Source organism: Camelina sativa, chromosome 8 (assembly GCF_030686135.1).
Source record: "Camelina sativa cultivar CO46 ecotype springtype chromosome 8, ASM3068613v1".
In the NCBI taxonomy this organism is placed as follows: Eukaryota; Viridiplantae; Streptophyta; class Magnoliopsida; order Brassicales; family Brassicaceae; genus Camelina; species Camelina sativa.
The window spans coordinates 22,791,277-22,857,200 of NC_141887.1; the positions used below are offsets into that span (position 1 = coordinate 22,791,277).

At 35.3% G+C, this 65,924-nt stretch overlaps 12 protein-coding genes and 3 pseudogenes across 24 annotated transcripts; 10 read left to right on the top strand and 5 right to left on the bottom strand.

Annotated features, from left to right (window-relative positions):
* The first annotated feature begins 829 nt into the window (after positions 1-829).
* On the top strand, positions 830-4,148 carry LOC104707587 (uncharacterized). The gene is given in 15 exon segments (XM_087462187.1): positions 830-1,032; positions 1,285-1,364; positions 1,470-1,554; positions 1,643-1,769; positions 1,871-2,039; positions 2,165-2,309; positions 2,400-2,490; positions 2,581-2,639; positions 2,718-2,795; positions 2,927-3,010; positions 3,093-3,277; positions 3,345-3,473; positions 3,558-3,630; positions 3,711-3,796; positions 3,886-4,148. Coding segments are annotated over 15 exon segments (1,563 nt in total). The 5' UTR covers positions 830-945; the 3' UTR covers positions 3,971-4,148.
* On the bottom strand, positions 3,990-5,591 carry LOC104707586 (chaperonin-like RBCX protein 1, chloroplastic). Its single transcript, XM_010423958.3, has 6 exons — positions 5,262-5,591; positions 5,055-5,149; positions 4,854-4,971; positions 4,504-4,520; positions 4,336-4,398; positions 3,990-4,240 (listed from the first exon to the last, which is right to left on the bottom strand). The coding sequence occupies exons 1-6, from the start codon at positions 5,416-5,418 to the stop codon at positions 4,160-4,162; spliced, it is 531 nt and encodes a 176-aa protein (XP_010422260.1). The 5' UTR covers positions 5,419-5,591; the 3' UTR covers positions 3,990-4,159.
* A 2,346-nt stretch (positions 5,592-7,937) lies between these two features.
* Positions 7,938-12,530, top strand: LOC104707588 (hyperosmolality-gated Ca2+ permeable channel 1.1). Of its 2 annotated transcripts, none has more exons than XR_015564034.1 (12): positions 7,938-8,545; positions 8,876-9,231; positions 9,378-9,536; positions 9,647-9,782; positions 9,889-9,990; positions 10,099-10,221; positions 10,304-10,384; positions 10,480-10,825; positions 10,918-11,163; positions 11,250-11,574; positions 11,680-11,913; positions 12,018-12,530. XR_015564034.1 is itself a non-coding variant. In XM_087462181.1 (12 exons), the coding sequence occupies exons 2-12, from the start codon at positions 8,918-8,920 to the stop codon at positions 12,273-12,275; spliced, it is 2,319 nt and encodes a 772-aa protein (XP_087318307.1). In that variant the 5' UTR covers positions 7,938-8,545; positions 8,876-8,917; the 3' UTR covers positions 12,276-12,530. The 2 variants fall into 2 exon arrangements, 1 of the variants encoding a protein (XP_087318307.1); XM_087462181.1 differs by having other exon boundaries at positions 10,480-10,820.
* Positions 12,531-14,444: 1,914 nt separating this feature from the next.
* On the top strand, positions 14,445-19,620 carry LOC104707590 (leucine--tRNA ligase, chloroplastic/mitochondrial). Of its 6 annotated transcripts, none has more exons than XM_010423963.3 (20): positions 14,445-14,950; positions 15,133-15,277; positions 15,372-15,428; positions 15,680-15,799; positions 15,882-15,986; positions 16,099-16,322; positions 16,413-16,479; positions 16,565-16,719; positions 16,795-17,059; positions 17,144-17,338; positions 17,423-17,502; positions 17,731-17,793; positions 17,874-17,955; positions 18,034-18,111; positions 18,192-18,293; positions 18,370-18,542; positions 18,625-18,802; positions 18,871-18,948; positions 19,038-19,169; positions 19,249-19,620. In XM_010423963.3, the coding sequence occupies exons 1-20, from the start codon at positions 14,571-14,573 to the stop codon at positions 19,489-19,491; spliced, it is 2,922 nt and encodes a 973-aa protein (XP_010422265.1). In that variant the 5' UTR covers positions 14,445-14,570; the 3' UTR covers positions 19,492-19,620. The 6 variants fall into 6 exon arrangements, 3 of the variants coding, with proteins under 3 accessions (XP_010422265.1, XP_087318298.1, XP_087318299.1); XR_015564031.1 differs by having other exon boundaries at positions 14,465-14,950; positions 19,019-19,169; XM_087462172.1 differs by having other exon boundaries at positions 14,467-14,950; positions 15,680-15,785.
* Positions 19,533-20,363, bottom strand: LOC104707589 (uncharacterized). Its single transcript, XM_010423962.3, has 3 exons — positions 20,168-20,363; positions 20,050-20,073; positions 19,533-19,950 (listed from the first exon to the last, which is right to left on the bottom strand). Exons 1-3 carry the CDS (start codon positions 20,349-20,351, stop codon positions 19,631-19,633), a joined length of 528 nt encoding a protein of 175 aa, XP_010422264.2. The 5' UTR covers positions 20,352-20,363; the 3' UTR covers positions 19,533-19,630.
* Positions 20,364-20,392: 29 nt separating this feature from the next.
* On the bottom strand, positions 20,393-22,870 carry LOC104707591 (pentatricopeptide repeat-containing protein At4g04370-like). 2 transcript variants are annotated; one of them, XM_087462182.1, is made up of 2 exons: positions 20,747-22,870; positions 20,393-20,504 (listed from the first exon to the last, which is right to left on the bottom strand). In XM_087462182.1, exons 1-2 carry the CDS (start codon positions 22,751-22,753, stop codon positions 20,493-20,495), a joined length of 2,019 nt encoding a protein of 672 aa, XP_087318308.1. In that variant the 5' UTR covers positions 22,754-22,870; the 3' UTR covers positions 20,393-20,492. The 2 variants fall into 2 exon arrangements, with proteins under 2 accessions (XP_087318308.1, XP_087318309.1); XM_087462183.1 differs by lacking the exon at positions 20,393-20,504 and having other exon boundaries at positions 20,809-20,963; positions 21,052-22,870.
* Positions 22,871-28,300: 5,430 nt separating this feature from the next.
* On the top strand, positions 28,301-31,550 carry LOC104773302 (WRKY transcription factor 42). Its single transcript, XM_010497880.3, has 6 exons — positions 28,301-29,032; positions 29,149-29,247; positions 29,792-29,938; positions 30,056-30,442; positions 30,530-30,643; positions 30,764-31,550. Exons 1-6 carry the CDS (start codon positions 28,787-28,789, stop codon positions 31,364-31,366), a joined length of 1,596 nt encoding a protein of 531 aa, XP_010496182.2. The 5' UTR covers positions 28,301-28,786; the 3' UTR covers positions 31,367-31,550.
* Positions 31,551-33,259: 1,709 nt separating this feature from the next.
* On the top strand, positions 33,260-36,859 carry LOC104773448 (aspartic proteinase A3). Of its 4 annotated transcripts, none has more exons than XM_087462189.1 (13): positions 33,260-33,575; positions 34,177-34,546; positions 34,633-34,693; positions 34,807-34,901; positions 35,003-35,115; positions 35,216-35,424; positions 35,512-35,576; positions 35,677-35,790; positions 35,874-35,938; positions 36,017-36,164; positions 36,253-36,372; positions 36,460-36,548; positions 36,630-36,859. In XM_087462189.1, exons 2-13 carry the CDS (start codon positions 34,184-34,186, stop codon positions 36,712-36,714), a joined length of 1,527 nt encoding a protein of 508 aa, XP_087318315.1. In that variant the 5' UTR covers positions 33,260-33,575; positions 34,177-34,183; the 3' UTR covers positions 36,715-36,859. The 4 variants fall into 4 exon arrangements, with proteins under 4 accessions (XP_087318315.1, XP_087318317.1, XP_087318314.1 ...); XM_087462191.1 differs by having other exon boundaries at positions 33,377-33,575; positions 35,886-35,938; XM_087462188.1 differs by having other exon boundaries at positions 33,527-33,707.
* Positions 36,780-37,561, bottom strand: LOC147940343 (peroxisomal membrane protein PMP22-like). The gene is made up of 4 exons (XM_087462193.1): positions 37,448-37,561; positions 37,291-37,361; positions 37,106-37,191; positions 36,780-36,989 (listed from the first exon to the last, which is right to left on the bottom strand). Exons 1-4 carry the CDS (start codon positions 37,473-37,475, stop codon positions 36,926-36,928), a joined length of 249 nt encoding a protein of 82 aa, XP_087318319.1. The 5' UTR covers positions 37,476-37,561; the 3' UTR covers positions 36,780-36,925.
* Positions 37,562-37,978: 417 nt separating this feature from the next.
* LOC104716979 (putative F-box protein At4g22030 pseudogene) lies at positions 37,979-39,415 on the top strand (annotated as a pseudogene). The gene has a single exon (XR_015564037.1). The product of XR_015564037.1 is annotated as a putative F-box protein At4g22030 pseudogene (transcript).
* A 146-nt stretch (positions 39,416-39,561) lies between these two features.
* LOC104707593 (cysteine-rich receptor-like protein kinase 36) lies at positions 39,562-43,751 on the bottom strand. The gene is made up of 8 exons (XM_010423967.2): positions 43,291-43,751; positions 41,600-43,178; positions 41,401-41,526; positions 41,182-41,303; positions 40,896-41,106; positions 40,566-40,803; positions 40,293-40,431; positions 39,562-40,207 (listed from the first exon to the last, which is right to left on the bottom strand). The coding sequence occupies exons 2-8, from the start codon at positions 42,417-42,419 to the stop codon at positions 39,887-39,889; spliced, it is 1,977 nt and encodes a 658-aa protein (XP_010422269.2). The 5' UTR covers positions 42,420-43,178; positions 43,291-43,751; the 3' UTR covers positions 39,562-39,886.
* A 434-nt stretch (positions 43,752-44,185) lies between these two features.
* LOC104707592 (cysteine-rich receptor-like protein kinase 37) lies at positions 44,186-46,236 on the top strand (annotated as a pseudogene). Its single transcript, XR_015564036.1, has 4 exons — positions 44,186-45,184; positions 45,474-45,598; positions 45,683-45,892; positions 45,998-46,236. The product of XR_015564036.1 is annotated as a cysteine-rich receptor-like protein kinase 37 (transcript).
* Positions 46,237-46,316: 80 nt separating this feature from the next.
* Positions 46,317-46,867, top strand: LOC147940344 (cysteine-rich receptor-like protein kinase 37 pseudogene; annotated as a pseudogene).
* Positions 46,868-50,221: 3,354 nt separating this feature from the next.
* Positions 50,222-53,138, top strand: LOC104707595 (cysteine-rich receptor-like protein kinase 38). The gene is made up of 7 exons (XM_087462184.1): positions 50,222-51,206; positions 51,324-51,431; positions 51,510-51,634; positions 51,718-51,928; positions 52,003-52,240; positions 52,404-52,545; positions 52,643-53,138. The coding sequence occupies exons 1-7, from the start codon at positions 50,363-50,365 to the stop codon at positions 52,961-52,963; spliced, it is 1,989 nt and encodes a 662-aa protein (XP_087318310.1). The 5' UTR covers positions 50,222-50,362; the 3' UTR covers positions 52,964-53,138.
* Positions 53,139-61,240: 8,102 nt separating this feature from the next.
* Positions 61,241-63,747, top strand: LOC104707597 (cystine lyase CORI3). Its single transcript, XM_087462192.1, has 7 exons — positions 61,241-61,555; positions 61,750-62,089; positions 62,197-62,415; positions 62,702-62,761; positions 62,870-63,025; positions 63,129-63,222; positions 63,337-63,747. The coding sequence occupies exons 1-7, from the start codon at positions 61,305-61,307 to the stop codon at positions 63,489-63,491; spliced, it is 1,275 nt and encodes a 424-aa protein (XP_087318318.1). The 5' UTR covers positions 61,241-61,304; the 3' UTR covers positions 63,492-63,747.
* The last annotated feature ends 2,177 nt before the right edge of the window (positions 63,748-65,924 follow it).

Sequence of the window (65,924 nt, forward strand, 5' to 3'; positions counted from 1 at the left end):
AATCCAGTTAAATTCATGATTCTTTTGATCATATTTAATTTTTTTAACACAACTGATTTTTAGATTGTTTAAAAATTATGTATCTAAAATAAATATTTTGCCTTAATAGTAATTTAAAGTTTTTTACAAGATAATATTTTATAACTGTCATCAATCAGATATAATTTTCACCAAAATATATGAAATAAACCCACGCGTATGGGTTCAAAACCTAATTGTGGAAAAGAGGATAAAAATAAAAATATTCAAAAAAAAAAAATTTTGAAAAAAATATCTCAAAAAGGGCATTTCTAACAAATTCTAATTAATTTTCATACAATCTTAAAAATAAATTTAAGAACTCTTGGTTCATATGGTATTATAATAAATTTGTTCTTCTAATATTTTGTTATTCATAATTATAAAAAAAATTATATTCAAATAAAACTAAAAATATATATACTACACAAACAAATTTGAGATTCCAAATAATATTTTATTAATAAATATAATAGATTTTGTAAAATAAAATTATAGTAAAAGTATTATTTGGTAGCAACCTGCATGGGATCTACTTTGTATTGGAGTAGAAAATCATTCCGAACCCGGCCAGTTACTAACCGTAGTGAACTGAATTTTTTTAAATTACCGAATGGGATCTACACGATTTACCCCAAACCTGATTGGGTAACTAAAATCTGATTGGGTACCCGATTGCCCAGGACTAGTTAAAACCGACGCCGTTAGTGTAGTATGCACCTTAAAGGCTTAAACGCTAGCCGTTGAAAAGGAGAAGACAAAGTCTCGATTTTTTTTCCGATACTTTAACGGCCAGATTTAAAGGTTCCTCCTCCTGTCCATGTCTGATTTCAATCGCTTGTTTTTCTTCTGTCTTTCTGGGTTCTCTTTTCTTGTCGATAAAAAAAATTGTTAATTTTTCGTTTAACCCCACGATGTAAACCAGATATGAGCAAGAAAAATCTGGCGATTCTGTTGCGTGCTAGAATGAGATCCAACAATCCCTCCACCAAGTTCTCCCTCTCTCACTTTCCTGTAAGCTTTTGTTCTTCGTTGTTTCCGTATTTACGAATTGGATTATATCATTGGCGATTGTGACCAAATTCACCCAATTTGTAATCATGGGCAATGGAAAGTTTACATCTTTTGATTAAATAAGAAGAGTAAGGAATTGGCTATGATCCATAGCTTTAACTTCAGTAAGAAAAAAAAAAGAGGGTTTTTTGCTTCTTGAGATTTTGAAAGAAGATAAGAATATATAATAATGCCAATTTGACTTGTTCTCAGAAGGAGATTCAATCTAATTCTCAAGAGAATCATTCTAATGAAGGAATTGGGAACTCTAGTAAGTTTGGTACCACAGGAAGGTAATTACTCATTTATATATTTAATTAGCACCTCTCTGATCTTTGAAAGAAGTGAGTTTTGTAATCTTTATATTGATTTGGTTTTTGTTGGTTATGTTTGTTTAGGGTATACGATGTAGTTCGAGAAACAATGCACATCTCAGCTAGCAAAACCGGTGTATTAGACATTACTCTTAGTGATTTTCAAGAGGTAAACACTATCTCATTCTTGATTCCCTTCTTCCATGTTGTTTCATTAACCTTTCGATTTAATTACTTATGGTTTAAAATGCTTATAGGGTTACTTTAACCTTTCTCTTGAAGACCGTGGGAAATTACTTCTTGTATTAGCCAAAGAATACGATGTTAACCGGGAGCAAGTCCGAGAACTCGTTAAGCAATATCTCGGACTTGAAAATCCAGCTAGTGAGTTCTTTGTATTTCTGATTGCTTTTTTTTTTTTTTTTTTTTTTTATGGTATTATTCGATGATTCTCCATTGATTGATGAGAAAGTGTTTTTCTTTAGGTGATGATGATAGTAAGGAAGCTTTATCTTCTGTTTTCTATCGCATTGAACGGAATCTGAGGCAATCTCTTAGGCCAACATATGAAGTTCTCTTTGAGAGGTTGAATACACATCCAGGAGGGTTGAGATTTTTGTCTATCCTCCGTGCTGATCTTCTATCAATACTCACGTAATGTTTCTCATCTTTCTTGTTATGTGACTGGAAACTCAATTAGTTGAAGATAGTTTTTGAATCAGATGGTAAAATATTTCCGGTTAAAAATCTGACACTGATGGTTTGTTTCCAATGTATAGAAAAGAAAACACGCCATCTCTCCGATCATTAGATACCTTTTTGAAGGAGAAACTTGGTATGTGGCTTAGTCCTGCTTCTTTAGAGCTTCATCAAATTACTTGGGATGATCCTGCTTCATTGCTTGAGAAAATTGTCGCATACGAGGTATGCATTAGTTGTTTCCATTTACAGTAATCTCAGCTATTTCAGATGGTAAATTGTTTTTTTTTTTAATCTAATAACGCATGTTTTAAGGCGGTGCATCCTATCAGCAACCTCTTGGATCTTAAGAGAAGACTGGGAACAGGCCGTCGATGCTTTGGATATTTCCATCCATCTATTCCTGGTTAGTTACTTAGTTTTTCTAGACACATGTTTCTTTGATTGTAATTTGACCACATTCTTTAATCATCTTGCGCCGTGCCATTACTTCCAGGTGAGCCACTTATTTTTATTGAAGTTGCTCTCATGGAAACTGTTGCTCAAACAATTCAGGTCAAACTAATCTCTATCCTATACCGCACAGTTTAGGTTCTTGGCTATGTGTCTAAAAATTTACTTATACTGTAGCAGGAAGTTTTATGGGACAATCCTCCCATACCAGAAAACCAAGCAACAAGTGCTTTATTTTACTCAATTTCTTCAACTCAGGTTTGTTCATCCTCCTTCTGCATATATGTAGATCTTGCAGTTTTCATTGCCTCATATCGTATTTTCCGATTCAGTTCATGGTGTTGTTTAAAGCTAAGGCTTTTTGACTCATGTCTAATGTGTATATGCAGCCTGGCTTAGCTGGGATAAACCTTGGAAAATTTCTGATCAAACGAGTGATTACATTGGTGAAAAAAGACATGCCACATGTTTCTGTGAGTACTACTTTGGCTATTTTATTATTGTATTGAGGCCTTATTTACTTGCTCAACAAAATGTGTTTTTTTTTGGTTCCAGACATTTGCAACACTTAGCCCCATTCCTGGATTCATGCAATGGCTCCTCTCAAAGTTATCATCTCAATCAAGATTTGCTGAAGGTGAGCGTGATACACAGAGCAATTCGCCTTCATCTACTTTTAGCGAGAAAGTATTACTACCAGAAGAGGAACACTTATGAAGCTCATTAATAAAATTCTTCATGTATGTTCTTATCAATTATATACAAAATCATGTCCAAGGCATCAACTTAATAACCTTTTGTTTGCAGTGATTCTTCTTCAGGTAGCAACGGTATGGAAGTTCTATTGAATTTGCTATCAGTAAAGAACTGTGATTGGCCTACTTCACCTCGTATATTGCCAGTTTTAGAACCTATTCTTATGCGGTTATGTGCTAGGTATGTTCAGTTTTGGATGAGATGCAATGGTTAAATATGAATAATCTAGGCATAAACTTCAATGTTTTGTCTTGATTACGATAGGTACCTTTTGCAAGAGAAGAAGAGAGGAAAAGCTTTAGACTCTGTTGCTAATTTCCACTTGCAAAATGGAGCGGTAAGTGCAGTGTGATAGGTCTTATAGTTAACAGAGTGATTAAGATTGATAAGTTTATTGTTTTTTGATATGTTACGTAGATGGTTGAAAGAATAAATTGGATGGCGGATCGATCAGAGAAAGGTATTCATCAAAGTGGAGGCATTATGGTTAACTATGTCTATAGGTAAAGTAAACTCTGTATTCTAAGTGATTCTGCTTCAAGGCTTTCATTTAAACTGGTCCTAAATCTGTTTTATTTTTGATTAATGACAGGTTAGAGAATATTGAAGACTATGCTCAATCGTACTTTGGGTCGGGCAAAATCCATGCCTCTCCCGGTATCCATTCCCGTCTCTAGGTAACTCCGCAAAGAAAACTGATCAATGTGATTCTCGATTTGGTCATTCTCAAAAGACAAAGGGTCTAGGATTAGGCCTGAGATTAACACAAGCACAAATGCACCATGGTGTATGTATGTACAAACGGTTATAAGTGTGTATACTCTCGAGACTATATATGTGAATGTGTTTCGAACAGATATGAGGTTTCACGTATCGGAATCTGTTTCGACATGGCTAGTCTCCAAGACATATTCACGCATGAGTCTTGTGTTGGATCCATCTACGTTCTACATTTTCACAAAAACAAGATGCTTCCGTTACATACTTTACACTCAAATATGTATAGAGATAAGGAAAGAGGGAGAGAGAGAGAAGAGAGAACCTTGAAGGCGAGGCGCTTCAGATTATCCCACTCGAAATCGTTTTTACAATACGCAGACCGTACCTACGTGGTAACAACAGGTCAAACCGTAAATACAAAAGTAGAGATGGAAAACAGATGTAGAAGTCTTTTTAATGTCTTGAAAGAGAAAAGAAAAGCTTAGCTTACCTCTAAAATTCGAAGGGCTTGTTGCATTGGTCATGAATGATACCAAAAACAAAGTTTTTAGTTTAGTTATTTCATATTCAATATAAAGATATACGCAGCATATGTAAAATGACTTTTTCTATATAAGGATTGCACTAATATTTAGTGAATATTTCCATCGCTTGTTTGGGAAAAGCAAAAGAGATTTCGTGTAAATAACTAGGAAGAAAACAAAATTTGTTAAAAAAAAGTATGATGCAATGACTTAAAGAAACTAAATTCACTAGAGTTTATAAATTTTGGTAAACTTCATGAATGTGAACCTGACTTCAAATTCCAATTTTTATATATTATAAGTGATATTTTGGTACCTAAGTTCATGTGACGTGAAGAGCGACGCATCAGAGTGGCACAAAATTTATCGCCGTCACTTACAGAGTTTGTCTCTATAAATTCTCTTAACTCCAAATACGCCTCAGGGTTATAACTCTGTCCTTGATTAACAGAAATTGAGAATTACTATAATCGAAACACCTAAATTAAATAAATTAAAAAAAAATCAATATACTGACCTCAAGCTGAGCAGACACTATCCTCACTGCAACGTAAGTAAAGAAGTCATGAAGATGCTTCGCTGCCTTAGCCTCCGGAGAAGCTTCTCCAAAGCCTAATTCAATTATTCCAAAAAAAAAACATATTTAGAAAATAGACATTAATGATTAATCTATATAGAGGAACTGTGTATGGATCAAAACCACACTTTGTGATTGATTACATACCTGGAACGTACATCTTGTTAGAACAAATTCGAGTTTGTTTGCATTTTCGCGAATTTCGCATTAACGGATAAGAAAGGGAAGGTCTATTTCGAAATTTTGGATTAAGGTAAGAGAGGTAAGATTGATGGAGAAGGAGTGAAGAAGATGATGACTCCATTGAAATATTTGATGAAGAAAAATTGCAGGAGAGGCATTATTGTTTTACTAATTTGGTCGTATATAAGAGAATGTATTAGATTCACACATTAAAATATCTAGGTAGGATATGGATAAATAAATATCTTCTAGTTGAAAGTATAGAGACAAAACATCTTTTGTTATTGTAACGTCAAATATATCAATTAGATTTAAGGTTTTAAAAAATGAAATAAATATATATATATATATATATATATATATATCTTCAAATAATAATGATTTTATTGTTGTTGATACCAATTAATCAGTAAGCGTTTTGGTATGATTGAAAAGAGCATGTCTCAAACGAAATTATTATACCCACTAAAATCATGCATAAAAGAAGAAAAGGGTATAACATTTTTGTTTGACCAATAAAAAAAATATTTCTTAACAACTGTGTGAAATCAATCCACCACAATTCTCTTGATGATAGACTTATGTATAACCTCCCTCCCCCCCCCCCCCCCGCCAAAAAAAAAAAAAAAAAAAACTATGTATAACTAACTACTCTTCATGACAAACTAACCTTAAGTTAATCCTGACGATACTATAGCACCTCTAGAAACTACCGTCTGTCTACTGCCCGTCATGCACCAACGACCCTACGAACAGTAGCTAGCACAACAACAACGATCCGCTCAAACATCAAATACATTACCAAACAAACGCCAACACGACGCCCTAACATAAGTTATTTCCTGTTTTCATTAGTGTGCCCTTTCACTATATACCACGACAACGAGAGGTAGATTAATTAAGTTTGGTACATATAATCTAGTAATCAAATATTTCAGGAAATAAACTTTATCCTTTTGCTGTACTTTATGGTTCCATTATTCTAAATTCAGCAAATCAAGTGGATGATGATTGAACACCTCACCTTACCCACTTTTACAAACGTTGGCCCAAGGATCATCATATCAAATTATCAATGTCACATAAATTCAATTTCATAAATCTTTAAGTAATTACAGACGTGTCGATACTTTTAGGTCAAAGTCAAAATAGTAATTAAAACCGGTGTAAACCACCGATCACATGAGATGCGCGTGTTTAACACGGTTAAATTTTTTTCGGCACAACACGTGTAAACTGCTTATCTTATCTTCGTGTCGCAGGATTCATAGTGGTGCGTGCGTATGAGTTCACATCACCTTTATTACTCGACGCGTGCCGTATGAATCTTTGCATTTACGAGTTAACTACCGTTATTACTACAGAAAGTCCCATGTTCATTCAAAATAGCCGTTAGGATCTCGACAACTTGGCAACTACTGTTATAATAAATTCTCATAAAACCCAATTTTTGACAACTACAAACGGGCGTAAGTATTTTGACGGACAAAAAAAAGAGGAAAAAATGGTAAATAAATATTCCATCCAGTTTCACAAAAAATATCGTTTTATTATCTCTTACACGTTCTAAAATAAATACTGTTTAAAATTTTAATGTAACATTCAGTTTATTTTTTTTTATATAATTTTAAATCCATAAAAGAATAACAAAAATTATTTTAAATTTAAACGGTATAAAACAGGAAGATTTTCAAAAATAACACTAAAATAAGTTTTTTAAAAAAAACTTAGCACAACATTTCTAAAATTTCAAAAATAGCACCAATTAATCTTTCAAAATTAAATCCTAAATTCAAAATACTAAACCCTATCTTTCAAAACTATACCTTAAATATGAAAGTGAGAATCCAAACCTAAAAAACAAAATTCTAAAAATTATTATTTTAAATATTTTTATGTGATAATTAGTGTTATTTTTGAAAATTTATGGAAAGTGTACTATAGTTATCCATATAACTTGTTTCAATGTTATTTTAGGGTATTTTTTCTATAAAATAACATTAGAAAAAGGGTAAGGAAATAATTAAGAGTAATACTTTTGATAATATTTTTAATGCAAGTTTTTTGATTAGCAATTATGAAAATGGTACATATTATCAATCAAAACCGATTATTCCATGAAAAGAGTTTTGTTTTTAGCTTTTGGGTTTGTAGAATTGTAGTTATCTTTTGCATGAAGACTTCTCTATTGGTTAATCAAGTTCTATTTGAGCACCCATGCAAATTTTACTTTTACTTAAAAGAGTGTTTTTACTAATTTTGGAGACTCCTGATTTTATCTTTAAGCAGCTTTCTATTCTTAACTTTCTACATAGACCTCATCATTTGAAAAACATATGTATGAAAAAAATAACTTATCTTCTTCCACATTGAGGGCTGCTGGTGGTGGACATATAAAACTGTACTACTGTAGTTTTAGATGGATCTGAATTATTTCATTAGCTTTTACAAAAAAATAAAAGGTACAGATTCTATAGAACCACGACAAAAAAGAAAAAAATGTTTCTTCTCAATCATTTTATTTTTTAATATACAGGACCAGGTTTAAAGGGAAAACTCATATGTCGGTATGTCTCTTTGAGTGTCAGTCAAGATCTAAAGATATTTTTATAAGAAGGAAGAGACAAAGAAAACTTCAATAATTTTAATTTATTTTATTCCATATGAACTGTTATTTTCGTAACTTCTAAAAATCAAAACGGTCATAAAAAACTGAATAAGAAAAAATGCTTTATCTAATAAAACGAAAAAAAGAATCGTCTCGTCTACTTGTTGGTTACAGTTTTTTTTTTTTTTAATATAGAAAGGGTCCGACAAAAACTTTAACTAGAGAGACTGGGGCAGGTCTGGTTCAATCTCCATCATCAGTATCCCTTTCGACATCCTTCATTAACACTGACGAATCAGTGTTACAATAATTTCTCAAAGAACCCCAAAAGAAACGCAAACAATAATTCAAAGATTACTATTATAATCTTTTTATCTTCTCTTTTGCTCTCAGTCTCTTGTGTGTGTGTTTACGCCGTGTGTGGCTTTGCGTGTTAGTTCGTTCATCAGTGCCTTTTTAGCTTATCCTCCTCCTCATATGAATCTCGAGGCAATCTTTACACTGCCTTTTCTCACTCCCCATCTCTAGGGTTTCTCTCTCTCTCTTAAATTCTCTAAATTTCATTCTCTCTTTTATGGAGTACGTTTGTGTAAAAGCTTAGATTTTTAATTTGGGTTTCAAGCAAACAAAACACAAAAAGGTACGATTTTTTTATGATGCCCTTGATTTTGTTTTGCGTTTTTTACTTGATTTAGAGTAAAAGCTTATGTCTTTACACTTTGGATCTCCTTTGTAATTCAGATCTTGTGTATGTTAAGTTACAAATTTCAATTCTTTCAGTAGTAATTATAATTGAAATTCTTTGTCTGGGTTTGTTCTGTTTAATTCTTCCAATTTGGGGTAGCTTTTATGTTGGATGCAGTCTCTAGGTTCGATTTTTTGACATGTGTCCTTGTTTGTAATCAGATTTGAATCTTAAAAGCTTCTATTCTTATGTCTTGGTTTTATTAACAAAGTGTGATTCTTTCAGGTTAAAACTGTGAGCAATTTGGAGCAGCAAAAGTAACAAATCATGGCAACACTTGAAGACATTGGTCTAGCAGCAGGGATAAACATCTTTACTGCATTCATTTTCTTCGTTATCTTTGCCTTTTTAAGGCTTCAGCCGTTCAACGACAGGGTTTACTTCTCGAAATGGTACCTCAGGGGGTTAAGAAGCAGCCCTGCAAGTTCCGGCGGATTTGCAGGGCGGTTTGTGAATTTGGATGTGAGATCATACCTTAAGTTCTTGCATTGGATGCCTGAAGCTCTCAAGATGCCTGAGCGTGAGCTGATTGATCATGCTGGTTTAGACTCTGTTGTGTATCTCCGGATTTACTTGCTCGGGTAGGAAAAGATCTAACAAGGGTCATTATGTTTTAGACTAAATATAGAATCAAGAAGAGGAAAATAAGTTGACTAAGAAAGTCTTTAGAAAGCTTTTCTTAAGTCTGTCCATAATATTTAAATCATTTGGTTACCTTATTTCGCAGGCTTAAGATTTTTGCTCCAATAGCAATACTTGCTTGGGCAGTGCTTGTACCGGTCCATTGGACAAACGATACGTTGGAGTTGGCTAAGCACTTAAAGAACGTAACTTCAAGTGATATTGACAAACTGTCAATATCAAATATCCCACAGCATTCACTTAGGTTTGTTACAGCAAATCTTTGAGTGTGTGTGTTCTTTTCATGAGCTTAAATTGTTGGTTTTAAGTATAATCTCAGTTTTTTTTTTTTTTTTTTTTTTTTGAGTTCTCCAGGTTTTGGGCTCATATTGTAATGGCTTACGCCTTCACAATATGGACTTGTTATATGCTGATGAAGGAGTATGAGACAGTTGCTAACATGAGGCTTCAGTTTGTTGCCTCAGAAGCCCGTCGACCTGACCAGTTCACTGTAAGAATCGTTTCTTTTCCTTTCGTTTAAACTCAGAACAAAGCTAAGTCAATGATTTGTATGTAAATCGTTGGTATTGATGGTGTATGTCATGACATTTTGACAGGTTCTTGTTAGGAATGTACCTCCAGACCCAGACGAATCTGTGAGTGAGCTTGTGGAGCATTTTTTCCTAGTTAATCATCCTGATCACTACCTCACACATCAGGTAAAAAAATTTCATAGGATAACTTGACCTTTTCATATGCATTTCTTGGTGGAAAACAATTTCTCTATTGTCTTTTTTTATAACTTGTCGAATCAACAATATATATAGGTTGTATGCAATGCAAACAAGCTCGCTGATTTGGTCAGTAAGAAGAAGAAGCTGCAGAATTGGCTTGACTACTATCAGCTCAAATACTCTAGAAACAACTCTCAGATCAGACCTATGACAAAGGTACTTAAATGTGTAAAACTTAATGATGTTTCTTTTCTGCTAGCTCTTATTCTATTAAGTCGCTTCTATTTGACAAAAACAGCTTGGGTGCCTTGGTTTGTGTGGACAAAAAGTTGACGCAATCGAACACTTCATTGCTGAAGTTGATAAAATATCAAAAGAGGTATGGTTTTTGTGGTCTGTCTTACCTGACTTCCATTGTTTGCGCCATCTTATGCTTAATGTTCCTTTTTGGTTCAAACTCGTCATTGTTTTTAGATTGCTATAGAAAGGGAAAATGTGGTGAATGATGAAAAGTCAATCATGCCAGCATCTTTTGTCTCGTTCAAAACCCGTTGGGCTGCTGCTGTTTGCGCTCAGACCACACAGACCCGAAACCCAACGAAATGGCTAACCGAATGGGCTGCAGAGCCGCGTGATGTATATTGGCCAAACCTTGCGATCCCATATGTTTCTTTGACTGTAAGAAGATTGCTCATGAATGTAGCCTTCTTCTTCCTTACCTTCTTTTTCATCATCCCTATTGCGTTTGTACAATCTCTTGCTACTGTTGAGGGAATTGAGAAAGTTGCACCGTTCTTGAAAGTCTTTATTGAAGAGTGAGGTCTCCTTCTTCTCTAGTATTGCATTTGAATAATGTACTGAAACATTTTCAACTAAAATTGGACCCGGTTGGTTGTCTTTTTGTATTCACAGGAAGTTCGTTAAGGCGGTGATACAAGGTTTGCTAGCCGGTATTGCTCTGAAGCTTTTCTTGATCTTTCTGCCATCCATACTGATGACCATGTCCAAATTTGAAGGCTTTACATCAATTTCGTCCTTGGAAAGACGCTCAGCGTCAAGATATTACATTTTTAACTTAGTGAACGTCTTTCTTGCAAATGTTATCGCTGGAGCTGCGTTTGAGCAGCTCAACTCTTTACTCAATCAGTCACCAAATCAGTACGTGACTCCTTCTCTCCCTCTCTCTCCCTCTGTTAATCTTTCTTTCTTTTTTCTAAGGACTCTTCTTTTTACAATGTGAGCAGAATCCCCAAGACAGTTGGCATGGCGATACCGATGAAAGCAACCTTCTTTATAACATATATAATGATTGATGGTTGGGCAGGAGTTGCTGGAGAGATTCTTATGCTTAAACCTCTCATTATATTCCATCTCAAAAACGCATTCTTGGTGAAAACAGAGAAAGACAGAGAGGAAGCAATGGACCCGGGAAGCATCGGTTTCAACACGGGAGAGCCTCAGATACAGCTTTACTTCCTTCTAGGTCTTGTCTACGCTCCCGTGACACCAATGCTTCTTCCTTATATCTTAGTTTTCTTCGGTCTTGCTTACATCGTATACCGCCATCAGGTAAATATTAGTTTCTTCTTCTCCTATAAATTTGATCATATTGGATAATTTAGACAAATCTGCCAAACTTGAACATTTTCTTCTTTTTCGTGTTCTTATTCTTAGATTATAAATGTGTATAACCAAGAGTACGAGAGCGCTGCTGCGTTTTGGCCAGATGTTCATGGACGGGTTATATCGGCATTGATCATATCTCAGTTGCTTCTGATGGGTTTGTTGGCTACAAAACGTGCCGCTTTAGCTGCACCGTTTCTCATTGCTCTTCCAGTGATTACTATCGGTTTCCACCGCTTCTGTAAAGGCCGTTATGAACCCGCCTTTATCCGTTACCCTTTAGAGGTCAGTTTCTTCTACGTATCTGATAAACATCTCCATTATTATCTTTGTAACATATATATTGCAAGTTACAAGCCCGGAGATGGGAAAATGTTGATGTTTTATAGGAAGCTATGATGAAAGATACATTGGAAAGAGCAAGAGAGCCGAATCTGAACTTGAAAGGCTACTTGCAAGACGCTTATATTCATCCGGTTTTCAAAGGCGGTGATGACGACGATGACAGTGACGTGGTCGGAAAATTGGAGGATGAAGTCATCATAGTGCCAACGAAACGCCAATCGCGGAGGAACACTCCGGCACCAAGCAGAGTTAGCGGTGAATCTTCTCCATCTTTGGCCGTTATTAACGGTAAAGAAGTCTAGTTTTTAACCGGTTACAGTAAAAAAGCAGCATACGACCAAAAAAGTATGAATATAGTTCGTGTATGTGTGTACTTTATTATGTACATAGAGAGAGGCGTTGTTGTTAATGTGTTTCTTCTATTGTCCAAGTAAAAGTGTCGGGGTCTTTACTTCAGTGTATTTTCAACCATTCGTTTTCTTGTTTATTCAGCAAGATACCAAGATTGTAAGTGTGTGATGATTCTAATTTCGTATAGCATTACAAAAATAAGAAAACGAATAAATTGATTAAAAAGCATATAAACAAAATAATAAAACATCAACTGCATAACTTTTTTAATTCAATAGAGATACATTACAAAACAAGAAATATTCCTTATCTAACAATAAAGGTTACAAGATTGACCTAGTCGATATCCTAACATAACAATGTCGTGACTTATAGAAAGCCATATTACAAAATAAGATATTGAATCTTGTTAGGTAAATAGTAGAGGTTATATGACTTACCTCGTCGATATCCTAGCCATTAAAAAATCTCAAACTACTGATATTACAAACAGTAAATATATCGACAACATAACAATGTCGTGAAGCTTATACAAAGCCATATTACAAAATAAGATACTTAATATCTTGTTTCGTAATAAAGGTAACATGATGTTACATGGTTGAGATCTTAAGGAAAAAATATGGAAATTATTTTTTTACTAAAGAAGCAATTTCAACTCCATAACAAATGGCAGCGAGAACTATTTTCCAAGGCATTTATGTGGAAACTACGATCAATATATTTCAAGAAAGAAGAGAAAAAATGAAGTATCGAGGCAAATTTGTGGAAGGTGAAGTTGAAGTGTGAATTCAAGTATTGAAACTAATTTAAAGAGGATGAACAAATTCAAGTGTGTATAAAGCAATACGTTGGGCTGTTAAAAAGTCCCACTCTTACTCGTAAATCTGTAAATTCATTTAAGACCCGTGCACATGCATGAGTATTAATGGAAGAGAGTCAGTGAATGAATCTATAAATTCGAGCATCGTAACTTGTTAAGTTTGGTGGAATATGGAACGATCTACAATGTAAAGCAAGGTTAAGAGTTCATAAAAAAAAGCAAGGATAGTTCATAGTTGTTTTTTTTCTCTGCCTTTTGAGTCCAAAGTAATTTTAACAATGTTTTGAACCCAAGCTATTCTAACCAAATATAAACATTTGGCTTAGGCGACTAGGCATCAGTTTAGGCGCTTCCATGCATCCCGATTTTAGGAAAATCTCTGATTCAATCCGGTTTATTGGTTTAGATGTCCAAAATCGATATTAATCAGTCAAATATATATATATATATATATATATATATATATATATATATATATATATATATATTCGGTTTGGATCCACAAACTTCATTTTTGATAAGGAGGATCACATTCTTCCGTTAGGATCCAATCCATCCAACAACGCTTGCTAGTTAGAGAGTTTTAACTTCATGTCAAAGAACATATATAATTCAAATTGTAAACCAACCATACATCGTAACTCAATCTTAACTTTAAAAAAATAAGTTTAACACTTTGAGGGCCAATCCAATCCATAATGTTTGGTTGCCTAAAGCAAGATAAAAAATTAAGCTCATTAACAAGAATATATAGAGGTTTGAACCCACTAATAAAACCACTAAACCATAAACGTTTTCACTGAAAATGACGCTCTAAAATTTATAATATGCATCTAATGTCTTTTTTTTTTTTTTTTTTTTTTTTTTTTTTTTGTGTGTGTGTGTGTGTGTCAAACGGGCATCTAATGTCTAAAATCATAATTTTACTGGTTTTTAGGTCAAGGTTCGACCTTAAACATTGTAAAGTTATCTATGAGTTCCAGTTATGTGCTTATGTCTATAACTAAACTTCTTAACTCATACTAGTATCTAATACAACTAATCAAAACCTTATGTCTAGAGAAATATATAGTTTTTGGAAGGGACAATCTTCATTATATGTCATCACCATACCTTTTTTTTCTTGGCCGTCCTAGACTCCTAGCCATGCTTTTGTTCCTGGAAGATCTTGCTACAATTAGCCAGATACTGGAACGGTGTTTGTGTTCCTGGAAGATCCATATTGCTTTTTAACGGTGAGTAAAAAAAAAAAAATTATTAATTATTTTAGCCGTTAGACCAAATACTATAACAATACAATTTTGTTGATGAGATCATGAGAACGATGTCGTTTCAGTAATCTTGATCTCAAGGTTCAAAAGAGCACACACTTTTACTTATCTCAATTATCCACTGAAACATTCGTCTTTGGCAAAGAACCAGAATGAGCTCTCATCAAATCCTCCAATTTCGCTCTGACCCGTTTGTGCTGTCACACTGTTGCCCCCATATACTCCTCACCAGCTCTCTCACACTCCATTCTCCTCGAAAGCAGCCTTTTCCCGGTCTCCGTTTCCGTTGGCGTCGCTCTAATCACACCGGAATCAGGAGTTCAACGACGTCTGAGTCTCATGATACCACAAAAGAAGCTTTGACTTCGGAAACGGCCACTACGTCGATTGAATTGAAAAGGGTCTATCCGTTTCACGAAATTGAGCCCAAGTGGCAACGCTATTGGGAAGATAACAGAACTTTCCGGACACCAGACGATGTCGATACTTCGAAACCTAAGTTCTACGTTCTCGACATGTTTCCATATCCAAGGTCTCTTCTTTTTTTCAATGTTGATTTATGTTGAAAAGTTCACAAATTTAGCTAATTGAGAAGCTATTTCAGTATAAAGTTGTTGGTTTTTTTTTTCAGATAAATTTTAGTAGCATCGTTGGATTTGGTTTTTTTGGAAAAGATGAATTTTTGTGTGTTGTGTTGTGTGGTTTGTACTTCAGTGGAGCTGGATTACATGTGGGGCATCCACTGGGTTATACAGCAACTGATATATTAGCGAGGCTTAGGCGTATGCAAGGTTACAATGTTTTGCATCCTATGGGATGGGATGCTTTTGGATTGCCTGCAGAGCAATATGCTATTGAGGTTCATTGTTTTCTTTTTTATTGTTTCTCAATTCATTATGAATGCTTTTAAATGTTAAAAGTCCTTATTGGTTATTTTGTTGTCTGCGTTGCAGACAGGAACTCATCCGAAAACTACAACATTGAAGAACATTGACCGCTTTCGTTTACAGGTGATGTACTCTTTCAGTTTAGCACCAGCCTAGTAATGTTTCATCATTTTCTATGACAGAAGAAATTTCAAAGTTTTGTTATTGGTTGGATTGTGAAAAATTTATGCTTGTTTCCTGGTTTAGGATTATGCAAAAGGATCTTAATAATGTGTACATGTAATAAAAGCCATGACTTTGGACTGTTTGGCGTAGGTCTTACCATGGGAGTAAAGAGGGACCTTAATGAATGTGGTTCTTTTGTTTGTTTGCAGCTCAAATCACTTGGCTTCTCGTACGATTGGGAACGTGAACTTTCTACAACAGAGCCGGACTATTATAAATGGACACAATGGATCTTTCTTCAGCTTTATAAGAGAGGTTTGGCATATCAGGTCAAGAAAATCATTGTCTAGTTCACAAGTTAAAACTGTGCATTTGTGTATAGAAAAGTTCTTTGAAAGATTGTAAATTCAGGCTGAAGTACCCGTCAACTGGTGTCCTGCTCTTGGTACTGTTTTGGCCAATGAGGAAGTGGTGGATGGTGTTAGTGAGCGTGGTGGTCACCCAGTTATAAGAAAGGTAATATCTTTTACCATCTGGGAATATGTTTTTTTCCCTCTTCCGAAATCTGTATTCCTCTGTTTTGAAAGTTCTCATGAATTTTACAGTGACATTGTTTATTACCAAGCAGCCGATGAGGCAATGGATGCTGAAGATTACTGCATACGCTGATCGTCTTCTAGAAGATTTAGACGAACTTGAGTGGCCTGAAAGTATAAAGGAAATGCAGAGAAACTGGATTGGAAGATCTGAAGGAGCTGAATTGAACTTTTCAATTCTTGATGGCAAAGGCCAAGAAACTGACAAAAAGATTACAGTTTACACCACGAGGCCAGATACACTTTTTGGAGCAACGTATGCTTATACACGGATTAATCACATTTATGAATCAAATCTAAATTCTTGGTTTTGATTGCTTTATATGATCTCTTCTACCATTCGCAGTTACATGGTTGTGGCACCAGAGCATCATTTGTTGTCTTACTTTGTAACCTCAGATCAGAAACAACAAGTACGTTTCTTTTTCATTTCTTTCGATCTCATTATACAATTTGCCTTTCATATGATTATCATGAGTCCTCCTTTAATGGTTACAGGTTGAGGAATACAAAGATTTTGCTTCGAGGAAAAGTGACCTTGAAAGAACAGAACTTCAGAAGGAAAAGACTGGTGTATTTACCGGATGTTATGCGAAAAATCCAGCTAATGGGGATGCTATTCCCATTTGGGTAGCTGACTATGTTCTAGCAAGGTAAGTTTGGTCTAACTATTTACATTGCTTTAAATTGAATTTGTGTGAAACAGATAACTTAGTTATATGTGACAGTTATGGAACTGGAGCAATCATGGCAGTCCCAGCTCATGATACTCGAGATAATGAGTTTGCGTTGAAGTATAACATTCCGATCAAGTGGGTTGTGAAAAACGAGGCAGCTTCATGCGATGATGCCAAGCAAGTTTATCCCGGATTAGGCATGATTGAAAACTCATCAAGTTTAGAAACAGGACTTGACATAAATCAACTATCTAGCAAAGAAGCTGCTTTGAAAGTTACTGAATGGGCTGAGAGAACCGGCAATGGAAATAAAAAGGTTTGTCTTGATGTCTTTCTCATTTCGATCGATTATGTACATACTTTTCATCTTTGTTTCTTACTCAAAAAGCTTTTTTGGCAGGTAAATTACAAGTTGAGAGATTGGCTATTTGCACGGCAGCGTTACTGGGGTGAACCTATCCCAATCTTAATTTTAGATGAATCTGGTGAAACCATTGCGGTTTCAGAATCTGAACTGCCACTCACTTTGCCTGAGTTGAATGATTTTACTCCCACTGGAACAGGGGAACCACCACTGTCAAAAGCAGTTTCATGGGTATGTTTTGCAGTTAATATGATTAGTTTCTGGTTACGTAAAATGTCACTGTACACTTTTGGTTACGATCGAATGTCTTTGCAGGTAAACACAGTAGATCCTATAACAGAAAAACCTGCCAAAAGAGAAACAAGCACTATGCCACAATGGGCTGGCTCTTGCTGGTAAATGTTTTAATAATAAGCTCTTTGTTACACAAAATGTATCTACCAATTGGGAATCCTTGATGCTTTCTACTAGTGATGGTTCTAGGATAGGCTAAGCCAAAATGGGTGGATCTATGACCTTGTTGAATATTTTACCCAAAGTGTTGTTGAGTTTTACACTGAGAATCTAGATAAAATTACCTGTTTTGCTTTATTGTTGATTCATGATATTCCCTTTGTCTCCAGGTACTATCTGAGATTCATGGACCCGAAAAACCCTGAAGCATTAGTTGACAAGGAAAAAGAAAAGTGAGAGCCTTTTACAGAAAGCATTAGTTGAATCATTCCATTTAAGTAAAATTTTCTTCTAATAACTTTTCTTGTGGCAGATATTGGAGCCCAGTAGATGTATATGTTGGTGGTGCTGAACATGCTGTTTTACACTTACTATACTCGAGGTTTTGGCACAAGGTGTGTGTCCTTTGAATCCTCTCTTTCTTTTAGCTATCTCGTGATGCAACCTTAAGCTCTATTGCTGCATCATCACAGGTACTTTATGACATTGGCGTTGTGTCGACGAAAGAACCTTTCAAGTGTGTCATAAATCAAGGAATCATCCTTGGGGAAGTAAGTTTGTATTTTACCCCACCTTTTTCAGTTTGATAAATTCCGTCGAATCATTCCTTCTTAATAGTGTTACGTTGCAGGTCCAGTATACAGCTTGGAAAGACCAAGAAGGAAATTATGTAACTGCAGATACCGAAGAACGGTTAAATGAACATCAACAAGTGACAATACCGGAAGAAAGAGTAAGAGTCTTCTTTCGCATTCACTAAACTGATAGGTTCTTCGGTGTTCTTAACCTTATGATCTTTAATGTTCTAGGTTATGAAGTCCGGAGATCATTTTGTTCTGAAGGAGGAGCCTAGCATTCGTCTAGTTCCACGAGCTTATAAAATGAGCAAAAGTAGAGGAAATGTCGTAAATCCTGATGATGTTGTGTTAGAGTATGGTGCAGATTCTCTACGTTTGTATGAGATGTTCATGGGACCTTTTAGGTAAACTTCAATCCCCATATTTGTTTCTTCAGGTTTTAACACTTTCTCAGTGTTTATGTTTTACTGCATTTCCTTCTACTAGGGACTCAAAAACTTGGAACACGAGTGGGATTGAAGGTGTACATCGTTTCTTGGCAAGAACATGGAGACTAGTCATTGGTTTGCCTCAGTCTGATGGTTCTTTCAAAGATGGAACCATAGTGACTGATGATGAACCGACCCTTGAACAACTCCGAACTCTTCATAAATGCATAGCTAAGGTCATCTCATTTCCCAAAATGATCCCTTTGCGGTTTGAATACATGTTACTTATATGTAAAATTTGCAGGTGACTGAGGAAATTGAGAGTACCCGATTCAACACAGGGATTTCAGGAATGATGGAGTTTGTTAATGCGGCATATAAGGTTAAATCTTAAGACTCTTATATCAGTCAGCTTTGTATTTTTGCTTAAAAGTACTGATCCTTTTCTCTAGTTTCGTCTTATTTTGACAGTGGAATAATCAACCTAGAGGAATCATTGAGCCTTTTGTTCTTTTGCTCTCACCTTACGCACCTCACATGGCTGAAGAGCTTTGGTCACGGTTAGGCCATCTGAATTCTCTGGCCTATGAAAGCTACCCTAAGGTAGAGATAGTAAACAGAACATGTAAACACAACAGTGGATAGGGTTTTTGCGGTACTGACTGTATTGGTCTTTATGCAGGCAAACCCGGATTACCTAAAGAACACAACTATCGTTCTTCCAGTTCAGATAAACGGCAAGACAAGAGGCACCATAGAGGTTGAAGAAGGATGTTCTGAAGATGATGCTTTTGTTCTTGCTTCACAGGAAGAAAAACTCAGGAAATATCTACACGGACAGTCAATCAAGAAGCGAATCTATGTGCCTGGGAAGATCCTTAACGTTATCCTAGACCGTACTAATGTCAAGGTCACTACAAAGTAGGATTTAGAAAGAAAAAAAGAACAATTACAGAACCTGTCAAATGAACAAAATTTTTATCTTGGGTTAACTCAAAATCTCTTTTGAATAGTTTCCATCATATAGAAAAAAAAAAATTATTTTAGAAGCAAAGGATCTGTTCTTAGAGAACATCAGACGCAACAGTTGCTTCTTTCCATCCTCTTTGCCGAGCTCGAAGCTCCCACATGTAAGATAGTCTTCTCTGTCCATCTAGAGTTGCCTCTGCTTTCTCTCTTGCTAGCTCACATGTTTCCATCCCCATACTGCATTTATCAGCTTCTTTTTGATACTGAGAAGCCGCTTTCTTAGCATCTAGCAGCAACCTATCTGCACGCCATTCGTCTTCTTGAGCTTGTGCTTCTCTTAGCTTCAGCTCTTCAGCTACCATTTCAATGAAACTACTCTCGTTCTCTTCACTCCCTTCCCCGTGCCGCATGCAATCTTGGCAATAAAACAAGGACCAACAAAATTGCACATGAGATCTGCAACAGTTCAGCAATTATACTATATATAAAAACTTATTGCCAGAAATATACTCACCCAAGAAACTGTGATTGCTCAATCCTGCAGAAGAAACATGGAATTAAACGCATCAAAACTTGGGTTTGTGACCAAAGGGAAAGAAGAAAGGAAGGACAATGATAATGATGATGATTACCGTCGGGGATGGAGAGGAGAGGTTGAGAAGAACAGTCACAGTCACAAGGAGGGCAAGAGTGGAGAGAATCTGCAATGGTCTCGTTGAGATGCCAATACAGAGAGGGACCTGCGATGTAGGCGACAATACATAGTCCCATTACCCCTGTTACCAGCTTCGCCGTCTTCTTCTGCCTTCTGGTCATCTCTCTATTTCTTTCTCTCTGCAAATTAATGGTGTCTTCTCTTTTCTTTGAATCTTGGAAGATTCTCAGTAACTGCTCACCTTGACATCTCCCCCAAGTATTGGATCCCTTCCAAAGTTCTCGCACTTTTAGATCCTATTTTTAGTAAATGCTCTGCAGATATATAATTTATGTCATAATTATGCCGTGGTTACATTATTAGATTGATCACATAGGTTCTTTGAACCAAACTGCATCATTTCCCTGCTAAGAAGTTTTAATAGAGACACTGTTTCATCTGAATGTGAAGTATGATTCATGAAAAATGTTATGGTTCTCCTGTTTATCTCGATTTTGCTCCATCCCGGGAGCTTTTTCAGACCGAGAGACCTCATCTGATTCCATGATTCACTTACCTCGTCCCATCTCTTCATCGCAGCAAAGGACTGTCCAAGTCTAACGTAATGTCCAGCGTCCACTGGCTTCAACTCAGTCATATCCTGACAAATTATATCTTCGACCTCTGTTATCCCATTTGCGCGGCAAGCATCAAGTATTATACCCAAGACATCGATAGAAGGTTTCATAAAATTCTCTTTGTAGAACTTGAACGCATCTTCTACTCTTTTAGCTCTACATAAAAGATCAACCACACAGGCAAGGTGTTCGTAATTCGGTTCAACACCAAAATCTCTAACCATTGAACTGAATATTTTCAAACCTTGCTGAACCATTCCATTATGGCTGCAACATGAGAGAACCGCAAGAAATATCACGTGGTTCGGCTCCATTCCAGAGCGAAGAAACTCAGAGTAAATTTCTAAAGCAATATCCCCTTTACCATGAAAACCATACCCTGCAATAAGTGTGCCCCATGAAACAACATCTTTCCTTGAAATCGAATTGAAACACCTCTGTGCAGCTTCTAAGTAGCCACATTTCGAATACATATCAACCAGAGCCGTATCAACCAAGGAACATGGGCTGATGAAGCTTCTGATTACAATACAGTGGATCAGTCTCCCTACTGGGAGAGCTCCAGAAGATGAACAGGCTTGTAAAAGCGAGACAACAGTCAATGAATCAACTCGTTGCACGGTTCTGAACTTCATTTCTTCAAACAATAACAAAGCCTTACACAGATCTCCGTTCTGAGCATATCCGGAGATAATCGCATTCCACGAAACTAAGTCTCTTCCTTTCATCTGTTCAAAAATAACTAAACTTTTATCCAAATGGCCGCACTTTGCATACATTGTAACAAGAGAGTTCAACGCAGGGGTGTCTAGTGTATATCCTTGCCTCAGTATATAACCATGGACTGAAGCGCCGAGATCAAACGAACCTAATTGAGCACAAGATGCTACAACACTAGCTATTGCTTCACTCGACAGGTCTGATCCTGAATTTAACATTTCCGAAAAAATAACCAGTGCCTTCTCCGCTCTACCCAACCGCATAAGTCCTGATATCATGACTGTCCAGCAAACAACATCCTTACAGGGAATGGTTTCGAGTACTCGATATGAAGCTTCCTCCTCTCCACACTTTAAGTACATAGTTATCAATGCCGTCCTGAGATGCATCTCTACATCAAAACCAGTTTTTACAATTTGGCAGTGCAACATTCTTCCCATATCAAGATCACACATTGTTCCACTCACTGAAAGCGATGCTCCAAACGTCTGCTGATCAGGTCTTAAACCAAAATCACTCATTCTGTACAAAAGTTTCAATATTTCAGTCATATCACCAACAAAAGCAAATCCTGAAACCATTGTGTTCCATGAAACCATATCTCGTTGCTCCATCTGATCAAACAAATCCTTAGCATCTCCAACACGATCAAACTTGCAATACAAATTCAACATAGAGTTCATCGCAGCTATATCAGAATCAAACCCATAAACCACCGCAAAGGCATGTAAACACTGTAACTGCGTAATATCCGAAACCCCACTAAGCAATTCCAACAACGTAACCGGACTCGGACTAATCCCCTGAGATCTCATCACGTTAACCAACGAACACGCTTCTCCAACAATCCCGGCGCGTGAGTAACACCCAATCATAGCAGTCCAGTGTACCACATCCCTCTCACGCATTTCGTCGAACACTTTCCGAGCATAACCCAAAACACCAAATTTTGCATAGATATTAACCAGTGAAGACGAGATATAGAAATCAGAAGAGAACCCATTAACGAGAACTTGCTGGTGAATCGAGATACCAAAAGAGAAGAGCTGAAGTGAAGCACAAGCTTTGAGAAGACTCGGGAAACTAAAAGTATCAGGTAAGATTCTATCGGCGAGCATGGAACAGAACGTGGAGAGAACTTGCTTGTAATCGCCATGATATGAGAAATGGTTGATGAGTGAGTTGAAGTACTTGGTGGAGTTCAACACAGACGAAGGCCTGATCATAGCTCCATGGTTTTGATCAAAGCGTGAACGATGAAGAAGAAAGATATTGAATTGCGTAATGGTTTATTAATCGGAACCAAACTAAACCGAACCAAAATTAAACCGTTACTATATATACGACTTTATACGGAGGTAAAACCCTAAGTAAAAAAAAAAAAACAAACCGCACCAATGTTAATATGTCTAACGTTTTTCACTATAGCTGATATGTCTAACGTTTTTCACTACGATGGCTTATTGTTATGCACCATCAAATATAGCACTTGTCTCGTTGTTTGGAACCCATGTATTGGTCAAACCAAGTGGATCCCAGCTAAAGATCCTTACAAGACGTGCTACGGCACCTTTGCTCTCGGATCGTACCAAGACAAGAAATCCGGATATAATAGTTACAAAATATTGAGCTATGATAATGGTACTGAAACTAAGAATAAAAAAATCTCAATTTATGAGTTTAAGTTGGAAGATTCTTGACGTCACTTTGGATTTTTACTTGATCCATATTGATAACCGGGTGTCTTTTAAGGGAAAGACTTACTGGTTTGCGGTAGATAAGAAAGAGAACAACCAGATCGTATTCTTACTCAGTTTTGATTACACAACAGAGAGATTTGGACGTATGAATCTTCCATCATATCAGCTTTTTCGATATATTTATAGGACTGATATGGCTCTCTCCGTTGTTAGAGACGAAAAACTTTTCGTGTTATTACAGCTCACAAATACATCAAGGACAAAAGTATGGGTGACTAATAAGATTGATGAGACTAAAGCGGTACCGTGGAGCATGGTCATGGCAGTGGATCACTCCAGAGAATATATTACGTCTGGAGTAAGGTTTCTTGTCGACGAAGAAAAGAAATTCGTCGTGTGTTTTGATTGGAAAAGTTTGGTCAAGGACGGCAAGGTTCACTACGAAAACATGGTACACATAATTAAGGAGGATAATAAAGTTACAAAAGTGGATTTGGCAGCACCTACAATGTTTATACATTGGCCACAATTGTTTAATTATGTTCCAAGTTTGGTTCAAATCCAGTGACCAGCTGGAAGACTGGAGGAGGGAAGGATATATAAATTGTGTTTTTTTTTTAAAAATTTATTTTGGTAGTTTTAATTTTTAATGTTTCACTTTGGAAGTTTTATTATTTAATGTTTCAACTTTCAACTACACAGAGGAGGAAGTTTAGCTAACAGATGTTAAATCCATGTTTTGTTAAGTTGCTACGATTTTTTTCATGGTTCATTACAAATCCTCAATCATTTTGCCGATTTTTTGTTACAAAAATTGCTTTAAGATTATGGGGTTCTTTTTTTTTTTTTTTGATAACCTGAATATTTGCAGGCAAATTATTTTATGAAACGAAGGTTACCTTCCAATTTAATGTCTTTGTTGATTTAGTAAGCATAGCATGAGAAACAATGGCGAAAAGCTATTTCTGGTAGTCACGTACGTAACTCAATCATGTCTTCTCTTTATCAAAAAAAAAAAAAAAAAAAAAAAATCAATCATGTCTTCTCCATTTATTCTAAGATCACACGACCATTATCAGCACATAAATCTTCAATGTATGCTTGTTGCGAAAATGAAAATTTCGAGATATCAAAAGCAATTGATTAAATTATCTATGCACTGCCTTTTTTTTTTAATATTGGTTCAGAAGCTATTTTGTTCATTATATTTCGTCCAATCAAGTTTTCTGAAAGTCTCAGTCCTTTTTATTTTTATATTTTTGTTAAACAAGCCTTCAAACATAATAAAAAAGGATACATAAACTAGAAAAGGGGTTTGATAAGCCATTGAGAATTGGAGACCGAAGCAATGAAGCAACAAGCCACAAATAACCTCATGGTGTGTCTTTAACACTTCTGCGATCAAATCCGTGAATTTTGGAGTATTCACGATCACTAGTGATTCATGTTACGTTGAGAAGATGTCCTTAGCCTTTTGGTTCAATTATAATGTTGTACACATTGGACCAAAAAAAATTTGGCTCCAGAAATAGGAGCTTTAATCTAGGTTTAAAAACTCATTATATTACATATATATTTGGGTCTACGTTCTGAAAATATGTACTTGCACATAATTTTGTTGTAAAAAAAAAAGTATGGTGTTTTATAAAACCTTCTGAATTATTCAACTCAATTGGCCATATTGTCACCACTGGGACGGTCATTGGTCAACGTAGTTGCAATTCCATCTGTTTTTTTTAATATATGTATATATATATATATATATATATATATATTTCTAACTTCTTAATTAGTTGTTTATAGTCGAGGTTAATAGTTTATAGCCAAATCAATTTCATGAGTCATGAATCATGATAGTTGACATGCTTCCTCCGGCGTTCAGTTTGCCGCATAAAGAATGAAGAAAAAAATAATAATAATAAGAAGCAAATCGCCAAATATATAAGATATTAATATCGTTATTTTCTATTTTAATGTCCTACGTACTTTTTTTCTTTAAAAAATCATTAGGCCTGGATTCAATGTTCAACTAACGCAAACAATTTTTTTTGTATAAGAAACTGAGTTTTGTCTGGGAGAAGATAAAACAAACTGAATACGCTAAACACGTATTTATAAACTAGCAAACACACCTATATGTTACTCAGCTCAGCTGATAGATAATCCGCATTGAAGTCCCATTGGCTTGTTAAACTAATAGAATTGGTTAACCAATAGAATGTTACGACTGGAAAAAAAATTTTGTGCACAAATTGAATTGGTTACAGATAGGAGTAGAGATTTTGTATTTAGGACGTGCATGGTCGGTCGGTCTCATCCATATATAACCATTGGCATGTTATGTTAAAGTTATATTACAATTTACGACCCATATATAAAAAGATGTCATTATATAGTCTTGCTCTTGTATCAGTAAGTTAACTACAATCTTTTGAGTGTTTGGCTAAAGTACGACCAAGTTAATGTCTAGAGAATGCTCTGAAAAGATGATTTTTCCTTGTTTTTAATTTATTTTTGGCAAGGAACAATCTTTTTTTTCTTTTTTTTTTTTTTTTTTTTTGTAAGGAACAATCTTTTGTATCAAGCCTCTTGTAACTTCTACAAGATTTTCATCTAATGAAAATTCACATATTTATCAAAAATAATAATAATAATGATATTTGACCTACATAACCAAGAGTCGGAATTTTGTAAATCATTAAGTAGTTTAGAGTTCATTCCAAAATTCTCGGGTTTTAAGGAAAAATAACGTTAGAAGTTTAAACTAAAAGGAATGATATATATGTTTTTATAATCATTATTTTTCTAAGAATTATAAAGCGAGAAGTTATTCTTCTTAAACTCTCTCAAGGCTGAGAAGTCAAAGAGTGATCGGGTCCGACGGTGTGATTAGTCAACATTACCGGTAAGCATCATTTTTATTTATAGAAAACTCAATGTCACCGATCAGATGTGTAAGGTATTCTAGTTGACTTAGCACAACCATTATCTTTCTTTTTATAGGAATTAAACTAATTGTAAAAAAGTTTTTGATGTTTAAGTCTTTAAACTAATTGTAGACACGTTTATGATCACTTTTTTTGGGTCAATTTTTTTTTTCCATTCACCTGGCTACATTATGTGTTGGTGTTAATGTCAATTTGGATTCAGAATACGATTAATATATATGTTTTGTTTTTTTCAAATCCAAATTACTGTAAAACATATTGTTTTAAATAACCAAAAAAAAAGAAGAAGAAGGTTTTGCCCTAAATTGAAATCAAGATTATCCTTGAATCACTTAAATTTTTATTTTAGTTAAAATCCATGAACTAATAAAGTCTATTAATACTTCAACACACATAGACTAATTATGATTAAACATATCAAAGAAAAACTCAAACCTTAGTCTCTCGATTTAATATGATGAATCTTTCAACTATTAAATTGTTTATATTTTGATATGTATATATACACACATGTTTAGGTGGTACATACAAATGCAATGTATCGAGTCTTAACAAAATTCAACAAAATGTCGTACATGCTTTGAGTTTGTGTGATTTATTTAGCAGGCATTAAATAGAAACAAAGCTTCTAATAATTTCAATCACGTGGGAAGCGGCGTTTGAATTGCGATCGGTGAGATTCATTTCTATTTTCTGATCCATTAATTCTATGAACAAGTCAAAAGTCTTTCTTATTGAAAAATGAAAAAGAAAATATACTAATTTAGTCCAAAAATAGTGAAATCAATATTTCATCTATTATCTATAAAAAGAATTAGTTACAAAGAATTCTTCCCTAAAAATAGCTTTTTTTTTTCTCTTCTCCAAAGCTCATATATTGACTTGATCAACCAATGATTCAAAGTTTTTACTAATTAGGACAAAGTCTTTGAACAAATTTCGTAGATTAAAGTGCCTTTTTTAGAAAATAATATTTAGGTAGAGGTTTTGCAGTAGACTAGATTAGACAGTTTTGTTTTTCTTAATCATAATCCACATGTGTCTAACTAAACCCTTTTAGGAAAAATAAAAAAAAAGTCCACATAACAATACACTTAGCTATTAAAATACTACAACAACTCGATATTATTTTTCAGATATTTCTCATTGTTCAACAATGCAAAAGTATGTATAATGAAAATACTCCCTTTAAATTTCTGGTTGATAGTAAATGTACCAAAAATCATATTAAGTTTTGAATTTGAAAATATACTATTTTGCAAGTACACCTTTTTGTTACTCAGATAATTTTGATTGGGCAACAGTGCAAGAGTGTAATGAAATTACTGCCTTTTCATTTCTGTTTGATAGTTAAATTACTTTTGTTGGCTAATCATTCGGTCTCAAACAACATTTTAGGGTATACTATGAACTAGTTTAAACAGTTTACTATTAGTTAGGTAAATGAATTTGCTCTATATGTTGTAAATAAATTGATTTTATGATTGATTACAATTTAACTTTATCTTCAAATAGTGTGGGTTTTATCTTTCTAATAGTTTTGTGATTGATTGATTACAATTAATTTTATGCTTGACTTCTCTGTGTCCGATAACACGTCAAATCTATAATGACATAGTGTGCTTTACATATAATTAGATATTTTGGTGACCTTAGACAAAAGTACTGAAATTGGTGGGTTTTTCTTTTTACTATCTTGCTGCCACAGTCTACTCATAAGCTTAGTTCTCCTGCAAATGACTACCACTAAAAAACTAAAAAATAATAACCTATACCTCTAGAAAATCCGTACTAGCAAGGGGTGACAATGATAAAATTTTAAAGAAACCATTAAAACGGCTTTAATAAACCACAGCTCTTCGTTGACAAAAATAAATAAAAGAAACCATTGCTCATCTGGTAAGCAATAGTAAAGTAATGACATGTCTATGACTATAATACAAAATAATTTGGTCGTCGTATGATATGTTTGTTAATAATGTGGAACCATGTAGACAAGACAAATGACGTCGACACTGACGCAAAACGAACTAAAACAAATCTCCACAAATATCTTTCAACGAGAATCCAAAATCCTAAATCGATATTATTTAAGTAGAAGGATGAATAAAACAATTACAGACACACAGCAATATTGTCTTATATAACACTATTATTATCATTGAAAAATACGAGAAAGATATATTTATATATAAGTAGAAAAATTTGACAATATCTGAGTCCACGTCAAAACCGTTTTTGTAGCCGAAGCATCTGGTTCTCGTTGTCTCTAACCACATACTCGACAAAGTATCTCTCTTTCTCTTTCTTCTAAGATATCTTCTTCTTCACCTCTCTATATATGGATCATTAGATATGGTACGGAGCAATTACTCGCACACAACCACACTCTAGATAGATCAGAGGATTATTAGATACGTACCTTTTCTTATCCGATCCGGCTAAGTAACATATCCTCTTTCTTTTTACTAGGGTTTCGGGAATTCGAGATTACAAAATATATAATATCAAGAAGCAAATCATCATCCGTACGTACTTTTAACAAAATACACAATCTAAGTTATCTATCAAGATCTTGTTAATTAAGATATCTATAGATAGATAGAGAGAGATGTTTCGTTTTCCGGTGAGTCTTGGAGGAGGTCCACGTGACAATACGACTCAGTCGGATGAGCAGCATCATCATCGGGCGGTGGTTGATGAGGTTGACTTTTTCAGATCGGCAGAGAAGAGAGATAGGGTTACACGTGATGAACAAAACATTATCGCCGCCGACGAGACTCATAAGGTTCATGTCAAAAGGGAGATCAATTCACGTGTTGATGATCGTGAAGATCGTTCTACGGATCACATCAATGTAAGTATAGTCATTGATTACTTCATTCTAATCCTTTTTTTTTTGTTTGTTACCATCCCATCATTTATTTATAATTAAGTTATGAATAACAATTTTGTTCATAATTGTAAATGCAGATTGGACTAAATCTTCTCACTGCGAATACGGGAAGCGACGAGTCAATGGTGGATGATGGCTTGTCTGTGGATATGGAAGAGAAACGTACAAAGTGTGAGGTACACTTATTATTCAATTAGTAGTACAGCTCATTTTTTTGAATAATTATATATAAAAAAATACAAGTAACTCATTTAATTTTCCTTTGAATTCGTTCCCGGAACACCAAAATTTTTATCGTACGAACAAAAAATTAAATATAGATTTTCAAAATCTAACAGATCACAGATTCTCAAAATCCATTACAACAGTAACATTTTTGTACTAAAAATCTTGAGGATTTTATTACCGTTGAACTTTATTTTTTCTCATATTTAATCCACAAATAGATTTTTTTTTTCTTTTTTATTTCGCTAAAAGTTTATTTTCATTTCTTAAGATTTTTTAGCATAAACATGCCGTTTTCATAGATTTTGACAACTATTTTTAGTTTATGTCTTTGTTTGTATATATTGGTTTGTAAGGTAATTTTTTTTTACTGAGATTTACTTGTTACTACTCTATATATTACTTCATAAAATAAAATTGAGAAAAAGATTTACATCTCTTTTTTTTTAACTTTAAATTGATGTATGATATATGATTTTGTTTGATAAAATGAAGAACGTACAACTTCGAGAAGAGTTAAAGAAGGCGAGTGAAGATAATCAAAGACTAAAGGAAATGCTAAGTCAAACAACCAACAACTTCAACTCCTTGCAGATGCAACTTGTTGCTGTCATGAGGCAACAGGAAGATCATCATCATCTGGTAATTAACACTTACTCGTCTTAATATTTTATTCAATCAACATTTATAACTACTACCGATGAAACTATACTACCAAGTTTAATTAGTTAAGGTTTTTAAACTCTTTGTTTTCATCAGGCTACGACTGAGAACAAAGACAACGCCAAGAATCGACATGAAGTGCCCGAAATGGTTCCAAGACAATTCATCGATTTGGGACCGCCATCTGATGAAGTATCGTCCGAGGAGAGGACTACGGTTCGGTCAGGATCTCCTCAATCGCTTCTAGAGAAATCTAGCTCACGTCAAAATGGAAAGAGAGTGCTTGTAAGAGAAGAAAGCCCTGAAACCGAATCCAACGGCTGGAGAAACCCTAACAAAATTCCTAAACACCACGGGTCCTCCAGCAATTGTGGTGGCAATGGCAATGGAAATGGAAATAATAATGTTATCGAGCAATCGGCCGCCGAAGCCACCATGCGTAAAGCTCGTGTCTCGGTTCGTGCTCGATCCGAAGCTCCCATGGTAAAACTAATGAAACTTCCTATCTAGACTATATATAAAGACTAATCTCAACAGTTCTTAATCAACCTCAATGGCATTTTTTAACAGTTAAGCGATGGATGTCAATGGCGAAAATACGGACAGAAAATGGCGAAAGGAAACCCGTGCCCTCGAGCTTATTACCGTTGCACAATGGTCAATGGATGCCCCGTTCGCAAGCAAGTACGTTATCTAGCTAACCATATATTTCTAAGCATTTCAAGAAACTAATATGTTTTAGGGTTCAAATCAAGAGTATAAATATGTTGATTTAATCTAACTAAGTAATGATAAACCCTACAGGTGCAACGTTGTGCGGAAGACAGAACCATTCTCATAACAACCTACGAAGGAAACCATAACCATCCATTACCCCCAGCGGCTATGAGCATGGCCTCTACCACAACTGCAGCCGCAAGCATGCTCCTCTCAGGCTCCACCATGTCAAGCCAAGACGGTTTAATGAACCCAACAAATCTACTGGCTCGGACCATCTTACCGTGTTCCTCAAGCATGGCCACTATCTCAGCCTCTGCACCGTTCCCAACCATTACATTAGACCTCACGGACTCATCCAACGGTAACAACCTAACCAATAACCCGTTGATGCAATTCTCTCAACGGTCTGGTTTCGCGGAGTTGAACCAATCGGTTTTGCCTCATATGATGGGTCAGGCTTTGTATTACAACGAACAGTCTAAGTTCTCGGGATTACATATGCCCTCTCAGCCGCTAAACGCTGGTGAGAACGTTAGCGCAGCTACTGCCGCCATTGCCTCCAATCCCAACTTTGCAGCGGCTTTGGCTGCAGCCATAACGTCTATTATCAACGGTTCGAATAATCAGCAGAATGGGAACAACAGTAACAGTAATGTTACCACGAGCAACGTTGACACTAGGCAATAACATTTTCTTTTATATGTTTTAGTTAGGACCTTTTTATCGGTCGATTTTTTTTTTTTTTTTTTACATTTTTTTTTTAGTTACGGCTTTTTTGGTTTTGTTTTGTTTTTTTTTTTTTTTTTTTTTTTTTTTTTTTTTTTTTTTTTTTGTTTTCTTTCCCGAACAACAACAAGAGTATTGAGAGAAATTTTTCGTTTTCTCGATTCCTTGACAATTATGTTCAGGGATATAAATTGCTTAAATTTTTCCGAAAGCAATCAAGTCTCTTATGATGTCAACATATAGTTTAAGGGACATGCATGGTTGTATTGGATTTTGGGAAGGTGAAGAATGAGCCCATACCCAAATAGAAACATAGTTGAGAAACTAGGATATCTAAATTTTTTTTTGATAATAATAATTGTAAAATGTATTCAACCAAAAAAACTTGTTTTACACGCATTATTTTTTGAAAATTTAGACTTGATTTGTAAAGAGACAAGAAAGGGATCTAATAATGGACTGATCCTTGTACCAAACCAAATGCGAAGCGCGTCATCATTTGTCAAGTTTTATTATAAATTAGTAAGATATACTACACTCTAACATCTCTTGTGTGCTTCCACTAGTTTTCAATTTTTCATTATACTTTTTCTAATAAGCTATAATGCCTACTGCCTACAATGGGAAATACAAATACTAGTTAGACACTAATGTAGGGGGTTAGAGGGAAAGTAAGGAAACTTAAAGGGGGTTGGATGAGCAAATATGAAAAGCTGAAACTTAAAGGAAACGTGTTTGTGTGTGTATGGGTCCCAAACGCAGCGTCAACAACGTGATGACGTTTGCTTGTGCTACAAACCAAAGCAACCTTATGTTTTCCATTTGCAGCAAACACCAATCAAACAAACTATCTATTATTTGTTTTTGGAAGAATTCCGTTTAACTTTTTCCATATTCTTGTTAAAAGTCTCCACAGATTCGTGTGAATATTACCTTTTTTTTTAACTCATTTGTAAGGTATGGACTAATTAACTACTGGTGAACATAGGAATGGTATAATTATGGTGACAAAGTTGATTTATAGACGTTACTGTCTAAGAATCGGGATATTGCTAAGCTGGACCCAAGCATGGGTTCAACGTGAAGCGTACCTAATGCGAAACACACCCCATTCAAAAATTTAGATAAGAAATAAATAAATTACAATAGCATAGAGCCATAGACAGATCTTTAGTTTTCTTACTGTCAATGTCTATTTAAAAAATATTAAAATTTAAATGACAGCGCAAATTTTCGTTGTTTATATAAATTTAAAACTATACTTAATTTCACAAGATGATGGGATTCTTACTCTTTTTCAGTTTTATATATATCCTTTTTGATATTTCCAATATTTTTGTTAGTAATTTAATTTTTAAAATATATAGTCCCTTAGTTTCTAGATTTTTATATAACAGTAGTACCAATTACAGAAACTATCTTTCTTTTTATTAAAACAAAATATAGAATACTTTATGTACAAAAATATACACTAACTAATTAATGGATGTTTTAGTTTAGTAAAAGACATTAATACATATAAGGTTCTTTTTTCTGAAAAGAGACATATTAGGCTCTTCCTTGCACACTTCAAATAGAATGAGTTTGATGTTGAAAACAAAACTTAAAGAAGATATCATAAGTCATAATAACTCATAACTATGTACTTATTGAAAAGACAACTTTATACTCACTATATGTAAATGTATCCCAGAAATTATGCAAAATATTATTAACCTACTACATAAATTCAAGAGAACAATTGGGGTCAATCTTTAAATAAGTTATACTACAAGGGTCGACAGATTAAAGTTTTTTCAAAAAAAATATTGAACTTTTTTCCTTAAAAACATACAAAACGGATTTTGCTGATCTGTCCGGGTCCATGCATAAGCAAGCAAGGTTACATAAACGTGACGCTTGCTTATGAATCTAACTCACATTTTAAACTTTTAATTTAATACCTTCATATACTTAAAAAGTTTTCCATTCGCAAGCAACAACTAAATTTATTATCAATTAATTGACATTGATAGTTAAAAAAGTTGAACTTTATTATTGCTTTCTCTAGTGTTTTTCTTGAGAGTTTCTCTCTTATAAGTCATTTACATATAAATATATACCCCTACACCATTCTTCTTCGTCTTGTTAACTTAAAAGTTTTAAGAATCTCTCTACTCACATTTTCTCTGTGAGTGTTCTTTCTTTCACTTCTTTGCTATTTTCCAGTTTTCTTTTCTTTCCTCAAAAATTTACTTCAATTTCTGTTTGTTGCTATGTTTTTTAGAAGTTCCATTGTATTTTAGCAAAGCAAGAAAATGTGGTGAATCTTCTTCAGTTGTTACTTTTGTGTTTCCTCTGATCTTTACTTGACTTTTGGAATGTTTTTCTAGGGTTTATCTTAGATTCTTCACTTTAAGAACTATATGAAGATTTGATTGGAAGTAATATTCTATGATTGAATTGAAACTGAGTTTGTTTGATTCTGGTGTGGGGCTTATGCCTCTGACTTTTTGTTGCACCAATAGTTTTTCATTTTTACATTTTTTATTTGCTTGAAATTTTGAGGGATACCTTATAAATAATTTTACACTGTAATTTGCCTTTAGTCTTCACTTGTTCTAGACATATAAGTTTGTTAAATCCTTATGATCTACATATTTATTATTCGACAGACTTAACGTTTCTTGATGTTGTATATGTTGTTTCGTCTTCATCTCTATAGCAGTTACAACTAGGAATATATGTGGCTGTTCTTTAAACTTGATGTGAGATTGTTTTTATGATGACAGGGTAAAAATGGGAACTAGGTTCCAATCCTTCTTGCTTGTGTTCTTTCTTTCATGTTTAGTCCTTATATCCACTGCTTCGTGTGAGCGAAACGGTGATGGAACCATTAGAATTGGATTGAAGAAGAGGAAACTAGACCGGGGCAACAGGCTAGCTTCTCAGCTATTTTTGAAAAACCGAGGAGGGTCTTGGTTTCCCAAAGACCATTTTCGCCTGAACGATGCAAATGCGGATATGGTTCCACTGAAAAACTATTTGGATGCTCAATACTATGGTGACATTACCATTGGTACTCCACCTCAGAAGTTCACTGTGATCTTTGATACCGGTAGCTCCAACCTCTGGATACCATCAACTAAATGTTACTTATCGGTACGTGTTAATGGTAAATTTTTGTTCTTGAGAATGCATACTAATTGTGAAAATGCTTTTGTAATCTCTCTTTAATGTTCTTTCAGGTTGCTTGTTATTTTCACTCGAAGTACAAGGCTAACCAGTCATCAACCTACAAAAAGAACGGTGTGTTCTCTCTGTTCATCTTGTTATGCATCGATACTTTGATGTTTCTTGATAATTTTTCAAGAAAGGCATAGTTTTAATTAGCACCCGTCTTCTGATGATTGAAAATACAGGTAAACCAGCATCAATCCGCTATGGAACAGGTGCTATTGCTGGTTACTTTAGCTATGATGATGTTAAAGTTGGTGATCTTGTTGTCAAGGAGCAGGTAAACCCCGATTCAGCCGCTTACATATTCGTGCGTGTTTACTGTTTCTTGCCTTCTTGGTGGTATTCATATCTTACTGCTACATCTATATATCATCACAGGAATTCATAGAGGCTACTAGTGAGCCTGGTATTACATTCTTGTTGGCAAAGTTTGATGGTATCCTCGGTTTGGGTTTCAAAGAGATTTCTGTAGGAAATTCAACTCCGGTTTGGTATGAAACACTCTCTTTTTTTTTTTTTTTTTTTTTTTTTTTTTTTTTTTTCAGTTGTGCAATATGAATTATGAATGATGAGATTGTATAATGTGTATAGGTATAACATGGCAGAAAAAGGTTTGGTTAAGGAACCAATTTTTTCGTTCTGGCTTAACCGTAACCCGAAAGATCCAGAAGGTGGTGAGATTGTTTTTGGTGGACTTGACCCAAAGCACTTCAAAGGAGAGCATACTTATGTTCCTGTGACACATAAAGGTTACTGGCAGTTCGACATGGGTGATCTCCAAATTGCTGGCAAACCAACCGGTAAGTAAACTTTAGAGATGTTCCAGTTTCAACATGAATGAATCCTTTAGATATATATTTTGACATCTACGTTTCTATATTATTCAGGATATTGTGCTAAAGGTTGTTCTGCTATTGCTGATTCTGGAACTTCTCTGCTAACCGGTCCATCGGTGAGAAAGATTTTGCTGAAAACTGTGTTAGATTGTGCACTGTTTATTACCTGAAACATGCTAAATGGTTCTATTTGCTTTTGCATTTTTCCTTGTTTAGACTGTCATCACGATGATCAATCATGCGATTGGAGCACAAGGAATCGTAAGCCGTGAATGCAAAGCCGTGGTGGATCAATACGGAAAGACCATGTTGAACTCTCTTCTAGCTCAGGTTGAAATCACTGTTCATTACACATTCACACTTACCTATATATTAGCAGTACAATCTCGAATTTTACATCATCTGGCATGCAGGAGGATCCGAAGAAAGTATGCTCACAAATTGGAGTCTGCGCTTTTGACGGTACAGACAGTGTGAGGTTAGTAGTACTGACATAATCCAGGCAGAAAGATATGTCAAACATCAAACTTAAAAACTGCGTCATTTTTATCTGTAGTATGGGGATTCAGTCCGTTGTAGATGATGGAGCTTCAGGTCTTCTAAACCAAGCAATGTGCAGTGCCTGTCAAATGGCAGCCGTGTGGATGGAGAGTGAATTGACTCAGAATCAAACACAAGAACGAATACTCGCTTATGCTGCTGAGGTGAGTTTCGATTCGAGAGTGTATTGAAAGCCTTTTTTGGACATTAAACATGTTTAAAGCTCTAATCTCTCTGGAAATGTTTTTTTAGCTCTGTGACCATATACCAACTCAGAACCAACAATCAGCAGTGGACTGTGAGAAGGTTTCCTCTATGCCTATAGTCTCATTCACAATTGGTGGCAGAACCTTTGATCTCTCTCCTCAAGATGTAACTACTCTCATCAGTTTCAACTTATATTTCAGCTTACCAATATCATCATCATGTCTTATGCATCTTCTTTTTTTTATCAATCAGTATATATTCAAGATTGGGGAAGGAGTTGAGACTCAGTGCACTAGCGGTTTCACAGCCATGGATATTCCTCCACCTCGTGGACCTCTCTGGTAACTATCATCTACAAATCTAATCTACACTAACCAAAAACACTCAACTTGCTTTACTTAAAACTTAGTGCAAAATTGCAGGATCTTGGGTGATATCTTCATGGGACCATATCACACTGTGTTTGATTACGGGAAAGCAAGAGTTGGATTTGCCAAAGCTGCTTAAACAAGATCTCTTCTTTAATACCCTTTTTTTATATGATGTTTGTGAATGTGTTTTAGACAAAAATCTGAAAATGGTTGTAATAATTTAAACATATTGCTATATCCTAGAATGGTATCATCATAATACAGATTCTTATTTGGTTTCAGCTGTTCAATTTGCTTTAACTTACAGAGTACCAAGAGATTACAATGATTCCAAGGATTGAGCCTAATCACTCAGCCTTTGCCAAAGCCAGTGTTGTCACTGACCTCGCTCGCAGGGTCAAGAAAATGGCCCTGAAAAGAAAAAGAAAAAAAAGAAGAAGAGTGTTGAGATTAAGGAGAAGCTTCAACTGAGTAACAACAACAAGAATGAAAACATAGTGGCTGCAGAAAATGAATCATTGTCTTACCAAAAGAACGCGACGACGCTGTGCAAGATGACCCGGAAATGAAGTGGCACATACTTATAGTTTATCCATCCCACCACCGGGAAAAACTGTGATTGACAATCATAGAATCAATCATTCAACAATTCTGGTTGTGGATCAAACTCTCTTAAACAAGGACATGAACTAAACTGATATCTCTCACTTACCGTCCATGCAGTAAGCTGGACAGTCGGGTATGTCTTCTTGATCCTTTCTCTAACAAGGTTCCAGGGAGTTCCTGTTTAACTCAACATTGCAGAACTGTTAGTAAGAGCTCTTAATACCATCCACAACTTTAAAGGTTTTGCAAACGGGGGAACTTACTTTCGATGACTACTCCATAATAGATCATGAAAAGCAAATGGTTCAGTGGTGACAATGTCAGTTGTTCCACAATTACCTACCAAAAACATTACAGATTCAAACAGACCATTCAGCATAAACCAATCTTTAACATGCAAATCATCTAAAGGTTTCTTTTATGATTGACTGATTAGTGTGTTTCCTGTGTTTGTGTCTAAAAGCAATTTGAACCAAATTCTCATCTACAAAACAAAAACCAAACCGGTTTAATCTCAAATAAACAAACCAAAATGAACCGATATAGACCGGTTTAAAGACTCGTTCTACGACGATGGCGGGTAAAATTGGGAGGCTTTACGGTTAGACCAAAACCGCCACAGGAGAAACAATCAAAGCCTTAATAAATTCATTAATTGTGTTTGGTCTTTGGTCAAAAATTTCTCTCTTTGGTCAATTCAATTCCTTTAATTTTCTTGCTTTGTTTTATGCCAATCATCTAAAACTTATATATACCACACACACATTACATACTCTCTTCATTCATTCATCAAACACAATCACAAAGGCTCCTTTGAGAGACTTTTAAAACCAACGTAACCAAAACCAATCAAGAATCATCCATACTGCTGCTATATCTTTGTAAACACTTATAATGGCTTCATTACAGGTTTCAAGATTAGTTCTTTCGTCTTCTACCTCTTGTTCGAGACCTAAAGCTGCAGTCTCCATACCGAAACTACCAAAATTTAACGTGTCGGTTCCAAAAATACCGATAAAGAAACAGACTTTATCGGTTAAAGAACCGAGCTTTGAGTTTGTAGAAAGTCTTCCTCTTTCTTTGAAACAGAGGAGAGGCTCTGATGCTATCCAAAGGGCGCGTCTCAATGCGGTTCTTGAAGAAGTTATGGATAGGATTGAGATGCATAAGAACATCGGAGATCAACGCAATAATTGGAACTCTCTATTGCTCAATTCCGTCAACATGATCACTCTTACCGCCGCTTTGATGGCCGGGATGGCCTCGGTTAATGCTCACGGTGTAGATTCTGTGACCGCTGTGAAGATAGCTTCAACGGTGTTGTTGACATCTGCTACGGGTTTTGCTGCCTTGATGAGCAAGATTCAACCGTCACAGCTTACTGAAGAACAGAGGAATGCGACGAGGCTGTTCAAGAGGTTGAGAGTCGAAATCGAAATGTTTCTAAGAGAGAACGAGGAGATTACAGAAGAAGATGTGAAGGAAGCGATAAGGAGAGTGTTGTCTCTAGACAAAGCTTACCCTCTTCCTCTGATCGGAACAATGCTCGAGAAGTTTCCGGAAGAGTTTAAACCGGCGAGTTGGTGGCCTGAAAATAAACGTAAAAGCCCTAAAACTGGTCTTGCGAATGGGTGGAGCCAAGAGCTCGAGGCGGAGATGAGAGAAGTTGCTCATGTGGTGAAGAGCAGAGACGCAGAAGAGTATGAGAGATTAGGTAACGTGGCGTTGAAGCTAAACCGGTTCTTGGCTATCTCTGGACCAGTATTAACCGGATTTTCAGCAGTGAGCTCTGTTTTTATCGGTCAAGATTCCGGTTTAGCTGGAATCGTGGCGATGACTTGTGCTTCTTTGGCTGCGGTTGTCAACACTTTAGAGCATGGTGGTCAAGTGGGAATGGTGTTTGAAATGTATAGGAACTCAGCTGGATTCTTCTCTCTATTAGAAGAAACGATGAGTTCGACAGAGAAGAAAGAGAACGGACAAGTGTACGAGACAAGAGTTGCGGTGAAGCTAGGGAGAAGCCTATCCGAACTGAGAGATCTCGCGAAGAGATCGAACCTTTCTCAAGTTAAGGCTAATGAATTCGCAAGCAAGCTTTTCCAGTTTTTCTATGTTAGAGAGAACATTCTTCATTCTTTTATAAGTTTTTTGTATAGATGAATTCGTTCATTCATTCTTTGATTTATATGTTACAAACATATTTATTTTACTATTTCAATTTAAACCTCAAACATGAAACTGTGTCCTAATTAAAGTTGTAGGAAGTGGGTATTTTAGCAAACCGAAATGATCAGATTCAACACGAGAAACGACCAAATCAAAACCAAAAACGAAATGATACAACTAATTGACCCAATCTAATTTTGGGGGTCAAAACTAACCGAATTTAATCTATTTATTTGACTGAAATTCTTTAATACAACATGTATCTTCGATTAAAAATTAAAATGTACTAAAAGATTTAATTAATGAATTAAAAATAATTATGTACTTGAATCCCAAACCAAACCGAACTAAACTGAACTAGATTCGGTTATTATTAGGTAATAAAATTCCAATACCGAAATAACCAAACTAAACCGAACTATCCGTGTAAACCTTCCACAAAGTTCATAAGAACAATGTTTCTTGTGTCTTACACTATCCAACACTGCAGTTTCTGTTGCGAAATGTATATGAGGTCAGAAGAAAAAATGGAAGTTTCACCGAGGATACAACACTGTAATCGAGACATCGTCCACTGAAAATGGATCTTTGTCTTTAAGGTTATTCATGGATATATCTGCAGGTTTCACTGATAGAGGGAGAGTGACAAAAGCAGCTTCGGTAGGTTTAGGTATTGTAAAAGTACCGTCTCTTGCAAGCCAAACTATTACAGAGTTCATGGTTGGTCTCTTTGCTGCATTCTCTTGTACACACAACAAACCAATCTGAATCAACTTTATGATCTCGTTTCTAGGGTTTTCGTTTAAGTAAGGATCGATTATACTCTTAGGCTCTCCTTCGATCCATCTCTTCCATGCCTGAATCAAAAGAAAATGTTCTTTATAAAGGTTTCTTTTTAGAAATTGAGAAGATGAATAAAATGTTATCAAGAAAGAAGCTTACAAAAGCTGGAAGTCCCTCTGCTTCGAAGTTCTTGTTTCTTTCACCACATATCATCTCCAAAAGCATAACACCAAAGCTGTAAACATCAGATTTAGCAGAGAATTGTCCGTGTCTCACGTACTCCGGAGCCATATATCCACTGCAAGAACGAATATTCACATTATTGGTGATCTGATTCCAAGAACCTCTATATCTTGTCTGCAGGATTCTGTTAAAAACAGAGCATTCATGTCTAAAAACAGAGCATTTATGTTTAAAACAGAGAATACTTACTAGGTTCCAACTACTCTGCTTGTCTCTCCTCGAGTCTCATCCATGTTAAACAACCTCGCCATCCCAAAGTCTGCAACTTTAGGGTTCATCTCAGCGTCAAGAAGGATATTGCTAGCCTTCAAATCTCGATGAATAATCCTTAGTTGAGAATCTTCATGGAGATAAAGAAGCCCTCTTGCAACTCCTTCTATGATTCTGTACCTCACATCCCATGTAAGAAGCCAACGTTTGTCTTCGTCTACAGATTTTGAAAGAAAACGTACGTTACTTCTTTTGACTGATATAGTATTGTGACGATAAATACATTACATTGGTCATGTGAAGGCTTACCGAAGATGAAGTGATCAAGACTTGAATTAGGGACATGCTCGTAGACAAGAATCTCTTCATTTCCTTCATTACAGAAACCAAGAAGCTTAACAAGGTTCCTATGTTGGAGTCTTGTCAAGAGTAAGACTTCATTCTTAAATTCTAACTCTCCTTGTCCTGAACCTCCAGCTAATCTTTTTACCGCTATCTCTTGCCCGCACGGTAATATCCCCTGAGACAGGTGTAAGATCATTGAACTAAAGATTTTGATAAGATGCTTATATGAGGTTATACTAAAATTTCTTACCTTATAGACAGATCCAAATCCACCTTGGCCAAGCTTGTTTTCCGGAGAGAACTCATCGGTTGCAATTAAGATCATGCCAAGATCAAAACTTAACATAGATTGACCATCAGAATCAGAGTTCTCTGCACATACACAGTATAAAGGTATTCCTTAAGAAAAAGAAAAAAAAGCTCCAAAACTTTTCAGCAATTTACTCAAAATTCCTGAAATTAAACTCACTGTTGATTCCAGTATAAATCTTCCTCCGTATCCGGCGATAAGCAAGCACGAAAGCAACAAACACGGCAAGATTGATGACCGTAGGAACAACAACAACGACAACGCTCCAGGGTTGAAATATTCTTCCTGAAAAACCCCCAAAAGTTTAAGTTTTATATATGAAAAGTTGAAAACGAAGTGGACGAATCAGCTAAAGTACCTTTCTTAACCCGAGAGTCTTCTCGAGGTTGAGGAGGTCGAGGAGGCGCGGAAACTCTCTCTAGATTATCGAAAGCTCCTACGAAACTATACAAATCCCATCGGAAATAACAACTAGGGCGTGAAACTGTTCCCCCTACTCTGTCCCGGTTATGTTCTTGATTATACCTAACATTCTCTCTCAGACAAAGATTACAGTCACTGGAAGATAAATCAGGTGTGCATTGCATCAACATATAAACCTCAGGAGTGTCTGTAAACTCTGCACTTGAGACTTCATAATACTTCAACACCGAGGACTCATCAGCCGTCGATGCAATCTCAACTGTTCGATTGGCCATGGCGGAAAACTCTTGGCTGATTCGGGTCAAATTCGAAGAAGGGGGAAGACTCGAGTGAGGAACATTCCCAACTTGCTCAAGCTTTAGTTCGCCAAATTTATGGACATTTGAGTAGCGTACTAGGCAAGAAACGTTTGCATCGTTTTCAGAATCCCAGTGATATGCTTCTGTTTTGCCTTGGCATTGAGTTAAAAGATTCCTACTTACTCTATCGACGCAGCGACGACAAGCCTTTTCTTCGTAGTGTTTTCGACAAAGAGCAAGAGCGTAAACTCCACCTCGTGAAGCGTTGTAGAAACCGCGTTCTTTGGTAACGTTTGGTGCAAGAGTAGGTAATAGAGCGTCGAGGTTTTCGCCATAGGTTGTGTTTAGAGAGAAGTTTTCATCGCCGCAGATGAAGGTAGTGTGAACACCACTGATGGTTAAGAGGATGAAGAAGAGAAGAAAACTAGGGAGGTGAAAAAGAAAGGATTTTTCCATCTATATAAATAATCAACGTTTGATTATCAGAACCTTTAGCTAATTTGGCTTCACATAAATAGATTTTGATTTGTAAATTTTCTTTTGAGGATCGATCAAACAAGAGAGACTTTTCTGTTGTCATTTCGTTTTCACAAATGAAGAAACCTTGACTATTAGCACAGGCGGCAAAGACTTTTCTTTTCCTCAAATTACGCTTACGTAAACGATACGTCGAACACTTCGTTGTCCTTATGCCTTAAGTGGACACAACGACGTCGTTTCACGTTCCAAACAATATAGAAACGTACGACAAGGACATATCAATGGAGTGAAAGCGTAGTACGTCGGGTTTCATAAATTGTCAAGGATCACAAGGACAATGAAAGTCAAATTCGAAGACCAAAAATGGTTTCATGACTGATTCCTCATATAACAATTGCTTCGAAGACTGGAACTCTGGAAGTCTACGGGGACGCAAATGCATTAAATATTTAATCATGAAAACAAAGAAAATCTAGTTACATGGTTTGAAAGAGTAAAACTTGTGACCTTTTGTGATTTAAATATTTTCTTGAAAAGACTGAAAAAAGTAAGGTAAATACTTGATAGTTTAGTTTGTTGTATTATATGTATCATAAATTAATTGGTGTTAGATTTGGCGATACTTCTCAAGCCACCAAATGAATGATATAGTCTAGTAGTATTGAGATTTGAGAACACTAGTTAAAGTTCAAACAAAAAAAAACTATCTCTAGCAAATACAAGCATGTGAGAGAACTTGAATTCGGTTCAAGTTCAGTTTACTTGACGATTATGTGTTTGGTTTTAAGGCTTATAGTCATTTACCTCCAACTCAATTTGCCAGATACAACAAATATAAGATGTTTACGATCCTATATGAAAACAATATGTTAGCCAGAAATGGTTAATTATACGTTCATCATGTTGTCTTATCAATAATCTACAGCCATCAAATTAATCTTTTTGAATATTAATATACGTTCAGTAGTACGTACTATGTCTCTAATTAACATAAGAGTTTTTGAATAGGCGACATAGCCAATCAAGGTCTGGTAGGTTAACTAACTGCTACAGGTGAATTTTGTTTTTTTTTTAATATGTGAATCCATCAGTGTGTCAATTTAAATTTCCGTCCTTAACATCCAAGTTTTGCATTTTAGGAACATCATGAACGGTAAGGATTATTTCTTTTGACATTATTTAGGTTGAGAAGTTTATCTATACCTCAATTTCTATTATGCGGGAAAACACAACTATCTAAAAAATCGAATTTCGATAAAGAAAACTTTTAACCATCCGACGGAAAAACATTTTCTGAATGGTAACGTTTTTTTAGTTACTCTTATTAAACCACACACACTAGTCTTTTTGTATATTGTATATTGTATATTATTGAAATTACTACGAAATTACTACGAAATTGTGTTACACAACTTATTGAAGTCACTACAATTATGAAATTGTGTTACTTCACAACTTATTTATAACAAGTGCTACTATATACCACTAAAACAACTTAAACAAGACTACTTAAGTCGTTGTTCAAAGAAATAAAAAAAACAAGACTACTTAAGTCATACAAACAAAACAACAGAAAAAACTAAAACTAAACCAAGTCAATATCCTATGTTCTAAGTCAATTGGTACGTACCATTTCATTATAAAAATAAAATAAAAGAAATAGTGGTACCATTTCTCACGTCAAATATTAAGTTGCAATGAAGTGTTATAAATCAACGTCTCATATCATAATAAAATGAAAACAAAAACCCTCAGATCTTGCAACCCAATCAATAGTAAAATGGGAAAGAGTTGTCTTGTGACTACTTTTCTCTCGCTTCTCCTTCTCTTCCTTCAAACCCCTAAATACGTTAATGCCAGTTTCTTCTGCTACGGTGACTTTTTCAATGTTAACTACGGCGTCAGTCGTGACAACCTCTTCTCTTCTCTTCCTTCTAACGTCGTTGCAAACGGCGGTTTCTACAACGCGTCCTTTGGCAGAGAATCTAAAGACAACAGAGTCCACGTTGTTGCCTTATGCAGACGAGGCTACGAGAAGCAAGCTTGCAAGACATGTCTCGAACATGTGATTGACGACACAAAATCAAGGTGTCCTAATCAAAAAGAGTCTTTCTCATGGGTCACTGATGAATCCGACGACGTTTTTTGCTCTCTACGTTACACCAACCGCTCAACTTTTGGCAAATTGGAGCTCTCGCCAGTTGTTATCAACGCTAACCCAAACAGTATAAATTCATCCATATCTGAGAACATGACCTTGTTCAGCCAAGAATGGATTGCAATGGTTAACAGGACGCTCGAGGCCGCTTCCACCGCTGAGACTTCCTCAGTCCTCAAGTACTATAACGCCACAAAAACAAAGTTCACACAAATTTCAGATGTTTACGCGTTGATGCAATGCACGCCTGACCTATCGCCAGGCGACTGCAAGAGATGTCTAAGAAAGTGTGTGAATTACTTTCAAAGCCAGTCCTGGGGAAAACAAGGAGCTGGGGTTAGTCGGCCTAGCTGTTATTTCCGGTGGGATCTTTATCCTTTCTATAAAGCTTTTGATAATGTTACAAGAGTTTCTGCTCTTCCTCCTCAAGCTTCTTCGACTATTCTCAATTGCGTGAAAGACAATAAAAGTTTTCAAGGAAGCAACATTGCAATTATTGTGGTCCCAACTGTTATCAATCTCTTCGTATTTGTGGTTCTAATACTTTCTTGGAAGAGAAAGCCGTCACACACCGGAATAAATGGTAAAGTCTTCTAAGATCTTGAAACTCAAAACTGGTAATAAGTGGATAGACATATATCTTTTATACACTTTTTTCGTCTCTTCTCACTGAAATACCTAACACGTTCTCTCGAGATTATGGTTTACTTTTGTTATTCATTATGAAACAGTACTCCCTCTTTTTACCGATTAGATTCCAATTGGATTTATTGAGCTCTTAAATCGATCTTATGTGAACATATGAAGAAAATTAAAGGAAAATAATGAGATCCTTTTTAACATGTTTTGACAAATTTTGTGATGACGTGCAGAGGCTTTTGATTGGAATGATGGTCAATCTATGGTACGTTTTGATCTTGGTATGATCTTATTGGCAACCAATAACTTCTCTCTAGAAAATAAGCTTGGCCAAGGTGGATTTGGATCTGTCTACAAGGTAAAGAAAGTAGCTATAGAATCTTAACAAAATCTTTACTTGGGTAAGTGATCTTTTATTATAGCAAGAGAATGGTTTTTTCAGGGAATATTACCGAGTGGGCAAGAGATAGCGGTAAAGAGATTAATAAAAGGTTCAGGGCAAGGAAATATGGAGTTCAAGAATGAGGTCTTACTCTTGACAAGGCTCCAACATAGGAATCTGGTCAAGCTTCTTGGGTTTTGTAATGAAAAAGATGAAGAGATTCTTGTCTACGAGTTCGTCCCAATGCAAGCCTTGACCGCTTCATATTTGGTGAGCCTTTCGAGAGATCCATGCATCATTAATTTGTACTATGTTGACAGCAAACAATATGAAAAAAAAAAAAAAAAAACTGTTTAATTTTCTTGAGATGTGCAGATGAAGAAAAACGCCGGATTCTGACATGGGATGTGAGGTACATAATCATAGAAGGAGTTGCGAGAGGGCTTCAATATCTCCATGAAGATTCTCAGTTGAGGATTATTCACAGAGATTTGAAGGCAAGCAATATCCTTTTAGACGCAGATATGAACCCTAAGGTTGCTGACTTTGGGATGGCGAGGCTGTTCAATATGGATGAGACTCGAGGACAGACAAGCAGAGTAGTTGGAACATAGTAAGCATCACCATCTGCTTTTTTTTAAAGATTCTTTCATCAGCATCACCATTAATATGATTTGGTTAATGCAGCGGATATATGGCTCCAGAATACGCGACATACGGACAATTCTCAGCTAAATCGGATGTTTATAGCTTTGGTGTGATGCTTCTAGAGATGATATGTGGTAAAAGCAACAAAAACTTGGAAAAAGAAGAAGAGGAAGAAGAAGAGCTTTCAGCTTTTGTAAGCTTCTCACTTTATATCTATCATCTTTATACTTCTCCTTCTTCTTCATCTTCTTATTGAACTTTTTAAAAATCATCTTTATTCTTCTTTTTCTTCATCATCTTCTTATCGAACTTTTAAAAATATTTCAGGTGTGGAAGAGGTGGATTGAAGGAAGATTTGAAGAGATCATTGATCCTTTGGCTGCTCCGAGTAACAACATCTCAATAAACGAAGTAGTGAAGCTCATCCACATAGGTTTGTTGTGTGTTCAAGAGACTGTTTCCAAAAGACCTAGCATGACTTCAATCCTCTTTTGGCTTGAAAGACACGCTAACACCACCATGCCTGTGCCCACACCTGTTGCTTTTCTTACACGGCCATCACCCTCACCATCACCCTCACCATCCTCGTCACTGTGATGCTTATGAGCATTTAAGCATGTATGTATTATACCACGTTGTCTGTCTCTGTATTCTGTACAATGGCAGATATTGAGCAAAAGATGCCGTGTAGTATAAGCAAATTTATGTTTATTTTAGTGGTAACGAGCTAGTTATGCGTTCTTATTTTTAGTTAACATGGTTAAGAGTAAGACAACGTACTTTTCAAATGTTGTCGAAAACTTATATTATCAAAAAGGTTTGATTAACCAAACCAGAAAAATATTGTTTAAATACAAAAATAAAATACGGTAAAACATGGGAATTTCATGCTTATTTATCCGCTTTTGTATTAGCATCACGAGGAACTAAAGATCAAATAAAGATTGAAAATTCCTCTTTGCTCTTCTCCACTTCAACATTACTTATCTTCTTAAAGATAGTAACAGTGGTGGAAGTTCATTCACTTAAAACTTTTTAATATTATGGTTAGCTTCTGAATTAGTTAAAATATTAGAAAAATGAACAAGTATTATTATAGATTAATCATAATTCACCATTTGTTACAGTAGGTTTGTTCTATTTATTTTGCTTGTCCAAATCATTGAAATTCAAGAAATAATAGAATAAGCTCAAAAAATTAGGAATTCATTGTTTAATTTGAGGACTATTGTGGCTATTGTTTTTAAGAATCAATAGCAAAAAAGTATTAAAAATTGAACATCTTATAAAATTATAGTATGTTCCAATAGTCACAGTAGACCATAAAACTAATAACGTCATGTGATTTTATTAAAATTATAAAAATTGAAGACAAATTATAGGAAAGAAATATCATGGAGGCTTGGAGTGGTCAAGCCATGAAAAATTGATAGATATATTTCCATCATATGAAACTTTTTCTGCAAATTGGAGAATAACAAAACTGTCCAAAATTATTTTGCTAATTGCATTAAGATCTTATTATATAAAGTTGGGTTTTCAAAGTTAGCCATTAGTAGGATTATGACACATGTCAAGTATACTGATGAGATGTTGACACGTATCAACAATTTTTTTTTTTTTAAAACAGCTAATTAAGAAAATAACAATAAATATACATAAAATTTACATGTTTATATCTTAAAAAAATTTCTAAATCAAAACGAAAAATTAATAAAACTAATCTATTTTCCATTATACACTAATTATATTATACATTTTTCTTAATTAGATTTTGACATGTATAAACAAAAAAGAATTCATTAAGCATGCATTTTATTATTAATCATAGTGAATAACAAATTATAAAAAAAACATAAGTTGTGTTAAAAGAATTATTATTTTTGAAACGTAATAGGACACCTAATTAAGAAAAAAAACATTATCTCTACATAAAAATTATGTTTTTGAAGTGACCTTAGTGCAGTAACCATTAGTAAGTCCAATTGTAGAAGGCACCATCACACCAGGGATCGAGTCCCGCTCTATACGAATGTAAGGATTTGGCTAATAGACCAGCCTATTGTGGCCCAAATGTTGACAAAAAAAATTATATGTTTATATCGAAAGCTTTGATATTTGATTTTTTTTTTCCGATATAATTTTGCCTATCTATTGCGTGGGTTTTTGATTAGTGTGGATTCTTCAATGAAAGCTATCAGATGCAATGAAATGTAATCGAAGTATATAAATCCCGCTAATTTAATCGAGGATGGAGACACTGATGGAGGTTCCAAAAGTGATTCTACAGTTAGTAGCATTATAAGTTTGGAAGATTAGTCGGTGATTGATGTTTCTGGTCAAAATTTAGAGTTTTCTCTTCTGAATAATGTTGATGATTCTGGTACTGAAACAAGAGCTGCCTGATCGAGTAATTGAGAATCGATTTTCAAATTTGGGAAGTTTCAAAATTGGTTTCAAACCGGATTTATACGGTTTTCTATCGGATTTGGTTCGTAAATCGTTTAAACCCAAATATATGGAGAAATATATGAAAACTTTTGATTCAGATAAAAATAAGTTGAGAATTTACGATTCGAGAATTTTTGAGATGGGGTCATAGTTTTAAGTAGTATTGGTACAATGCGTTACTTCTGAGTAGTAAATAGGTTGTCGATCCTTAACGTGATTATGACATATGTCATGTTTTGGATTGTTTATAAAGTTTCTATTTTGTTTATTTGAATTATCTAAGACTTATATATACCATCGTGATTATAATTTTTAAATTTTTATTTTTACTATGTTATATTAACCTTTTCTCAGTTTCTCAATTTTATTAGGTTGGTCATAAAATCATTATAATAGAATAGATAATTTTCACCAGTTGTTCATCCAAAATATCTTTGGAGTAAAAAAAATTCATGGTTAAAGAAATTATGTCACAAAACAATTTTAGTAATTATAAGAACTATAATTATGTCAAAATGAAAGTAAAACAACATAAAATTTGTTTAATTTGTTCAGAAGATATTTTATAGATGGTGATAAAGAGCATACTTTAACAATAAAATAATTTTGGATGTAAGAACATATTTTTAATGGTAAAACATAGAGTAAAATTGTACATGCTTACTAATTAAATGTTGCTTTGATGAACTCTTTGCATGTAAAATATTTTGTGAATAAGTTGTGTAACGTTTTGAAATTTTGACAATAATAATATTCGTAATGATGAGTATTTGGCAAATTTTGGTGGGATATAATTTAGTTTTAAATTATTGTAATAATTGTTATAATATATTAAAAATATATAAATATAAATAAGTGTATGAAGGTAAATATAAATATGATTTTTTCTCTAACTAAAATTATTTATATAAATTCATGAAATAAAATTTCTTTTTATATTTTTAAAAATTTGTTTAAAGTTTAAGATTTATTTGTCAGAAACTGCTACATATACAAAAAAAATTCACTCTTTTTTATTTTTTGAATTGTGATATTCTTTATTCCGTACCAAATGTCGACCTAGCAAAGGGAGACTTTTTGGTCACGCGAATTTAACGAAAAAGATGTGCATGTAGGGTTACATCACACGAAGTGATTAAAACGTCAAGTGTTTTTACCCTTTTATACGGCTATTCCAGTTTTGACCTATACATGCGACATATATGTGAGACATTGGAAGATGACCAAACCCCTTCTACGGTTCTAAAATCTGTTTTGGTCTTCTTCAAATAGCATAATTCGATATTTCCACATTCACACAGAGATGTGTAAATCTCATTTATACGTTGTAATATTGTATACATCGCCTTTTATTTAATAGAAAAGGCTAATCTTTTAATTTTATTTTTTGGGCACAAGAAAAGGCTAATCAAGATGTGATTTAAATTGAGCTAAAATTTTGCTAATCTCTGAATTTGAATGGCCATCTTAGAAGTCAACCACTGCTCAGATTTCTTACTTGTGTAGTCAACAAAAACCCATTCTCACTCATGTCACCTAATTATACAAATATAACATCTTAACATTTATTCCCTCATTACAAAAAAAAAATAAAAAATAAACAATGAACAAATCCCTAAACACCGTTTCTTAACAATAGGAATGAAGAAATCTACTGCGATCTTGCTCACTTCTTCCTTTATTCTTCTCCTTCAAACCCTTCACGGCGTTAAAGCTGGTTTCAACTGCATCGGAAGTTCCTTCCCTACCAATAGCAGCTACCAAAAAAACCGTGACTCTCTCTTTTCAACTCTTTCTGATAAAGTCACCACAAATGGTGGATTCTACAATGCGTCACTCGACGGAGTTCACGTTCTTGCCTTCTGTAGAAGAGACTACGAGAGGCAAGGTTGTATCGACTGCGTCGAAAGATCCATTCGACAGATTAAAACAAGTTGTTCTAACCGTGTTGATTCGTTCAACTGCGACGGTGACGATAGAGACCGTGTTTCTTGTTTTGTACGTACCACGAATCACTCAACTTATAGGCTACCCGAGTTTGGACCGGCTACGCTTGATCCGAGCCCTGTTGCTATCGTCACATCCACCAAGAACATGACCCTGTTCCGCCAAGAATGGGATGCAATGGTTGACCGGGCGCTCGAGGCTGCAACCGTTGACACTTCCACAGCGGTTCTTAAGTATTACGGTGTTGTCAGAGCAGAGTTCACTGAGTTTCCAAATGTTTACATGATGATGCAATGCACACCGGACATAACTTCAGACGAGTGCAAGAAATGTTTGCAAGAGTCCGTTACCTATTTTAGAATCCAGTTCTGGGGAAGACAAGGAGGCGGGGTTTGTCGACCGAGCTGTGTTTTCCGGTGGGATCTTTATGCCTTTTACGGCGCTTTTGCTAATGTAACAAGAGTTCCTGCGCCTCCTCGAGCTTTGGTTCCTCGAGCACAAGCCATGAATGATAAACATTGTCCAATGGTAAAGGGAGGTAAGTACCGCCACATGGTTGAGTAATTTAACATGGTTTTACAAAGACTTTTGGATCTCTCCTAAATTATTAAAAAAATAAATAAAATAAGAATTTGAGATACTCAACATCTTGCAGGAGGAATTATTGCGATATTGGTGGTTCCTAGTGTCATTAATCTTCTCGTGTTTATCAGTCTGATCAAAGCCTATAGTCGGATAAGAAAATCGAACACCAGAATCAATGGTATGTTGGCATGCTTTTCAATAAAAGTTAGTGATGCATCATTGGTTATAAGTTGTTGTTTTTCTTTGGTATGTACAGAGCAGCAGTGTGATTCTGGTGGTCAATCTATGCTACGGTTTGATTTTGGCATGATACTAATCGCAACTGAGGACTTCTCCTCTGTAAATAAGATTGGCCAAGGTGGATTTGGATCTGTCTACAAGGTAAATAAACTTGTAAAAATGTTCTATCAAAATATATCTTTAGATGGGTCAGAAACCTTATAGCATGAGAATCGGGTTTGCAGGGGATATTACCGGGCGGGCAGGAGATAGCGGTAAAGAGATTAAAAAAAGGCTCAGGACAAGGAGATATAGAGTTCAAGAACGAGGTCTTACTCTTGACAAGACTCCAACATAGGAACCTAGTTAAGCTTCTTGGTTTTTGTAATGAAGGAGATGAACAGATTATTGTCTACGAGTTTGTCCCAAATGCAAGCCTCGACAATTTCATATTTGGTGAGCCTTTTCACTTAGATGCTGTGTGAGTTTTGAATGTTTAGTATTATTGACGCTTCTTTGGAAAAATGCAGATGAAGAGAAGCGTTTGCTACTAACGTGGAACATGAGGTTTAGAATTATAGAAGGCGTTGCACGAGGTCTTCTTTATCTACACGAAGATTCTCAGCTAAGGATTATTCACCGAGACTTGAAGGCAGGCAATGTCCTTTTAGATGCAGATATGAATCCTAAAATATCAGACTTTGGGATGGCAAGGTTGTTCAACATGGACCAGACTCGAGCAGTGACAAGAAGAGTAGTTGGAACCTTGTAAGTTTACTCTGTTTTTACAGAATCTGTTAGACAAAGCATAGCTACTCTGTTTTTACAGAATCTGTTAGACAAAACATAGCTCCTCTGTCTTTCTTCTGCAGAAATTCAGATAATTAAAAAAATTAGGACCATCTGTAATGTTATTGTTGCATGTTCGTAGGGGGTATATGGCTCCTGAGTACGTTAAGAACAGAAGAGTTTCAGCCAAGATAGACGTTTACAGTTTCGGAGTCGTGCTTCTCGAGATGATAACCGGTCGAAGTAACAAGAACTATTTCGAATGCCTCGGGCTCCCTGCATATGTAAGCATATGTATAATGAAGTATTGTCAGGATCTTACTTCATACACAAATGATTCTCAAATTTTATTAAGTATAAAGTTATGATGATAATATATAGGCATGGAAGTGTTGGCTTGCGGGGGAGGCTGCGAGTATCATCGATCATGTCCTGAGTAGGAGCTCGACAACCGAAATAATGAGATTCATTCACATTGGTTTGTTGTGCGTTCAAGAGAATGTTGCAAAAAGACCAACCATGAGTTTGGTTCTTCAGTGGCTTGGAAGTGACACTGTCGTGATTCCGTTACCTACAGCTGCTGGTTTCACCACACATCTTCCTGTTGAATTGCATGGAACCGATGCATCAAATCAAGCCCAAGGTGGAGCTGGCACGTTGTCATTGAATATGCTCTCAATCACCGAGTTTAGTCCTCGTTGAAACTGAGAGATCACTCTGTAACCTCATACATCTAATTAATTGTGTCAGGAGAAAATAGAGATTAAGCAAGTGCTATTTTAGGTCAATGAGTACAATTAAACTCTATTGAACTTTTCCTCGTCCACGTTAATCTGATGTAAAGATTCGAAAAATAAATTTTACGGATATAGGCACTTATGTTATCTGTTTGAAAAAAAACTCACTAAACCGAGAATAATAAAAGTTGCACAAATACAGTAAAACTTATATAAATTAATAATGTAATAATGCTAGGAACCGTAAAATTCTAGAAAGAATTACTTAGATGTTATAGAAAGTAGGTTTATTCCTTATATGTTATACATTTTCTAAAAATTATTCAGATATTTCTTACTTTCGGTGTAATTACAATCAACCTTTGGTTTTATTTTTTTATTTATTTTAATTCGAAAAATATTAAAATACATCAGCAAATTAAAATACACATCATCCTCCATAATCCACGTCATTAGGCAGTTTTTTTTTTCCCCAAAATCAACAGTTTCTTCTTTATATCAAAAGAGAGGGAAACTGAAAGGTTTTTACTGTTCACAACCTGAGTCGCCGAACTCTAATTCCGCCGGCGATACTCTGTCTTTCTCTACTCTCTCGATCATCTCTCGCCGTTCTCTCTCGCTGTCATCTCTCGCTGTCCTCTCTCACTCTCCTCTCTCGCTTTCTCTCTCTTCTTCGTTGCTGTCTTGTTTGTTTTCGTCTACAGTCGTCTTCGTTTACGAGTTCCAATATGTGTTGAACCTTTATTTTTTAGTGTTCCGGCTGATGAGGGTTTTTATCAATAGTTTACAGCTGATTGTCGTCGTCGTTAATTTACATATGATGACTGATTTGTTAGATCTATTCGATTCGATGGCTGAGTTACTGTATGCTTTACGTCTGATTTATGATTTATCAATACATATATGGCTGAGTTTATTTTATATTGTGGCTGAGTTTTTTTTACGATTTACAGCTGAGTTAATTTTATCAATGTATTGATGACTTAGTTTGTTCTATGTTTTGGTTGAGTTATTTTATTCTTTACGGCTGAGTTATGTATTTGGGGCTGAGTTATCTTATGCTTTACAGCTGAGTTATGTATTTACGGCTGAGTTATTTAATGCTTTACAGCTGAGTTATGTATTTGTTGCTGAGTTATTTTATGCTTTACGGCTGAGTTATGCATTTGCGGCTGAGTTATGTATTTGTGGCTGAGTTATTTTATGCTTTGCGGCTGAGTTTGTTATATGTTATGGCTGATTTATTTGATGCTTTACTGCTGAATTATATTTATCACATGGCTTAGGTTATTTCTGAAAAATAAGCAAGGGATTACCCTCAAGACTTTACGCAGAAGGAGAGTCTCCTCTAGATGGTAAAAGCATTAACAACAATTTCAAGATGGGAGATTTTTCTGGGATTAGAGAATCAATAGAACAGGATGCATGGGATAAAACGAAGGAGGCACCTATTGGAATAATTGCTAAGCTAGTTGATAGCCAATTTGTGTGGTCTGGTAAGATTGTACATTTTCTACTATGTAACCAGTTAAGAGTATATAAGAAGGAGATTTGGTGTCTCGTCGATAGTCAACCTATCAGGTTTGGCTTAAATGAATTTGCTCATATCACGGGGTTAAACACAGACCCAATGCCTACAGAAAAGTTTGAACCTGAAACTGACTATAAAGCGTTCTTCAAACTTATGAATATGCCTGATGGGGAAGGTCCAAAGTTAGATGAACTCAGGGCAAGATTATTAGTGTGTCAGGGATGGTATCCTGACCAGCGTAAATGGTTGGGGCTGTTGCTTCTTCGAGCCATTGGACTTTATGCCTTGCATCATAACTCTAGAATACCATTTGAAAGTGCAAAAAGAGTTTTTGATGATGAAGCCATGAAGACTTATCCATGGGGTTAGTCAGCAATCTGAAGCTCTTGTTGATTCTATAAAGATGTTAAGGCCTGCGGGAAAGTCGTACACCATTAGTGGTTTTACACCCGTGTTATAGGCTTAGGCATATGATTCCGTCAAATGCTTTGGAGAGAGATTTGGGAATGTAGCCAATAATGATGACATACCGTTGCTTCGATGGGGTGAAAACTGTACACGTTTAACGATGGAATCGGTAATTGCTGAAGAGATCAGAGCGCTTGGTGAGATAAGGTTTTGGTTGTGTTATGATAGTTACTGGCTGAGTTATTATTTTAATGATGGCACGTTTAGACTATTTCAGTATACACGTTTTATGTGTTCAGTTTTGTTCCATACTTAACTTTAACTAGATTTTAATCCGCGGTACACCGCGGGACAATATTTTTATAACAAAAAACTAAATTATTAAAAATTGTATTTGTTTGTTAATTTTGTTTCTTTTGTTTAGTTTTTAAGATTGTATAATTGTATTTTGATTGTTAATTCTAAAATTTGACCAGTTGTACACCGCAGACACAGGACAATTATTTAGTTTTATTTATTCTAATGTTACATTTGTACCATATTGAATTTCTTATGGTTATAAAAACTTAAATTTTGAGTGCTTTTTAGATTTAACCCGTGAAAGAATTATTCTTACATTATTCTATTTTTAAAATTTTAGTGTTTTTAAATTTAGTCTGTAACTTTAATGTTTTTAAATTTTTATTTTTTTTAGATTTAAGTTATTATGCAGTATACCGCAGATTAAGTTATATTATAAATACTCCAATTTATTAAATTTAACCCGTGAAATATTTTTTTTTACATTTTTTATCATCATATTAATAACCATTAAAGATTTTAATTGTTCATATCAAAGAATATAATTAATACTGAATAATAGAGTTTTTAAAGGAAAAAAATATTGTATAGATATTTTTGGCATATGTTTATTAAGTGTAATAAATTTCTTAATATATAAATTTTTTTAGGAATTTATAAACCGAAATCATAGAGACATTTTAGGAATCTAATTGATTTTGTTTTTTGTGCAATTTTTTAGGGATTAACTTTGTAAATAAGTATAACTTAAAGGGTACAACACCAAATGTACTTCAAATCATAGAAACACCACAGGACAATTATTTAGTATTATTTATTGTGTAATGTGAGGAATCTGAGGAATCAACCCCTAAATACCTCAAATCAAGTAATTTAGATGACTAAATCTATATTTTACAATCAAAATATGTAAAGCAAAAATTTACAGAAAGTCTATACAAACAAAATCTTTATAGTTGGCCCTTAAATCCAAGACTTTTGCTTTAAAGTTTCTTTTCACAGATTAAAAATAAAATAAAATAAAAGAAAAGAAGACAAAAGTCTATCTTCTTCTCCGCCGTTTCATCCCCAACCCCAAGCATCATCCATTAAACATGATTCACCTAGAGTCAAAAAACAATTAAACATGTTTTCATTACTATGCTTCTTTCTAATAAAATAATTGTTTGGCAATGAACCAAAGTGAAGAAAAAGTACCTTTTAAAAGTGAGCGGTGTAAAATCAAATCTTTTTTTTTGTTTACAGATGCATGGATAAACACCCTGTGGTACAAAAATAAACCATATCAGATAGGAATATATGAAAACAAAATAAGTAACAATATCAGTTTCAAGAATAAACAGAGAATAAGTAACAAATAATCACATTGTCGTTTATTCTTGAAACATTTGAATAACAATGAGTGAAGGATTTTCACGTCACGCGGTTGCGCAAGGACGAATAGAGTTATGTAACTTAAGTTGTGGTTGTGTTTATTGTTTTTGATGTGGTGAATAAGAAGTATTTATGGTGTAGATGGTAGGGTTTTATGTGAGTTAGTGTAGATAATCTTGGTGAGCAAGTTGAAAATATATTTAATATCTCACAATTTTGGAATGGTTGAGTAGGACTTAGAAATTTGATGGAATATGCTAATCATTAAGAATGTGTGTAGGTTATATTTCGATATTAATAGTAAATCTCCGATTTCAATTTGCCATATTTGTATAAGTCGAAGATGTAGTTATGATATTCTAATTAATGTTTTGCGCAGAATCATGAATGTTGTTTTTTTTGTTTGCAGACGATTTGGACCAAAAATATTGTGATAGAAAAATCGTAATTAAAAAATTTTGAAAGCAAAAATAAGAATTTATTAGAGGGAAGTTTTTGGAATATATTATACTTCAAGATTTGCGGTTTTGTAAAAATTCTATATAATACATTCCTGTAATGTTTTATATATGTAAACATGCTTGATGAACAAGTAGTTTACGATCTATAAAAATAAAAAAAATAAAAGATTTAAGTATTTTTCTATTTTAGTTGTTTATATTATTGCGGAACAATATTCAGTTTCTAAAGAAGATATATACTGAATTACATGTATTTATTTTTGCTAAAGTTAAATATTTGGGAATATTGGTTTTCTAATCATTCTAAAATTGGGTTCTCATTTTTAGGAACTTTATTAATGTTAAAAATATTGTGGGGATTGTAAACTTTTGTTATTGAAAATCGGTTGTATCATTTAAATTTGAGATATTATACCATCTCTAAAGATAGGTTTAGAGATTTTATGGAATTAAAACTTTAATGGGTAGAGTTATTTTTGCAAAAATCAAAATGTATAGATGTTATCAAGATTTTATGGCAATAAACCTAACACATTTTGGTCGTTTTAAAAAGTTTTAACAATTGAGTTTCTGTGGAATGTTATTTATGGAAAATTTTTAGGGGTTAATGTTGTAAATAAATTTTTAAATAAGCAAAACTAAAAGAGTATAACACAAAATGTATTTCAAAAATGTTAATATAGATTAATGAGAATTTGGATTATTTTCGTTACTTTTTTTTTTCTTTCTTAAACCATTGTGTTATTCTACTATGCTCTTTTTTTTAGGTTTTAATTGTCTAAGACCACCAAAATAATTTTGTAATGATAATAGGTACATTTAATGATAATTTTGTAAGGATTTCTTTCGTACAGATCGTTTTGATCTGCGTTTAAATGAAACAAACATTTGTCTAATTCCTAAAAACAAAAGGCCTCAACAGATGACGAAATTTAGACCGATTAGCCTTTGTAATGTAAGTTATAAGCTTATCTCAAAGGTTCTGTGCTTTCGGCTTAAGCGGTTTCTCCCTTCATTGATTTCGGAAACCCAATCGGCGTTCGTTTATGGTCGGCTAATTACAGATAATATCCTTGTTGCTCAGGAGATGTTTCATGGTTTAAATGCAAATCCTCGGTGTAAATCTGATTATCTGGCATTTAAGACGGATATGAGCAAGGCTTATGACCGCGTTGAATGGGATTTCTTAGAAGCGGTTATGGTCAAGATGGGATTTGATAGGAAATGGATCTCTTGGATCATGTGGTGTGTGTCTTCGGTCTCCTATCAAGTCCTTTTTAATGGACAGCCTCGGGGCTTAATTAAGCCTCAGAGGGGTTTACGTCAGGGGGATCCTTTATCTCCTTATCTGTTCATAATATGTACGAAGGTTTTAATTGCCAATATTAAAAAGGCTGAAAGAGAGAGTAGAATTACAGGCATCAAGTTAGCCCGGGACTGTCCCACTGTTTCACATTTATTGTTTGCTGATGATAGTTTGTTTTTCTGTAAAGCAGAGGCGGCAGAATGTACTACGGTTATGGAAATTATAAGGAACTACGGGGAAGTCTCGGGTCAAGAGGTGAATCTGGAGAAATCCTCCATTATGTTTGGGAAAAAAGTTTCACCTTAAAGCAGGACTCAACTAAAATCTGTAATGGGTATTTCCAAAGAAGGGGGTTTGGGATCGTATTTGGGTATTCCTGAGAATCTTCAGGGTTTGAGAACTAAGGTTTTTAGTTATGTCAACGATCGTTTGGACGAACGAGTGAATGGCTGGTCTGCAAAGTATTTATCGAAAGGTGGAAAGGAAGTTATGATTAAGTCGGTTGCGTTGGCTCTTCCAACCCATGTCATGTCTTGTTATAAACTACCGTAGGAGTTAACGTCTAAGTTTACGAGTGCTATTTCACGGTTTTGGTGGAAAACTAACGATAAAGCACGAGGATTGCACTGGGTAGCCTGGGATAAGGTGTGTAAGGACAAGTGCGACGGCGGGTTGGGCTTTCGTACATTAGAACAATTTAATGATGCAATGCTGGCTAAACAATATTGGCGGTTAATTCGTTATCCGGAATCCCTAATGGCTCGGGTCATGCGCGGTAGATACTTTCGGAATAAACACCCTTTACACGCTAAGAAGCCTTATTCCCCCTCGTTTGCTTGGAGGAGTATTTACTCTACTCAAGGCTTAGTGAAACTTGGTGCAAGGTGGGTGATAGGTTCAGGCTGTCATGTTTCGGTATGGCGGGATCCCTGAATACCGGATAATCAGCCAAGACCGGCTAATGGCAGAGGCCGATTGTTACATTCCAATTTAATGGTTAACCATTTGATTAATCCTATTACTAAGGAGTGGCATATGCCAATTCTTGAGGAGTTTATGGACCCGTCGGACATTCAGATTCTTCAAGCTCTGGAGATCAGTAAAGTCTAGAAACCAGATAAGTTCATTTGGCACTATACTAAATCTGGAAAATATTCGGTAAAGTCGGGTTATTGGCTAGCACGTGAATTAATCACAGAGGTTGAATATGGGCCGTCTTGCACGGCCCTTAGGCACATGCTTGGAAACTGGAGGTTCCCTCGAAGGTTCAACATTTTTTCTGGCAGATTGCCTCTGGTTCCCTTCCAGTGATGGAACGTCTTGCTCATCGGGGTGTTCGGTGCAACACCCTATGTAAACGATGTGATTCGGAGGTGGAGACTATCAATCACGCACTATTTGAGTGTTCTCATTCTCGTCGGATATGAGATTTATCTTCCGTTGACTTTACTTCTGGGGATTGTCCTTCTGGTTCTATATACACGAATCTAGATTTTATATTTTGGCGGGTGTCATCCCAGGCGGACGCTCCGAGTATACGACTTCACCTACCATGGATTGTCTGGTCAATTTGGAAAGATAGGAATAAAAAAGTTTTTTCAGGGCTGTGAGGCAGAACCAAGCGAGGTTATTAATCAGGCGGACAATGATAAATTGTTATGGGAAGTGGCTAAGTCTTTCTATTCGGCTGCCCTAGATCCCCTGCCTGCGGAGTCTTGGGATCCTTTCCCCCGTTGTCAGGTTGATGGTTCTTGGAAGGCGTCAGATCCTCTTGCAGGTTTGAGCTGGTGGTTTTGTAATAGTGAGGATACCACGCAACTACTAGGAGCACGGAGTCAACGTCGCAGCCCTTCCCCTCTACATTCGGAGTTTCAGGCTTTGATTTGGGCGATGGATTCCTTACTGTCGGCGGGGGTTGACTATCAGAGCTTCGAGACGGATTGCGCAGAATTAGTGGCGATGGTGCAGTCTCCTGATGAATGGCCCGCTTTCTCCAACCTCTTGGACGATTTCAACGTACTCCGACCATCCTTCCCATCTTTCCAGCTGTCAAGGATCCCACGGACGTCAAACATATGGGTAGATTGTCTGGCTCGCTCTTCTGAGACTTCTTTTGTAAACTCTTATCCTCCGGTTTGGGCAACCAATTTTGGAGTTATTTTCTAGATTAATGTTTGGTTGAAAAAAAAAATAATAAAATCACAAATTTATTATTTTACTAAAATTGATGGTTTGATAAAATATTTGGCATAATATTAATTAAAATAATCTAAACATTTTATATAAAAACAAACATACGTCTATAATTCTATGTGATAAATAAAATTGTGTTTTTATCACGCGCATCAATCATGCATGTATCTTTGAGAAATTCTTTCTATGTATTTTCTAATTTTCTACTCATCTATGAAAAATATATAATTATATTTAATTTTATCGTTAATGGTTTGATTTAAAGTTCAGAATTTGTTATTTGGAATCTTAATAGGAGCAAACAATACATTTTGTGATCACCTTGAAAGAAGGAAACCCACGTTCTAACATGTACGGTGGTCTCGAGATACATTATTATTTTCTGTCTGTTGTTATCTCAATACATAAGCTTAAGTGTCTATAGTTCATGTCTTGAGAAATATACATTACATAACAATATAACATATTCCTTTCTTCACATATTTACACACATGTTTTATTTTTTACCTCACATCATACATGTACACATCATACTTTACTACATATCATACACATATTTTATTCGTTACTTCACATCTCTTACTTATCATCAATTCTTTACTTCTTCAATTCACTTCATTTCATGCTTTATTCTAATAGAAAAATGTAGAGACTTGTACTATATAATCCCACTCACAGCGATGAAAAAAATCACCAAACCAAAAATCTAAACAAGAGAAATATTATAAGAAATATGGGGAAAAATAATTCCGTCAACTGGCAGTTTAGTGGTAGCGAAGCAGCCAAAGAGGCTTCAGCTGCCACCCTAGGCAGATACACCTCTAGAATCATGGCTATGTGTGACCCTAATGTAAAACCCATTTTGCCCCCTCTAAGTGAAGCCCCCGAGACTAGCTATACCGCTAAGAAGGCAGTCGTTAAAGCTGTCCTTAACGATAGTGGAAACGCCTATGCTCCAAGTATTGGCCTTCCCGCGGCTAAAAGGTAATATATACATCGAATAATCGTTGATCATTTAAGATATTTTGCTTGAAATGTCCTAAGAAAAACTGTCCCACAAAAAAAAATGATTTAAAATATGATCTAGCCCCATATAAAACTTCTGTTTTCATCTTAACTCTATTATGTATCTTGGTATATCTTCCATGACAATTTTTTTTTGCTTCCGTTATTCTCAGTGCTGTGGCAGAGTATCTAAGTCGAGATCTTCCGAAGAAACTGACTGCAGATGACGTGTTTATGACCGTTGGATGCAAACAAGCCATTGAGCTTGCAATTGAAATCTTGCATACATCGAATGCCAACATCTTGCTTCCTAAGCCAGGCTTTCCATGGGACATGGTCCACGCAATCTACAATAAATTTGAGGTTCGTGAATATACTTTCCTCCGCGAAAAGAACTATGAGATCGACTTTGACAGCGTCCGTGCGCTTGTGGACGAGAACACGTGTGCGATACTTATTATTAACCCACACAATCCTAATGGGAACACGTACTCTGAAGCTCATCTTAAGCAGGTATTTTACAGATACTCTAATTAGCTATGCAACGTGACCTTATAACTTATATGATCTCATCTTTGATAATGTGTAACGTAACTATTGAATATCTCTTTATATATAAGCTGGCTGAGTTGGCTCGAGAACTAGGGATACTGGTGGCTTCTGACGAAGTTTTTAGATGGACTGTGTTTGGGAATAATCCCTTTGTTCCCATGGCGAAATTCTCGTCGATCGTACCTGTGATCAGTCTCGGTTCTATATCGAAGGGATGGAGTGTACCGGGATGGCAAACCGGCTGGCTCGCGCTGCACGATCTAGATGGTGTCTTCCAATCTAACAAGGTCCGAATCTACTTTTTCCGATCACTCTTTAAACATTACTACAATTACTTTATATCGTCGGTATATTTCTACGTTAAAAACAAAGTTTTACGTGCATACAAGGAGATTACATACCATTAACATACTAAATCTCTATGAATGTATTGGTTAATTTTATCATTGTATAAATAAATTTGGTGTACGTGAAAATCAAATTTTTTTTCTCGTCCACATCGTCCATATTAAGAGTTGAAAATGTTCACATGTTCGTAGTTTTCCTTGTCCTAATCTTGCTATATTTGGACAGATCGCAATTGCTGTTAAGAATTTTCTGTCGATAGATGATAAACCACCAACTGTTATCCAGGTATGGATTTTTCTAGTTCGGAAGCATACTGTAACCAGGTTTTTTTTTTTTTTCTTTTTCTTTTTTGCATGCATATAATAAGGTGAATTCGTGTGTTTTATCATGTAGGCAGCTATTCCCACCATCTTGAGGAAAACTCCTAAAGAGTTCTTCGAGAGGAGGCAGATTTTTCTGAAAGCGAATGCGGAGTTTGCCTTTGCTAAGCTCAAAGACATACCAGCCCTAACCTGCTACTTGAAAACTGAAGCCTGTACCTTCTTATGGGTATTCTATTATTACCACCTTTCTTAAACATTTCTGACTTCTTATTACTAGTATTAGTTTGAAATAAATCATATATATATACATGCTTTTTCTCTTCTCCCAGACCGAGCTGAACTTGTCACTGTTTGCGGACATTAAAGATGATGAAGAATTCTGTGAAAAGCTTGCTACTGAAGAATGCCTTGTCCTCTTACCAGGTATTGATTAATTTCTCATTACCTATAATCACGGTAATTTAACAGTTTAGCTTTTAAGACAATTTTCGCATAACAACATATATAAATATATGTTACCATGTTGGATTGGTTTAGGGATTGCTTTTGGTCTAAAGAACTGGGCGAGGCATTCTATCGACATGGATATATTCGCTTTGGAGGATGCATTTGTAAGACTGAAGAGCTTCTGTGAACGCCACTCCACTCTAATTGAAGCTTCTTCAGTCAAAGACGTCAATGGTGTCAAGTAAAAATGGTCAATATGGATCTTTGCCTAAGACTTTTTACATATGCTATAAAAATAAACGTGTGTTTTATTGATCTGAGATAAGTCATGAACACATTCGTATCGTACTTGTATTTAATAAAATTGGTGTACTTATCACCAACCATGTAATGTTTTCTCGTAGATTGCAATATTTCTACTAATAAAATTGGTGTACTTATCACCAATAACCATGTAATGCGTTCCTACTTTTCAATAAATAAAATTAAGAATTCATCTTTTATGATTGTTTGATATGCAAGGATTCGTGTGCAATAACACCAGGGGAGTATCGGAGTGTCTATCGACACCTGCAAATTCCAGTTCGATCGGGTTGATTTGATTCGTCAATTTGGTTCGGTTTGGTTTAACTAGAATCTACAAACCAAGTATTTAAGCGAAAATCGACCTAAATCGTGGTTTTAGTGTTTGTCGTTGTTTTCAGAGAGAATCAGAGGGAGAAAAGAAAGCGCTTGAGAGTCTAGAGGTTTTTGGGAAGATTCTTGGGTTGTTTGGTGAGATCTGTTCCTGTGGAGTGGGGATCTAGTGCTAGGAACGAAGGAGAACCTTCCTAAGGTGTTGGATTCATCGTTCAGAACTTTCTGCAAAAGAGGTGAGTGCATGACAATGGCAGATCTAAGCTTAAGATCTCCTTGTTTTGTTTGTTTTATGTTGTTTTTGGTGTTTTTCTTGCTTGTTTTGGTTGCTTCATGGTTCCTGATGTGCATGGTTTTTCACTTTAAAATCTTTTACCTTAAAAGACCACACAACTGCTGAAAGTGCACAGCTAATCGGTAGTAGTATTTAAGGATCGATCCCACAGAGAGAGAGAGAGTTGTTGTTTAGAGAATCCGTCGGAAGAGATGTAAGGCTAGGACTCAATAAAAATGGGGTTTTAGGTTGTCACTGTCGTAAGTAAGCAATAAACGTAAATAAAAGCAAATAAAATAAATGAAACAAGCGTTGGGCATCAAGGAAAATCACAGGGGTTTGATGATCTATCTATCTAGGAAAGTTTAGGATTGGTTTGTTTATCTAAAACTCGGACTACGAAACACGAATGAACCGTTAACTTATAGTTCACAAGCTAACCGTCTAAGATCACTATACTCCGAGACTCAACTGTCGCAGGCAACGACGCATAGATCAAATCATTTTAAGCAGGTTCGATTCTAATCCATGAAATTCCATAGGTAAGGGGTATGTGCTTCCTATGACTCCTCACACATCTAAGCTAGGTCAAGCACACATGCAAGCTTTTGGCAAAGCACACACACTTTAGATCATAGTTAGTTCATGAGGCTAAGTTAAAGTATTAAGCAAAGACTTAGAATTAAATCATAGAATAAACAAGATATAAATCTAATAAACCCTAAAAATTGCCACATAAACTAAGATCATCTTCCCCCTTTGATTATCCCTTTAAATCCAACTAGAAAACTACTCTAACATGTTTAAGGGAATCATCAAAGCAAGGTTTAAAAAACTCAAAAACATAAAAGAATAAATAGAGAAAAGGGTTTTAGATATTACTTCAATGATTGTCAAACAAAGTTGTAGGATCTTCTTCCTTTAGAAAACTAGAACAAAAGATGGAACAAATAAAGAGAAAGAGTTTGGTGAACTTCAAGGAGAGGGACGAGAGAGAGCTGCTGGTCGTGGCTGTTCTTCTGGTCGTGGCTGTTCTTCTAGTCGTGATCTCTTTGGAGGCAGGTGAAGGCACACTCTAAACCCTAAGACTTAGAAGAGTATTTATAGGGTTTTGTCTAGGTTTAGGGTTTTGTAAGGGTAGAAACGTCTTTTCTTCTTGAGTGCAGGAAAAGAGGCGGCGTAGGAAGCTTCTAGAACGTGGTGAAGACTTGGACTGGACCGCCGTGGTGGTCGCTGGTCAGGCCTTCAATAAAAGCCCATTGGCTGAATGGTTCTCCTTACGTTGGTTTGTAACACGTCTAGGTAAATCGGGCATAACTTCCTAATGAGTGAATGGATTGACTTGATTCCACTTCGAGGAGAAATATGACTCTCTCAACTTTCCATAGACACCAAGTAAGTCGAAATATGAGTTGTAGAAGTTCTTCAAACGTTGCCCGTACTGTAAAGTTAGGAATCTTTCCTGAAACGTATTTTCCTTTTCTTTTGGTCCTTTTTGCTATAAAACCTGTAAAACCTTCTTGAAACCTAAAATACTTGATAATAGACATTAAAGCCTTGAAATCATACTAAACTCTTCCTAAATGCATACTAAAACTATAGCTAAAATGGGTAAAATAATGATGTTATCAACTCCCCCAGACTTAGACTTTGCTTGTCCTCAAGCAAATAATCAAAGTAAATCATGGAAAAGAGGTTTTGAAAATAATGGGAATTCACTTATCTTTGGGGATATTGTCTTTGCACTCTTCTTCGCCTTGACATTAGG

Excerpts from the sequence above, each read along its gene's own strand:
- LOC104707586 (XM_010423958.3), bottom strand. The coding sequence starts at position 5,418 with ATGGAGTCATCATCTTCTTCACTCCTTCTCCATCAATCTTACCTCTCT. Across the intron at positions 5,150-5,261 it reads TAACAAGATGTACGTTCCAG|GCTTTGGAGAAGCTTCTCCG; the intron begins GTATGTAATCAA and ends TAATTGAATTAG. Across the intron at positions 4,972-5,054 it reads TAGTGTCTGCTCAGCTTGAG|AGTTATAACCCTGAGGCGTA; the intron begins GTCAGTATATTG and ends AATCAAGGACAG.
- LOC104707588 (XM_087462181.1), top strand. The coding sequence starts at position 8,918 with ATGGCAACACTTGAAGACATTGGTCTAGCAGCAGGGATAAACATCTTT. Across the intron at positions 9,537-9,646 it reads ATCCCACAGCATTCACTTAG|GTTTTGGGCTCATATTGTAA; the intron begins GTTTGTTACAGC and ends TGAGTTCTCCAG. Across the intron at positions 10,222-10,303 it reads AGATCAGACCTATGACAAAG|CTTGGGTGCCTTGGTTTGTG; the intron begins GTACTTAAATGT and ends TGACAAAAACAG.
- LOC104707590 (XM_010423963.3), top strand. The coding sequence starts at position 14,571 with ATGAGCTCTCATCAAATCCTCCAATTTCGCTCTGACCCGTTTGTGCTG. Across the intron at positions 16,323-16,412 it reads GATACACTTTTTGGAGCAAC|TTACATGGTTGTGGCACCAG; the intron begins GTATGCTTATAC and ends TACCATTCGCAG. Across the intron at positions 17,060-17,143 it reads CCGGCAATGGAAATAAAAAG|GTAAATTACAAGTTGAGAGA; the intron begins GTTTGTCTTGAT and ends CTTTTTTGGCAG.
- LOC104707589 (XM_010423962.3), bottom strand. The coding sequence starts at position 20,351 with ATGACCAGAAGGCAGAAGAAGACGGCGAAGCTGGTAACAGGGGTAATG. Across the intron at positions 20,074-20,167 it reads TCTCCTCTCCATCCCCGACG|GATTGAGCAATCACAGTTTC; the intron begins GTAATCATCATC and ends TTTCTTCTGCAG. Across the intron at positions 19,951-20,049 it reads GAGCAATCACAGTTTCTTGG|ATTGCATGCGGCACGGGGAA; the intron begins GTGAGTATATTT and ends TTTATTGCCAAG.
- LOC104707591 (XM_087462182.1), bottom strand. The coding sequence starts at position 22,753 with ATGATCAGGCCTTCGTCTGTGTTGAACTCCACCAAGTACTTCAACTCA.
- LOC104773302 (XM_010497880.3), top strand. The coding sequence starts at position 28,787 with ATGTTTCGTTTTCCGGTGAGTCTTGGAGGAGGTCCACGTGACAATACG. Across the intron at positions 29,033-29,148 it reads GTTCTACGGATCACATCAAT|ATTGGACTAAATCTTCTCAC; the intron begins GTAAGTATAGTC and ends TTGTAAATGCAG. Across the intron at positions 30,644-30,763 it reads GATGCCCCGTTCGCAAGCAA|GTGCAACGTTGTGCGGAAGA; the intron begins GTACGTTATCTA and ends TAAACCCTACAG.
- LOC104773448 (XM_087462188.1), top strand. Across the intron at positions 35,425-35,511 it reads AATTGCTGGCAAACCAACCG|GATATTGTGCTAAAGGTTGT; the intron begins GTAAGTAAACTT and ends TATATTATTCAG. Across the intron at positions 36,549-36,629 it reads CCACCTCGTGGACCTCTCTG|GATCTTGGGTGATATCTTCA; the intron begins GTAACTATCATC and ends GCAAAATTGCAG.
- LOC147940343 (XM_087462193.1), bottom strand. The coding sequence starts at position 37,475 with ATGATCTATTATGGAGTAGTCATCGAAA. Across the intron at positions 37,362-37,447 it reads TTATGGAGTAGTCATCGAAA|GAACTCCCTGGAACCTTGTT; the intron begins GTAAGTTCCCCC and ends TGAGTTAAACAG. Across the intron at positions 37,192-37,290 it reads TCCAGCTTACTGCATGGACG|TTTTTCCCGGTGGTGGGATG; the intron begins GTAAGTGAGAGA and ends TGTCAATCACAG.
- LOC104707593 (XM_010423967.2), bottom strand. The coding sequence starts at position 42,419 with ATGGAAAAATCCTTTCTTTTTCACCTCCCTAGTTTTCTTCTCTTCTTC. Across the intron at positions 41,107-41,181 it reads GATTTGGATCTGTCTATAAG|GGGATATTACCGTGCGGGCA; the intron begins GTAAGAAATTTT and ends CACCTGTCTCAG. Across the intron at positions 40,208-40,292 it reads CAGAGGGACTTCCAGCTTTT|GCATGGAAGAGATGGATCGA; the intron begins GTAAGCTTCTTT and ends CTTTTGATTCAG.
- LOC104707595 (XM_087462184.1), top strand. The coding sequence starts at position 50,363 with ATGAAGAAATCTACTGCGATCTTGCTCACTTCTTCCTTTATTCTTCTC. Across the intron at positions 51,929-52,002 it reads CCTCGACAATTTCATATTTG|ATGAAGAGAAGCGTTTGCTA; the intron begins GTGAGCCTTTTC and ends GGAAAAATGCAG. Across the intron at positions 52,241-52,403 it reads AGAAGAGTAGTTGGAACCTT|GGGGTATATGGCTCCTGAGT; the intron begins GTAAGTTTACTC and ends GCATGTTCGTAG.
- LOC104707597 (XM_087462192.1), top strand. The coding sequence starts at position 61,305 with ATGGGGAAAAATAATTCCGTCAACTGGCAGTTTAGTGGTAGCGAAGCA. Across the intron at positions 62,090-62,196 it reads CTGAAGCTCATCTTAAGCAG|CTGGCTGAGTTGGCTCGAGA; the intron begins GTATTTTACAGA and ends TTTATATATAAG. Across the intron at positions 63,223-63,336 it reads ATGCCTTGTCCTCTTACCAG|GGATTGCTTTTGGTCTAAAG; the intron begins GTATTGATTAAT and ends GGATTGGTTTAG.